The sequence below is a fragment of the Nyctereutes procyonoides genome, unplaced genomic scaffold (assembly GCF_905146905.1).
Source record: "Nyctereutes procyonoides isolate TBG_1078 unplaced genomic scaffold, NYPRO_anot_genome, whole genome shotgun sequence".
In the NCBI taxonomy this organism is placed as follows: domain Eukaryota; kingdom Metazoa; phylum Chordata; class Mammalia; order Carnivora; family Canidae; genus Nyctereutes; species Nyctereutes procyonoides.
Genome location: NW_026575125.1, coordinates 117876327 through 117947537, shown reverse-complemented (window position 1 = coordinate 117947537; position 71211 = coordinate 117876327). Strand labels below are relative to the sequence as shown.

Sequence of the window (71211 nt, the reverse complement as noted above, 5' to 3'; positions counted from 1 at the left end):
CCAGGTTTCTTGCACCAGCAGAAACTTTCATATATGACTATGATATATTTTTATCTCCCCTTTCCCTGGCTGCCACTCCCAGGTTCAACAGGGGAGTCCCCCACTAGCCCTCTCCTTCTTCATTTTAGAGGGGTTAAAGTGTTGTTAGGCCTATGCACAAAGAGGACGTTTGTTGCTCATTAGAACATGGAATGGGCTTAACCCTGAGGGAGTTTGGGCTACAAATGAGAAAGAGAGAGGGTGCCTACTTGCTTCAGTTATTTGGACTAATCTTTTACTTGGGAATCAGATGTATTCATGTGAAATAATTGAGAAAGGGAATGGGGTAGGAATTTAATCTTCAGGACCACAGTTCTGAGGGGAATGTAATGAAAATGGCTTGAGAGATAGTGAGGCTGAAGGGCCCATGTGACAGCCAAGTGGAGAAGAGGAGCTGGCAGTAGGATATCATGGGGCTGTGGCTCAGGAAGACTGTCCAGAGTGGAGGCCAAGTGTGGTGGGTTAGAGGCAATTTCCAGTGACCTCCGTGGAGGCCACAGAGGACGTGGCAGCATGGTAATGTGTGGTATGTATGGTATGGCTGTATGGTAATGGCTGAGTGCATGTAGAATGATAAGAAAGGTCAGGGAGGAGCCCTGACCAGCTCCACCAAAAGTTCCCTATGAGGAAGGAGCCTGGGAAGAAAAGGTCAGAGATCAGGCATCAGGAGTCACATTTGCCAAGACACATCCTATTGCAAGGAACAGAAACTCCTAACCTCCACTTCCATTAGCTCCATTAGCCAGTACATGCGGAACCAGGTTGGGCGTGTTTGTGGGAGCTGCACTAGTCATACCAATAGTGATACTAATATTTATTGAACAGTTACTATGTGCTAGACACAATGCTAAGTGCCTCTGTTACTAGATGTCCTGGGAAAATCCCCTTGAGGGCCTCAGCTTCCCTTTTTCTGCCACTTTATAAGGAGACTTTTTTCCTTTGGTCAAAATTAAATTATTGGAATTGTGTGGGCTTTAAATAGAAGAGAGGCTGATGCAACTTGCTGCTTATGTCAGAGTTTAAACATTTGTGCAGAAAGCATGTGATTGGCTTTTAGCAGGATATTTCTAGAGAGATCAGAGAATGACTTGCATTTGGGAAGCCCAATCTTAACCATCTGGCTGCTTGCAAGGAGAGAGAACTACACAAGATCCAGATGAGGGCACTGAAGCTCAGAGTACTGAGGTCATTTGCCCATGGCCACTCTGCTCAGGAGTGGGTGAGCCTTGAGAGCAATCCAAGGTACCCAGGGCCCTTCAGAAAAATATCTCTGCTGGGTCCCACTAACTTTCCCTAGGAGACTCAGCTGCCTGGCTCTGAAAGCCCTACAAGGGACAGTACACACACACGGATGCATACCTCTGTGTTTGTGTGTGTGGGTGACAAGAGACTTCATATTTTACAGATTCTACTCCCTCTGTCAGACTGAAGGTCAAAGTTTATCCTGAGAGCAACCTTTCTGAAGGTGCAGGGCAGGAACGGCAGGGACAACCTTTGAAATATACACAGGTCCAGGCTCTATCGTCAGAGCTCCAAAGTCTTTGAGATGAGGTCTGACTATTCACATTTTTAACAAATGTCCTGAGACTCAGATGTACTCCAAAGATTGAGGACTGTGGCTCCTGAGTAAGGCATCGGGGTGGGGTAGGGAGTTTCAGGAGAGTAATGCAGGGGTGGGGCTGGAGCAGCTGTAGGGCCTGGAACCTTCATCAATCCGGTTTGTCAGCCTTGGGTCTTGGGGCATGAAGGTGTCAAGGATACCAAGGATATGAAGGTAATTGAAGGATGTTACTTGAAATGCAGTTCATTAGAAAGTTTGACTATTGGTGTGTTATTGTTCTCAAATTGAATTTCATTAATCATTTACATCATTTCATTATAATTTACATTAATATGAGTTGACCCTGCAAGAATTGGTTTGCAATTGCAGGATAATCTAGAAGTTTCAAACAAACTACAAATTCATAGGGAAAAAATGTAATACAGAAAGGTCCAAGTAGTCCTATAACCTTTTAAAAATTGAATAAGCAATTAAAAGTCTTCTATCCCATAATGGTTGATGTTACATGCCAACCTGACTAGGCTACCTTCCCCAGTTACTCAATCAAACACTCTTCTAGGTGTTGCTGTGAAGGCATTTTATTGATGTGATTAAAGCCATAATCAATTGACTTTAGGGAGATTACATTGGATAATCTGGGTGGGCCTGATTCAATCCATTAAAGGTCTTAAGAGCAGAGCTGGAACTCTCTGGCAGGAGCTGAAGCTGCCATTTCCAGGAGGCCTGCCCTTCTTCACAGCCTGTCCTACGGATTTCAGGCTTCCTACTCAGACCCTGCCATGATGTAAACCAATTCCTGCTAATAAATCTCTTATATAGCTAGTACTGATTCTGTTTCTTTGGTTGAACCCTGACTGATACACTTCCCCTCAAATTTTTTATGTAGTATTTTCCATATGAAAATATTCAAAATATTTTCAACTTTCCATTATGATTTTTGACCTACAGTTATTTAGAAGTATATTGCTTAATTTCCAAATATGCCAAGATTTTCCAGCTATGTTTTTATTATCAATGTGTACCTAATTTGTATTGCTATCAGAGGGCACATTCTATATGGTTTCAATCCTGTTCCCTGTAAGTATCTTTTGTTTTTCATTCATTTCCTTAAACATAGTAAATGTAATTCTTTTATAGCATGTGTCTGATAAGGAACGGTGTCACAGGTGAGCCAGGGAAAGTGACTGACAGCTGAACTGTGGAGCTAGCATCTCCCTGTGGAGCTAGGACATGTTACTAGGGGATCGGTATTCCCCACCCATCAGTTATTTACATGCTATCTTCACTAATTTTTGCCATACCAAAGTACCACATAATTATGGACTTAAAATGTGTTATTTCAATTCACTAAGTCTTTAAAACTCATATATATTTACATAAAAGGCAAACTTTACATTGCTATTGCAAGTAGAAAATTAGTCATTTGTCATAAATAGAAGGTAAACCATAAAAAGAAGCATTACAATAAAAAGAGAAAAAATATGACACATTATCTAAAATACTGTGGTTTTGTGAATGCTTTAAGGCTAAGGCCTGCCCTCTTGCTGTGAAAATGGAAGATTTACCAAGTATTAGAGGACTTAATGAAATTCTAGCACCACAGGAGAAGGATGGACTTTCCAATAAACTATAATACGATATTAAAAGCACTTTTGTCATTTTGCAATCATCATTGCAAAATTCATCAATGGATGCTGAATATAAGAGGAGAAGGCAGGTTTTGTTTAAATTATTTGCATGAGGGTAAATGTAACCATACAGGGGAGAACTTGGCTATCACTTTGGATGATCAAAATGAACATCATCTAGATAATACTCTTACAAGGGCACAGCATCACTTCATTGGATACTTGTTTTTGTTTTTGGTTTTTTTTGTTTGCTTGTTTTTGTTTTAATATTTTTTATTGGTGTTCAATTTGCCAACATACAGAATAACACCCAGTGCTCATCCCGCCAAGTGCCCCCCTCAGTGCCCATCACCCAGTCATCCCACCCCCCCACCTCCCCTTCCACTACCCCTTGTTCATTTCCCAGAGTTAGGTGTCTCTCATGTTTTGTCACCCTCACTGATATTTTCACTCATATTCTCTCCTTTCCCTTTATTCTCATTGGGTACTTGTGTGGAAAAAAATGTCCAGGGATCTTGTTGCATATCATACAAAAAAATTAGTTCCAGGCAGATGGCAGATTGAAATATGACAGGTAAAACAACAAATATTTTATGTATGTATGTATGTATGTATGTATGCTCCATGCCCAGCAGGCAGCCCAGTGTGGGGCTTGAACTTATCATGCTGAGATCAAGACCTGAGCTGATATCAAGTGTCAGAGGCTCAACCTCAACCAACTGAGCCACCCAGGCACCCCAAACAACGAATCCTTTAAAAGTAAAACAGGAGATGGGTGGGGAGATGGAGTAATTGGGTGATGGGCATTAAGGAGGGTACTTGAAGTGATGAGCATTAGATGTTGTATGCAACTCTTGAATCACTGAATTCTACCTCTGAAACTAAAAAAAACAAAGATGTTAGTATAAAGATGGTTTCAAGAAAGAAAAAGAAAGAAAGAAAGAAAGAAAGAAAGAAAGAAAGAAAGAAAGAAAGAAAGAAAGAGGGACGCCTGGGTGGCTCAGTGGTTGAGTGTCTGCCTTTGGCCCAGGGCGTGATCCTGGAGGCCCGAGATCGAGTCCGACATCAGATTCCCTGTATGGAGCCTGCTTCTCCCTCTGCCTGTGTTTCTGCCTCTCTCTCTATGTGTCTCTCATGAATAAATAAATAAAATTCTTAAAAAATAAATTTTTAAAAATTTTAAAAAAAGAAAGACAGAAGAAAAGACAGGAGAATATCTTTGTGAACTTGGAGTGGTCAAAGATTTCTTGACCATGACACAAAAAGTGATAAATATAAAATAAAAACGTGATAAACTGAATTACATGCAAATGAAGAACTTCTGTTCTTCAAAACACATTGTTCAAATGCAAGGCCACCCCAAATATGAGAGGAAATCTTCAAAATACAGAGATCCAACAGAACATTCATCTGGAATACATCAAACAATCAGACAAATAAACAACTATTATAAATCAACACTAAGGGTAGGCAAGCCAGTAGGAAAGCAGATAAAGGATCTGAACAGGTGCTCTGTCTCAATAGTTCTCGGGAAAATGCACATTAAAGGTATAAGACCTGGGCAGCCTGGGTGGCTCAGCGGTTTAGCGCTGCCTTCAGCTCAGGGCATGATCCTGGAGACCCGGAATCGAGTCCCACATCGGGCTCCCTGTGTGGAGCCTGCTTCTCCCTCTGCCTGTCTCTCATGAATAAATAAATAAAATCTTTAAAAAAAAAAGACCTAACGTTGAAAAGACAAAGAATATCAAGCATTGGTGAAGCCATGGGGGCAACTAGAGCACTTATACATTGCCAGGGAGACGGTAAGTTGGTACAACCACTCTGGAAGATTGTTGGTACTTATCTATTAAAGCTAAATATATGTGTTCTCAGAACTGGCAATCTCAGTTACAGGTATTATTAGGAGTTGAACCGTGTCCGTCCAAAATTCATAGTGAAGTTTTTTCCTCTGCCCTGTACCTCACAATGTGAGTGTACTTGGAGCTAGGGTCTTTATAGACATAATCAAGTAAAAATGCAGTCATTAGAGTGGGCCCGAGGCCAATATGACTTTTTCTAAGACATTAGCATACAGACTCGCAGGGGAGAAGATCATGTGAGGCCACAGAGAGAAGAGAACTGTCTACAAGCCAAGGGGAGAGGCTGCAGAAGAAACCAAACCTGCCGATATCTTGATCTTGGACTTCTAGTTTCCAGAACTGTGAGAAACTAAATTTCTGTTGTTTAAGCCACCCGGTCGATGGTACTTTGTCATTGTAGCCCAAGCAAACTAAAATGGATACACTCAACACGATTGCATATATATATTCGACAAAAGGCATACACAGGAAACAGGCACAGCAGCATTATTTGTAATAGCCAAAAGCAACCCCAATGCCCACTGTAGTAGAAAGAACAAGCTGTGGTATCATGGAGAATGGACTACAACCGCAAACATATGAATGTGGAGGGAGAGAAGCCAGATGTGTAAGGGCACATATAGTGTGGTTCCATTTACATAAAAATGGGCAAATCTAATCCCTGCTGCAACTGTGTATGAGAGTGGTTACCCATGGAGAGGTAGTAGTAGGGGGTGCCCAGAGAGGGGGCTTCTGGGGAGTTAGTCATATTACGTTTCTTGATCTGGGTGCTTTTACACAGGCGCATTCTCTTTTTGATTGGTGTTCAAAAAGATATCTTTTGTATGACATGCATATTCTTTTTAGTGTCTATTTTGCTTCACTAAAAAGTTTAAGAATATAACAGCACCAGACTTAGAGGGTTTCCTTCCCCCATAATCTGTAGCATTGGAAAAGAATGAAGCAGGAATAGTCTTTATTTGTTGTAAGTACCATTGATGAGGCTCCAGCCTACCTGCTGGGGACACACAGAGTGAGGGCAATTGGCAGCCTTTGCCTGATGCTCAGTGGGAGATGACAAGAGCAGATTACCTGTTCATGCAGCCCCTGCTGTCCCCTGGAGGACAAAGGGGATCCCCAAAAGAGTCAGGGAGACCTGGGACGAGGCTGTTGACATCATCCAGGTTAATCAGTGGCACGGTTGAAGGCAGGATTCCAACTTGGTCCCCTGATTCTGGACACCACAGCATACCCACTATCTATCCATGGGGGACCCGCCCCAGCCCTGCCTACCCCCACCATGCCTTGCAGACCTTGGTCTGAAACTCTCCCCAACTGTGACTTGGAACAGGCTCCTGTCTCCAGGCCTTGCAAATAGCTACTTGCCCAACATAAAGGGTAAGGGGATTGTTCCTTAGTTCTACAAGGAAAGGGGTACACAAGCCCTGAGGATCAAAGAGCGAGCCCCACAGGGCTATTTTGTGGAGTATTTGAAGATACATCTGAGTTTTTGTAGGCTTTTGTTTAGAACTTCCATTAAGAGCATTTCAGTTATGTGGGACAGGGGTGTGTAGTTCAGATACAGACACATACACACATAATCACAGAAGCCATCTGTGTCACACGTACTTGATGGGCCAAGAGTGCCTATAGCTGCTCATTTCCTGAAGGCCATGGAGCTGAGGAGGGTAGAGAAGGCCCTCCCTGATCCGTGTTCCATGGGACAGTTGCAGAAGGCATAACATGTTACCACAAGACGAGGCTCAGAGCCCAGCAGTCACCAGACTGCCTGTGGCTAGATCTGGGCACAGAATGGAAATGATGTCACTAGAGCTTCACATTATTTCATCCAATTAACTGAGACTTAATTAGTATGTGCAAAGTGCTTTGAAGCTGAGGAGAGCTGTTTATTTGGGATTGGGGTGAAAGCGGCAAGCTCACAGCAGCAGTACAAGGAGCACGGACCTTCGAATGGAAAGACTGGCAAGGCTTCTGCTTCTGTCTTGCTGGCCGGAGCTAGGGGACCCCTCCTACACAGTGTCCCTGGGCTGCCACAGTCAAGTGCCACGCGCTGGTGGCGGTGGCGGGGCTAAGACAACAGACATTTATCCTCTCACAGCTCTGGAGGCCGGAAGTCTGAAATCAAGGTGCAGGCGGGGCAGTGCTCCCTCCAAGGGCAGAGCCTTCCTAAGGCTTCCAGCTTCCGGCTTCCGCTTCCATCTTCCGGTGCTGCCCCAGGCACTCACTCCTTGGCTCTCAGTCCCATCACTGCAGTCTCCACCTCTGTGGTCCCCAGAGCTGTCTTCCCTGTGGCTGCGTCTCTATTTCCTCTTCTCATAAGGGCTCCATCATATTGCTTTAGCACCCACCTAAGTTACCTCATATTCATGCACGTGATAAAATCCCATTTGAGAAGAGTAGCACACCTAGAACCTTTGGTTCTCTCAGCCACTCCTAGGTTCTTGTGCTGAGGAAAGGGCTCGAAGGAGGGAAATTCGCAGGCATGAGGGCACTCACTGGCCACTAGAGATCCGATGGGCACTGTTATGGGTGGCATGATGTCTCCCCAAAAGATATGCTGACAGAGTGGGGACAGGTGGGCTCCAGGGAGCCAGTGCCTGTGCTGGCACTGCAGGGGTCACAAGAAGGTCCCAGCAGGCACTGCCTTGGTGAACCCCTCAGTATGGAGGAAGGCAGGTACAAGAACCAGGAATCTTATGCTAGTGTCATTGGTGGAAGCAGCCCTGGGCAGGCACCAGTGAGAGCCTGGGAGAGAGCATACCATGAGCTTCACCTGGCCTGGCTGCCAGCCCAGTAGAGGCTTGTAGGAGTCAGCCAAGCAAAGAGGCCAGGAGGCATTCCAGGGAGAGGCTCTTACATGCTGCCATTAGCAATGGGCTTCCCGGTCCAGTGGGAGTTCCATTCAAGCTCCTGAGCAGACTGCCTTTGGAGCCCCTGGTCCTTTGACATGTGGGCCACAGATGTCAAAGGTTATCTTGGACCCCTTCACATGGAAAGCAGCTTCTTAGTCTTTAGTAGTCTGGCCAGAACTGACTTTGGAGAAGGGGGCAATCAGATAATCAGCCGTGAGCAGGTTGAGGACCTGAGGACCCTTGGTTCTGCAGTAGCATGGTATGCCCACTGCTGTACAGCCTAGTGACTTGGGGCCTTACATGTAGCCTCTGCCTCCCTTGCAGGGCCTCATCTCTGCAGGCTTGGCCTCAGCACCACCTAGGCCTATGCAGGAAGTCCCTTTGGCTGGCTGTGGCTAGAGGCCTCTGAATGGCCTTAGCTTAGCTTCTGAGCTTCACTTCCCTAAACACTAATCCCAGCCCCAAAGATGGCACACAGCCTACTTCCTCTCCTGCCAGGACATGAGACCCACCCAGTTCCAGGATCAGAGGCCCCAGTCCCAGACCTGCAGGCAGTGCTGGGTCCTAACACTTGCTCACCTGGGCCACTGGATTCTCGGGCCTTTCTAAACCCGCCCTGTAGATCCACCCACATTTCTCAGCACCTTCTGAGCCAGCTCCATCCTATTAGTGACCTCTGTACAGGTTTCACAATCATCGGTGGGTGCCAAACTAGCCCAGTGAATTATGTGAATGGTATCTGGCAGACAGGGCTACAAGGATCTAGCAGTTTGCTGGAAGCCCCGGGCCTGTGTCTCCCTGCCAGTTTGGTGAGGGGATACCCCTCCCTAGATTCACAGCTGTTGAGCCTGTTGGGACTTGCCTGTCCTTTGGCTCCCTCCCAGCTGGAGGCCTGCCTTGTACCCAGGCCTCAGGACCTTCCATGTAGGCCTCAGACAGGGCTGTATCTGGACAATGTCTTAGTCGACTCCTGAACTTGCACTTGGATTTGGATAGAACCTCATACTTGTCTGCTTTTGCTAGGCCAACCTTGGAGGACCAGGAAACTCCTACCCTGCTGAAAAGCCCAGAGGGGTGCTTTTCTAGATCTCATGTACCTTGTTAGCCACTGTGGTAGACTGAAGAATTGCTCCCCAAGATGCCCACCTCTTGAGCTGTGTTGATGGAAGTGGAGGTTGGAATGATGTACTCTGAAGACGGAGGTGGGGCCACAAGCCTCCCTCTGCCCCCTGTCCCTGCGCTCTTCCCACCATCCAAACACACACGCCACCACGTCTCTCTTCAGATGGCAATCGAGTCCAAGCTCTGTGACCCACATTGGACTCGCCCTGTTTGATTGATCCATTTATTTTTTGAGAGTAGCCAACCTCATGGGTGTGAGATAATCTCTTATTGTGGTTTTGATGTCAATTTCCCCGAGGATGAGTGACGCTGAGCATCCTTTCCTGTCCCTGTTGGCCTAGCAGTCACTCTTTAGCAGAGGTTGGCAAACTTTTTCTGCAAGGCGGAGGGTAGGAACTATTTTAGACTCTGTGGGTTACATGATCTGTCATACGTGGTCAACTCTGCAATGGTAGCATGGATGCAGCCATAGATGCTATGTAAACCAATGGACGTGGCTGTGTGCCAGTCACATTTTACTGACCAAAGCACAGGCAAACAGGATTTGATCCCAAGTTCACACATTGTGGACCTTTGCTCTTAAGGCAAAGACCACTTGGGTTATTACTTTCTCTGTGGGACTCTCGGAAGGGGAAGCGCTCTGTCTCGGACACTTCTGCATCCCTCTGGACTTAGCAGGTGCTCAGTTCATATTTTCTGAATTAATGGTCCTCACAGAGAACAAAGCCAGTGGTGTGTGTGTGTGTGTCTCCTAGTACCTACCAGAGAAGGTGTCTCACAAGACTTGCAGTACAGAGCAAAGGCTGGGAAGCTTTCACATTCTTCCCTCCTTTTTTCTCCTACCCAGGTCACTTAGGGAAGTTTTCTGGGCTGAAGGGGCTAATAATGCAAACACATCTCCTGGGGCTGAGTGGGTGAAAGAAAGACCGGGCTAAGGGAAGGCTCTAATGGGGTCCACTATCATTTGGAGTCTTCCATAATTGATGCTGAGGAGAAGAGGTGTATGCTGTTGATGGAAAGTTCTAGCGTCTCTCCACATGCCTCTGTTTGTCTCACTTCCTAGATCTTATTTGTGCCCTTTCACCCCTTGAGGTTGCAAAGCCTCAGATCAGGGCACCTTTGCCGTGTTAGCCGCCTGAATCTAGATGGGTAATGTGGGGTGTACTGGCCTAGGGGATCGGGAGCTTGTGGTTTAGCCCGGGCTCCGCTAATTGCCTGAGTGCCCTTGGCGCCATGGCGGCTTTTCTCTGGGGCTCCCCCAGCTGGTCAATGTGGGTGTTAGTAGCTTTGTCCTCTTCATGCCCTTTCATTCTGGTCACACTTATTGGGCAGAGAAACAAATCAAAAGCCTTTGGCCCTCAGGAATGTAGTAGCTTGTTGGAAAACTGGACAGCTAAGCCAATGACTGATGGCAATGCAGGCTGGGCTCTGTAGGAAGCCAGAAGAGAGAGATGGAGGGAGGCGGGGGGGGGGGGAAGCTGTGAGGAGTAAATGATGTTGGGGATGAGGTTTGAAAGAAAAGGAGCTGCCGGCCCAGCAGGACCAGATACCCTGAGGTGAGCTGTGCAGATGCGAATGCAGCTAAGGAGCCATGAGGAACTTAGCTGATGCTAATGAAGCCTGGGATCCCCACTCTGGCCCTTCCCCTCAGCTTGTTTCTGTTGGACCCTTCCTCCAAAGCAGGCTTCCCTACAGCTGCTGGCACCCACCCCACCCGCTTGCATTTTGTATTGGGCCGCAGTCATCTGTGAGAAGCTAATCACAGCTCTGTGCCCTCTCCCAAAAAAAGACACACACACTCATGGATGCCCCCAAGGCAGTGTCCAATTCATGAGGTTCACAGACCTGCCAATTTCATGCCTGAAAGCCAGCCCTGGAACGTCTGCTCCAGCCAGTCTCATTGTTGCTGCTGTTACTCTAGGATTTCAGGCCAGGCAGGCGGTTACCCACATTTCTTGAGCACCCACTCTGCAGGGACATTGGTTGGCTCTACCCTCAGGGAGCTCCTGGCCTGCTGGGGGTGGATGCACTGAGGGAACACACTAAACAAAGCAGAGATTGAGAACTATAGGCTGGGAGCCCAGAGCAAGTAGATGATTTCCAATTGGGAAGATCAGACTAGGCTTTTGTGAGGAAAGGGATCTGGCCATTCTGGATGTGGGGACATAACAGGGAGAGGACACGGAGGGCAGCCAGGGCAACCTGAGTAAGGGGATGTCTGACAGGGCACGAGCAGTTTGGCTGGTGCACAGGAAGTGAAGCCTAGTGGAACAAGCTGGAAAGGTGGACTGAGAACAGGTCATGATAAAGTGGCTGCAGAAGATGTTTAAGAGAAAGTTGGGGCTCGCTGAAGTGTTTTTGACAGAGGAGGGACCGATCTAGGTCTCTTATAGGAAGGACAACCTGGAGATACATACAAGCTGGATCAGGGGAGGCAGACAGATCAGCTTGGCTGCTTCGGTACACCTGGCCCAGGTGCAGTTAGGGCCAGGGGGCGAACTGGGTCAGTATCAACGCGGAAGGAAGAGGGACTGAAGTGAGAGACTCAACGAACATGCAGAACTGGACATGGACTTGCAGCTGTCCTCAGCTGGCAGAGAACTGCCTTCCCTCCAGCCTGATGCTACAGATGGATGTGCCATGGGGAGGTGCAGGCTTAAGTCAGTTCTCCAGGATGTCATTTAGGGAAGCGTGTTGCAAGGTTATCAGCCATCAGAAAAGGGAGGGGTTGCCATGGCCTGGGGACTTAGGCTGGTGAGCAGGACAAGTTCAGCCTTGCCATGGCTGAGGCAAGGTTCCAGCTGGACTTGGTGACCTGGCGGGAGTCTGCTTCGGTGGTTTGGAACCACGGGTGGGACCTGTAAACAGACTGGCAGGGCCACTGGGTCTCCACTCGGTAGGTCTGAGGTGGGGCCCCATCATTTCTAACGAGCTCCCAGGGGGTTGCGGAGGCTATGCCCTACGCTTTCTGGGCAGTCCGACTTTCTCCAAACAGATGGGGGTGACAGAGGTCTGAGTCAGGCATGCAGGGCAGAGCAAGGAGCAGCCATAAAAGCCATCTGTGGTGGGGAGGGTGGTTCCACTGCAATATCAGCTCCAGGCTGTGCCTGTTTTATTCACCACCGAAGCCTAGGCGGTGCCCAAGAAACGTGTAGAAAGAACAGGTGAACAAGACAAGTGAGCAGGCAAGAGGTTCCCTGAGGAAGTAGAAGATACGAATGGGTTGGACAGTGTGGAGTTCCATGAGGGACAGCTTTTGCCAAGCAAGCTGGAAGGACAAAGCCGAGGGTCCTCTGGTCTGCCAGGCACTCTTCTAGGCCAGAGACTCTCCTCCTAGCAGCTCTGAAGGTAGAGTCTACGGGTCCTACGCCCTGGCCTCCTCTTCCCTCCCACTCCTCGCAGGAAATCAAGCAGCGAGCTCTGAATCCTTCCCATGCGCTTCCACTAAGGCTTCATTTGTACTTCCATGGCTGCATCAGTGCCCAGACTTTTGTCACTTCCTACCTGATCTCCGAGGCTCCACACAGGGTGGCGACAAGGAGTTTCTCGATTTTTGCCCGCCACCACGTGAAGTGTCACTGGTTTCCCACGCCTACTGGATACAGTGTAGCCCTCTTGGCTTGGCATCCTCAGCCCTGCTAATCTCTTCAGCCAACCCAACGTCCCACTGCTCCACGCCGCCCACCCCAAGCCAGGCTGGTCACTTCTGTAGTTCATGGAATCAGAGAAGGACAACACACGGCTGACTCTGAAACTCACCTTTCAGCCTGAAGTGCCACCTACAGGCCTGTCTTGCCTGGAAGCTGCGTCTCCCCTCCTTGAACTTACACCACGTTGCCTCAAACCTGTGCACCATCTTCTGTCTGGTATTACAGGGGCTTGTGAACATATCTTGAGCTCCTCAAAGTGCCTCAGGGGTAAAGAACTTGTCTTACTTCTCCTGGTGCTTCCCTGCCCCTCAGCTCAGCCCACCGTCCCCCCAGGTGGGCGTGATGCTCCTATCACACAAAGCTCATGACCTGTACAACACCTTCACTTTATTCCAGTGTCCCCGGCTACCTCTCCACCTTCTGGACAAAGGCAGAGAAGAAAACAGAAGTCTTTAACATTACATTTCGATTAGTCTGGGAAGAAACTGGCTTCTGTAAGCAGAACATCACCAGAAAGCTGGGAACACTGAATCCTATGTGCTTTGCCTTTTGGAAATAAGCCCAAAGGGTTCTGAGTGTGAGCTGCAGAGAAATAGCCCTTCCTGCATCGTCTCATGGAGTTTCTGCCAAACCACGAGCAGATAACGAGTACTCTTCTCTCTGACCTTTTCAGTGCTTTACTGGCAACCAGCCCCACGTCCCATGTTAGAAGAGGAGGCGGGCCCCTTGGGCACACTACCACCTTGCAAGTAAAAAGGACCATGGGGCCCCACTGATAGAGAGGTGTCTACGAAAGAATGTTTTATGAAAAAACAATGCAGGCAGGCACATCAGCTGTACCTGAGCACTTGGAAAACTTATAAGGAGGTGGCCAACCAGCAGTCCCTTCCCTCTGGAGATTGGTGGGGGGAGGGGCAGCAATGATTTAAGCCTTTAAAAAGTTTTTGCTTTAAATTCTGTATCTATTTGAAGTTTCACCATGTATTTCAGACTTCTGCTTTTTCTTTCTTCTTAAAGATTGCAAGATTGCAGTCAAATCATGCATCTTTTTCTTCTTTTTTTAAAAAGATTTTATTTATTTATTCATGAGAGACCCGGGGGGGGGGGCGGAGAGACACAGGCAGAGAGAGAAGCAGGCTCCACGCAGGGAGCCTGATGTGGGACTCGATCCTGGGACTCCAGGATCAGGCCCTGGGCTGAAGGCAGTCGCTAAACCACTGAGACACCCAGGTGTCCCCTCTGCTTTTTCTTTTAGGGTATATGTAATATGTGGCTCCTTGAACAGGCTGTGGCTTGCTTCTCTCTAGTACTGGTTTGCATGGAAGTTAAGTCTACTTTCCCACCATCAGTCAGCAAGTGGATTTTTTTCCCTATAGCTTCCTCAATTATGTAGAAGGACATTGGAATGATAAGTGACCCAGGAGAGAGGACGGGTGGGGGTGGGGGGAAGGAGAGACGGAGAACACAAACCAGTAGAATATGAAGCTGCCTGCTTTAAGAAATTCCAATCAAATCTAACAAATGAGAGACATGTCTGCTGTTTCCTCCACCCTTGTGGTCATGGAAGAGCTGGGTGTGCTCTCTTCTAACTGGCAGGAGGAGACCCAAGCTCAGAAGAAACTCACTTGAAGGAGGTTAGTTTGTTGGTCCACAGGGGAGAGTTAGCAGCCAGGGAATGCACCGAGAGGGCCCAGTCTCCGGGTGGCATCACTCAACCTTCCGCAGGTAGTGAAAACTCTGCACGGTCCTTTCTATGGCGTCATCCATGGTGACCAGCGGCCGGTAGCCCATGACCTTTCTGGCTCTCTCACAGCTGTAATAGTGGAACGTGCCGGCCAGTGCGACCCTCATTGGTGTGAAAGTGGGCTGCAGCTGGATGACAGGACTGAGAAGCATCACCAGGAGGGACACTAGGAGGGCCAGGTAGTAGGCCACCCAGTAGGGGATGTGGTACTTGGGGGCCTCATAGTTAAGGCCTGTCAGGATGCGGGACAGGAATGTCCAGAAAGGGATGGGTTCATCATTGGTGATGTGAAATGCCTGGAGAGAGAACAAGAAGTTAGAAAATGCTCCCCAGCTAGAGAGGTGGGCAAGCGATGCTTGGAACTTGGTGCTCAGGCACAGGGTGATGGTTCAGCCCGGGGCCAATATTTTGGGAAGCTAGCGGCCTCTTCCACCCAGTGTCTCCAATCTGCAAAGGTCAGCCAGTGGCACAGATGCTTTTTTGATCTGGAGCTATGGGCAACCTTAAGGTGCAGACAGGAAAGGTGAGTTTTATCCATGGGCCAGCCAGGATTTTTAAGTGAAGCTTAGACTGCACTCAGGAAGATACATTGGTTAATTTGACTTGATCATGTTAGTCATGGTAAAGCTCCTTATCTTCAGATGCAACGAACAGGTCACATGCCATTTCTCAAGTGTGTTGTGTTTTGGTCTAAACCAAAAGCCATACACCCACCCTACCCCCACCACCCTAAGCATCACAGGACTGGGAAAACAGCAGAGGTTCAGGAGAAAAATGAGACCCAAAGAGGGGGTTCCAAAGGCAGTGGTGAGAAACCAGGAAGATGGGGGCCCTATGAGCAAGAGGAGAGGTGAGAGGATCTAATGTGCTTCCTCCTCTCTGCATGACAGCTCACCTCCCCTGACATGTCCATCTTGCCTACCAGGTGCCAAATGCCGGGAGACTGAGATATATCCACCCCTCTGGAGGGGGAGGGGCACGAACATGGGTGGGCAATGGGGGAGAGATGGAGAGATTTCCAGAATGACTGGGAGAATAAATGAGTAGCACGCACCCCCACCAAATATGCATGGGACCCTGCTGAGAGCAGTCACATTCACAGTGGGTATCCAGGTCATGTTACATGAATGCTTGGTCAATCCCAGCTTACTGGCTCTGGACTTGGCCTGTCCTGATGCAGCCCTGCAATGTCACCACACTCCCGACCACAGGGGATCAACCTCAGACCAATGGGATCCTAAAGCAGATCGGCCAGGATGCAGGATCAAGAAGGCAATTTGCCAATGAATCCAATCACAGGGACATGCAATCCGAAGACGGGCAAACATGCATGGGGCAGGAGAAGCAGGTGCCTTACCTTCCCACTCACGGCTGTGTCTCGGGACAGGTGTTCTGCAGCCAGGATGTGTCCGTGCACCACATTCTCCACAAAGGTGAAGTCCACCAAATTCTCCCCGTTTCTGTGGGTATACCGGGCATGGTTCCACTGTTAAACATGTGCAGGGGCCAGGATTCCTGGGGCCCTCAGAGGCTCTGGGATATGTAAGGGCCAAGCAAGGAGCCTGAGAGCCCAGTGCCCTGCCTGCCCCATCCCGGCATGGCCAACATGGATCATGTTTGCTCTCGGCTTCTATTTGAACAGCAGCCCTTCGACTTCCCCTAGGACACTCTGGGCTAATGGCTTGCTTTGGCCTTGCACTTTCCCACCATCTCTTCCTAATCCCTCAAAGCAAGAAGTCAGGGTGGCAGGGAGGCAAGGTGGCAAGGGAGAGACATAGAGGAGAAAATAAAGAGAGAAAAGGGGAGAAAGAAAGGAAGGTAGCAAAGGTGTACTGGGGAAAAAGCCACACTCTGTCACACACTCTGTCACCAACCACAAAGGCCTTGCCATCTACACTTTCCTTGAGAAGGAATGCAAACACCTCTACCTGCCTTCCTAGATCCAAGGAGAGTTGAAGGCCTGGCCCTTGACCCTGTGCTGTCTCCCCCCCACTCCCCGAGCATGTATCCTCAACTTTCAAACAGGGACACAAATATTTTTCCAGGCTATGTGATGGTATACTACCTGAACAGTGTCCTCCCCACCCCCCAATTCATGTCTCCTTGGAACTTTTGGATGTGACCTTATTTGGAAATAGGGTCTCCGAAGATATGATCTACAAGTTAAGCTGAGGCCATACTGGGATAGGTTAGGCCCTAAATCCAATGGCTGGTATCTTCATAAGAGGGGAATTTGGATATGGACACACAGAAAGGATGCTCCCATGAGAGTGGAGACAGAGGTTAGAGTGACTTACCTACAAGCTAAGGAACATCAAAGACTGCTGGACACTACCAGAGCTGGGAGAAAGGCTTGAGCAGATTCTCCTTCACTTTCCAGAAAGAACTAACCTCTCCCTCCCCACTGCCAACACCTTGATTTCAGACTTCTCACCTCCGGAACTGGGAAAGAATTAATTTCTGTTGTCTTAAGCCCCTCAGTTTGTGGTCATTTGTTGTGGCAGCCCCAGGACACCAACACAGAGGGCAGCAGAGCAGGTGCCATTAGAAAAGACCTAACCAAACAACACCGAGCCTTGTCAGGGGGTCAGGGAGAAGGCCAACTGTAGGCCAACTTACCCAATCATGAACTTCATCTTGCCTTTCCTGGCTGCTTCAATGAGGATGGGGACCAACTGGGGGTCCCTTGGGCCGAAGATGCCATGAGGGCGAATGGCCATGGTTAAGAAGTTCCGCTTGGGGTCATTGGCGTCCAAGACTGCCTATAAGAGAGCAGAAGGGGCATGTCCACAGCACTGCTCACAGAGGACACAGAGGCTGCCCTCTGCTCTGCTATCATTTGGGACTACTTCTGGAGCCCACCCACCCAAAGCACCCAAATTTGAAAACAGGACAGCTGGGTCAAAACCAGTGTGATCAGGGTGCCTGGCTGCCTCTTAATCTCAGGATTGTGAATTCAAGCCCCACATTGGGCACGGAGCCTACTTTAAAAACAAACAACAACACTATGATCAAAGAGAAAGGCCTGGGCTTGGGTACAAAGACTAGAATGCACGAATGCAGCCAGAGGAAGATGAGCCATGGCAGCTATTCATGGAAGAGATCGGAGGGTTCCAGTTGCTGAGTTAGCCGTGAGCCTCCCACCCCTCCTGCCTTAAGCTCCATGTGCTCATTTCTACCACTCCTGATCTGTTCTGGTCAGTTTGGGGTACCACCTAGGAAGGGATTCTGATGAACCCAAATGGGCCAGGAAGAAGAGACCGAGAAGGTAAAGGGTCTGGGAGAACCAGGACAAGCCTTTAGATGTGTTCTGTGTGGCTCAGTGGACAAACGAGAACTTGAGGGCTTAGAATACTAACAGTTTGGGCCTCAAAAGTAACAAAACATCCCAAATGATTTATTATGTTAATGGGAAAAATGGGGACCGTGACAGTTCCTAGCTGGATGGGGCTGTGTGCTGACTGAGATGACTCACATCAACTGTTTCAGGAAGTATGTGTTTGATAAGTAGACTTATTGTATCACCTCATCTAGGATTTCCATTCTATGGTGGCAAAATTCTTGTACACGTTTTGGCCCCAGTTAGTTTAAGCTACTTGACTGACTTTATTACCAGTTGAGAGATCTGAAAGCCAACAGCGAGTTGCGTGCCAACAGTGGCTGACAGGGGGCTCCAGGGGGGTTACTGTTGCAGGCCTTTAGAGGCTTTGCTTACTCCCACTTGAGTGCCCAAAGGTAAACGAAAGTGAGGCCCCATGGCTGTCACCTGCAGCTGCCGAGCACAAGGGGTGGGAATCCCAGTGCCTTAGGTAAGAGTACACAGGGACCCGCAAAAGCCTTAGTGCTTCTTGGGTGAAGTCAGGTGGGAGCTCTGTGAGGCTCTCTGTGCTCCAAAGAGCAGGGTGCCAGAACCTGGAGACAGGACTCCTCCAGCTTACAAAAGGCCCGGCTTCCACGCCTGGACTGGGGAGGCCCTTGTGTCTTCCTGTACACGATTCCTGGGACTTTCTGACCTGGAGTAATAGCACACAGATGGGAGACAGCTGGCTCTCCGGCAGCTCAGGAACTCATGCCAATCCAGCACTGAGCTCCGGTTCGATATGTATTGGCTGTGAAATGCAACCTCAGTGGGCTTGACTGTGCAGTGAACACCTGGGAGAAGTAGACTCATAGCTTCCCCCGCTAAGGTAAGCTGCTGGTGGTCAACGAGCATCCATGGTCTGCAAGTGGGTATGCCCTTATGGTAATATTCTCCCTGGACGTTAGTCCTGGAGCTAGCTGCCATCAGGGTCCCTGGAACCCTGGAGTCCAAAGGCTTAGTGCCCGTTACTCAACCCAGCCTACTGTTAAAACCAGGTGCTCCCTGGCAAAGTTGGTCTGCCAAGTGGAAACCAGTACCTTGCCAAGTAGTTTTCCTTAAAATAAAGCAAGATCTTGTCATGTTTAATTTAAATAAGGGAAGGGGGCAAGAGTGCCACAAGGAAGGCGTGTTCAAATGAAAATACTTGTGTGTTAAGTCCAAGTTCTGCCGGAGTACTTGGGATCTTCATAAATCAGCTCTGATTTCTGTGGCAACTGAGTAATGTTGCATGGCACAGAGGTTGAGTGCCGGCCCTGGAGCTAGACTGTGTGGGTTCAGCCACCTGCTAGTTGCACAGCCTCAGGAAGAAACTGAATCTCTGTGCATCTCTAACCTGGTGGTGATAATAGTACCCACCTTTGTGGGGTCACTGTGAAGTTTAAATGAGGCAGTTCCTAGGCAGTACTCAGAGACGAGTCTGATCACATTAAGCTACAGTTATTCTTTTTAAAATTGAATTTCAGCCACAATTTTACTTCCCAAGTTAGGTCGGCAAGCCTGAGAACACTAACTTTGTAAATGATTTTCTTAAAAATCTAAACTCTCCAGATGTTCATGGAACTTGCTCGTCACTCAACCAGTTCTCAGGTACATACTCTCTCCTGTAAGATTTTTGTCTCCGTGTAATAGTCAATGGGTTTCATGGCATAAGGCAGGTCTTCAGTTCCATTCTTGATGTTGACGCCCTCAAAGATGACACTGGCACTGCTGGTTAAAATGAGTTTCTGGCAGAGGAGAAAGGAAGGTTAAAAAAAATACAAGTAAGAAATGATCTTTATTAAAACAATCCGATGTTCGTTCATGAAAGAAGATCAAATGGTGCCTGTTTGCAACACTCATACGCAAGGCACCGTATAAATGATTTATTGTGAGGCTTTGCTTTTCAGCCCTTCTTAAAATAATTCACAGATCACCATCTTTTGTAGCTACACGGATTCTGAGATGCATTCTATTTCATTCTAAAACAGTGGATTTCACTTTTTTTTTCCTCTCCTATCACTACCGAGAGGTGGAACAGACTTCCTTTATTTGTATTATCTCAGTATGGGAATGATTCCCCAAGGGAGGATAGTGCACAAACTATGAGGGAGATACCTGTCTGAAAAAGATGCCTCGTGATTCTGATACCAACCCTGGCAGGTCAGCACATGTCTACAAGCGCATGTGGCACATGCCGACTTGAAACATGCTGTTTGAAAGGAAATGCTTTCTTATGAGGGTCCTAGCTTCTAGCCCTCTGGTTAAAGGGAGCCCATCCAACATTGAACACCATTAGCTCGAATCGTATCTTTACCGCTTTTATTCATCATTTTACTAGAAGTCCTAGCAAGTGTGGTGGGTTAAGACACACAAGGAATAACTTGAAAAGAAGAAATAAAACTATCGCCATTCACAGATGCTAGAAATGCTGACATGGAAAACATTATGAACATATGGAATATACTACAGTTAGAGTTCAGCAGAACTGGTGAGGACAAAATCAACATGCAAAAATCAACTGTGCCTGCATTAGCAATTTAAAATGTAATATGAAAGATACTATTTCAATAACCAAAAATTAAGTACATAGGGATAAACTAAAAAAAAAAACAAAAGGATGTGCAAAACCTTTCTAAAGTAAAGGCACTAAAGAGAGAGAGATTATGTGTTTATGGATACAAAGACTTAACAGTGGTAAGGTATTGATGCTTTCACAAATTACCTTTAAATCTGATGCAACTACAATAACAAATCCAACAAGAACTCGAAAATCTGATTCTAAAATTTATGTGAATGAGCAAAGGGCTACGAATAGCCAAGTAAATTCTGAACAACATGATTGGAGGGTGATTTGTCCTAGCAGGTACTGAAATTCATCCTAAGGCTTCCTCAGTGAAGGAGGAGCTTGGTGGCATGGGGACAAGTGGGAGCCAAGTGGGGGAAGGACAGAGCTGGAGACAGACCCATAGGAGGCAGCAGCACCTGAGATGTGCTGGCTGGCTGGGGCCCTGGCTGGGGGGTGGGGGTGTCGCATAATAAATGCTGCTGAACAACAGAAATTTAACTGCTACCTGGCAGATTAAAGATTTAAATGCACAAAAGATCAGTTTAAACCTTTGGGGAAAAACCCCACATTAAACAATCTTTTGATTTCAGTGTTATGAAAGGTTTCCTAAATATAATAGGAAAAGCCATTTTCTTTTCTTTTTTTATTTGAGAGAGAGAGAAAGAGAGAGAGAGGGAGGGAGGGAGGGAGGGAAAGAACACTAGCTAGGGGGAGGGGCAGAGGCAGAGGGAGAATCCCAAGCAGACTCCCTGCTGAGTGTGGAGCCTGACGTGGGGCTCGATCCCATGACCCCGAGATCATGACCTGAGCTGAAATCAAGACTCAGTTGCTCAACCAACTGAGCCACCCAGGCGCCCCATGAAGAGCCACCTTCTCCACTGTAACCCACTAAGCTATTGCACCACCTCAGTGAATATACTGGAGATATATATATATATATATATATATATATATATATCTCCATATAGATGGATAAATCTCAAAAACATAATGCTGGAGGAGAAAAAAGCAAGTTGCAGGAAGATATACTCAATATACCATTTCTATAAAGTTTTTCACATGCAAACCGATAACTTATATTGGCTGCACATGGAGCAAATGGCAGTGATAAACCCGAATTCAGAACACTGATTCCCTATGGACAGCAAAGGCCTTGAGAATGGATACCCACGAACTTCAAGTCTACTGGTAATGTTACCTAAACGGTGTGAAGATTATATTGGTGCTATGTAATTCTTGAATCTTTTCTGGATAACTAGCCTATTCCATTTAACAAACAGCAGCAATGCAATTGACAGAGCTCTAGTTACACAAGCACGTTATAGACTAAGGAGTCTGGGATTTGACATCAGAGAATTCGATTTGAATCCCACCTCTTTCTTTCATTTATTAGCAAAGAGATATTACTTAGCCTCCCAAATCTGCTTCTATCACCTGTCAAGTGATATTTGTAGCTCCTGATTACCTAAGGAGGAGCAAATCAGATGACAACCACGAGGCAAAGTGTCTTGTCATTTGCAAAGCATAAGGAGTCGCTATTACATAATCCCTCCTTTCCAGGGCACTGAGCCCCGAAGCTGGTGAGGAATGAATGCTGATGATGCTGGGTGCTCCATAAGGGTGATCCCGAGAACCCAGCTTTATAACAGAGCAGCAAGCTATGATAGGGTGGAGATTTATATCTCAAGTCTGAGTTATAACAGGTCTCTATTAGTGAAAAGTTAATAGTTTATTCTTTGAAAAGAGAAGCAAGGGCTGGAAAAACAGTACAGCAGTTCCTTAAAAGGTTAAACACAGAATTACTGTATGACCCAGGAATTCCATTTCCGGGTATTTACCTCAAAGAACTGAAAGCACAGGCTGGAGCTGATATTTATATACCTAGGTTCCTAGCAGCATGATTCACAATACTCAAAAGTGGAAACCGCCCGAGAGTCCACTGATGCATGAATGGCTAGATATAATGTGGTGTGTCCACACAATGGAATGTTATTCAGTGGTTAAAAAGAAGGAAATTCAGACACATGCTACAACATGGATGAACCTAGAAGACATCATGCTGAGTGAAAGAAGCTAGATATAAAAGCAGATACCATGAGTCCAGTTCTTTAACATCTCTAGATTCATGGAAACAGAATGGAGAATGGTGGGTGCCAAGGGCTTGGAGAGGAGGGGTGGGGAGCTGTTGCTTAATGGGGATAGAGTTTCAGTTTGGGAAGGTGAAAGTTCAGGAGATGGTAGGGATGTTTGCACAGCAATCGGAATGTACTTGATGCCACTGAACTGTTAATTAAAAAATGGTTAAAATGGTCAATTTTATGACATTTACTTAACCACAATAAAAAAATGAAAGTAATATTGACATTTTATGGCTCTTTAACCAAAGACTAATAATAAGCCTTAGGGTCCTAGATGGTCTATTGAGATGCAGCTCAAACTGGCCTAGCAGCTCCTAGGATTCAGTTTCTAGAATCTTCACAACACTTTAGGATGCAAGCCTGGCTTGGCCCAGGAAGAGAACAAGAAGAACCCTGGCTCCCACACACTTAGAAAGGGCCATGACATGTTCCTGACAGCATTCACTCCAGCTTTCCCCTTACCTGAACCCCAGCCTCTTTGCAAGTTTCAATGACATTCTTGGTGCCAATGTAATTCACTCTATAAAAGAGTTCCTTGTTGTTACTGGATGGTGGGGGTGATGCACAGTGGAAAACTGTGCTTACACCTTTCAGAGCTGGGTAGAGATCCTGGAAAAGCAAACAAAGACAAAAAAAATCACTCCCGCTTTAGATAAGTAAACAGCCTCCTCACATTCCCACTCTTCAATCTGTGGCATGTAGGTGTCCTGCCCTTTTATAATTCTATAATTAACATGAAAATACATCTCACTGTAAAAGATTCAAACAATACAGAAGTACCTAGGATGGAAACCATGTTGTCCCTTGAATCGCCCCTCCCCGTTGACTGGCTCCCAATAAAAACTGGGTCTAGCACATAAGAAGCCTGTGGGATCCAGACAAAGACAGTATCTGTACCTCTGTGTACCATGAGGGTGGCGGTGCATGGCAATTCAGGGCACCTGGGAGTAAAACTCCTGGGGAAAATGAGCTCAGAGATACAAATTATGAATCATATGAAAAAGTCCCACACCATGAAAGACAGTACAAATAGCCAACACACGAGTATTCCTTTCTGTAAAAATAGATACAGAACAGCAAGCTGAAAGGGAATGAAAACAAGTACATTTAATTTGCTGCTAAAAGGAACCAGAGCTCCTGGGAGCAATGGCTGATTGCAGATATGGGGCAGGAAGTAGACAAGAAGAGCCAGGAACATCTTGTCAAACCAGAAAGTAAAGAAGCTAGGCTAGACTCCTGGGGTCCTGTTAAAAGGACTCAAGAGTCAACTTGAAGAGGCTCTCACTGGCCAAAGAAGGGACAATTTGATCATCAGTAAGAGTAAGAATTCCTGCTGTTAACTAATAAGTAAAGGGAAATGGTCAAGCATTTAATCTGCCTAAGGTACAAAGAACTGAATTCAGGGATCCCTGGGTGGCGCAGCGGTTTGGCGCCTGCCTTTGGCCCGGGGCGCGATCCTGGAGACCCGGGATCGAATCCCACGTCGGGCTTCCGGTGCCTGGAGCCTGCTTCTCCCTCTGCCTGTGTCTCTGCCTCTCTCTCTCTCTCTCTGTGACTATCATAAATAAATAAAAAAAAGTTTAAAAAAAAAAAGAACTGAATTCAGAAACAGAGAGAATGACAGCGTGTCTCCATTTTACAAAACGCTCATTAGGTAATAAGATCTAGGAACGATCATCAATAGACTAATAATACCAAAAGAAAGACAATCATGAATTATGTGCTTAGATTCACTGATAATATTTTGCCATTAATTTTCTTTGTGTGCATACAGACACATGATTTTTTTCCTGAAACCATTCAAGAATAAGTTGCAATGTGCCTCTTAGTTGCCTCTAAACTCTTCTAACAACAAAAGACTTCCTCCCAAATACCGCTAAAGAATGATCACATGCAAGAAATGTAACAGGATAGGACACTTATTATATAATTAGTCTATATACAAATTTCCCCCATGGCCCAATAATGTCCTTTAAAGGCATTTTTATATTGGGATCCAGGATCCAATCATAGATCCTATTGTACTTAGTCCTCCTATCTCTTTCGTCTCTTTGAATCTGGAACATTCAATTATGATTCTTGCCTGGAACACTTATTAACATATTGGTTGCAAAATGTTAAATCCTAATTCCAGCATTCTTTTTACTTCTATTCGTTGCCATTTCTCGGTAATGTTCCCCTTCTTCTATACTAATTTTTCTTTTTAGCATTTCCGTGGACACATGGATTCTTTTAAGATTTTTAAAAATTTATTTATTCATGAGAGACACAGAGAGAGGCAGAGACACAGGCAGAGGGAGAAGCAGGCTCCATGCAGGGAGCCTGATGTGGGATTTGATCCCAGGACCTCAGGATCACGACCTGAGCCAAAGGCAGATACTCAACTACTGAGCCACCCAGGCATCCTGGACACATGGATTCTTACTTTATTCAATGCATTATAATCCACTACTATTGTCTTTTGCAAGGCTTAAAATACCCCAAATTTGGCCAGTGGGGGTTCTTGACGTTCCTATATCCTTTTGACATATTCCCATTGGAATATGAACACTTTCTTTTTTTTTCTGAACACTTTCTTTTCTTTTTTTTTTTCAAGTGGGCTCCACGTTCAGAGTGGAGCCCAGTGTGAAGCCTGAAATCATGACCCTGAGATTGAGACCTGAGCTAAGATCAAGAGTTGGATGCCTAATGGCTGAGCCACCCAGGTGCCTCTGAGCACTTTCTTAATTTTGTCCTAAGACAATGTCTCAGGCTCACTTGTGCTACCCCTGCTCAGAGTCCTGAATGGGAGCCCTGGTTTCTGAGCATTAGATGTGCTGATTGCTATCAGTACCCCCAGAGAAAACAGCTGAACTGGAATCAGATCCAGCTTTTAGTCCACTAGAAGTATAGTCCAGGCACAAACTTGATTGTAAATTTAGTAGTACCCACATCAAAAAAGTCAAATGAAACAGATGAAAATAACTGTAATGTATGCTGTTGAACATAGTATTATCCAAAATATTATCACTTTGACATATAATCAATAGAAAAATTATTACTGAGCTATCTATAGTCCCTTTTTCTATACTATGCTTTCCTGAACAGGTGCAGTCCTAGGTCTTCCTGCTTATAGGAAACACTAGAGGACAGAGGGACATGTCACACAAGTCCGTGGGGGTACAATCTGCTAAATTCACTCCATGGGAAATGCTATGGGACAATAAATACAGTTTTAAATAAACATTATTCAACAAAAAAATGTGAAGGGGAACTTTTATACAAGAGACCTAGTTTAACTAATTTCAATGTCTTAATCTTTTGGGTTCCTTATTTGAAAAGAAATCTACACAAAAATACTTACAAGACATTCATGGATATTTGAACACAGGCTGGAAATAAAGGAATTGTCAGTATGTTTTAGGTGTGGTCACGGAGCTGTGTCTTTAAAAAGGCTCCTTTTGGCGGGGGGGCCTGGGTGGCTCAGTCAGTAAAGCGTCTGCCTTCAGCTCAGTTGTAATCCCAGGGTCCTGGGATAGAGACCCACATCGGGCTCCCTGCTCAACAGGGAACCTGCTTCTTTCTCTCATGCTTCCCCTGCTTGTGCTCTCTCTGTCAAATAAATAAATAAATAAATCCTTTTTTTTTTTTAAGGCTCCCTTTGGGACACCTGGGTGGCTCAGTGGTTCAGTGTCTGCCTTTGGCTCAGGGCGTGATCCTGGGGTCCTGGGATTGAGTCTCGCATTGGGCTCCTCGTGGGGAGCCTACTTCTCCCTCTGCCTATGTCTCTGCCTCTCTCTCTCCGTGTCTCATGAACAAATAAATAAAATCGTTTAAAAAAATAAAAAAAGGCTCCTTTAAATCTTAAAAATAAAGGTGAGGGCACCTGGGTGCTACTGTCGGTTAAGCATTCAACTCTGGATTTTGGCTCAGGTCTGACCTCAGGGTCATGAGATGAAGCCCCACGTTAGGCTCTATGCTCAGCATGGACTCTGCTTGAGATTCTCTCCCTCTAGCTCTGCTTCTCCCCCACCTCATGCGCTAAAATAAAAAAAATATATCTTTAAAAAAGGCTTATCTTTTGGAGACAAACACTGAAATATTTGCAGAAAAAATGATAATGGTGTTTAGGATTAGCTTCAAAATAATCTGAGGGTGGGTGGGAATATGGGTGAAACGAGTGTCTGTAAGTGGATATGAAACAGAGGAAATCTATAAAATGTTATGAAGACAGAAAGTGAAAGAACACATGAAGGAGAAACTAACAGACATATACATTATAATGACAGACTCTACCATATGTCTGGTAAGGCTTCCAGAAAGAAGGAAAAGAGAGAATGGAGGCAGAGTCAATACTTGAAGAATTTTCCAGAAGTGAAAGGCATGAGTCCTCAGGTTCCAAAGGCCCACTAGTTGTTGAGTAGATTTTAAACACAAAACAAAAACACAGACCTCCTAGACAAATTCTCTACAGAACACAAGGATAAGAAAGAAAATCCTAAAAGGCATGAGAGGAAAACCCAGCTGACCCCCAAACGAATGATGGTCAGATGGAGCGTCAGGAGGAACAATTATGAACCTAAAGTTCCATCCCCAGCAAATAAGCATTTATGAGAGAGGGTGAGAGAAAGACAGTCTTAGGCATATGAGGACTCGGAAAGTTTTGTGCCCAGATATTCAGTGGGGGATGCTAAAGGAAATGCTTCCGGAAGAAGAGGAAGGAAGCTGGAAGAAAGAAATGGGAAACAAGAAGTACTGGTGAACGAATTCACGAATATGGCACAAAACCTAAGTAGTGACTTTCAAACCCACTTCTTTTTTTAAAAAAGATTTTATTTATTTATTCATGAGAGACACAGAGAGAGAGGCAGAGACGCAGGCAGAGGGAGAAGCAGGCTCCATGCAAAGAGCCCGACGTGGGACTCGATCCTGGATCTCCAGGATCATGTCCTGGGCTGAAGGCAAGCGCTAAACCACTGAGCCACCCAGGCTGCCCTAAAACCCACTTCTCCATGTCCTTCACCCTCCTCATGTCCTCCTTGGCTTGGACTTCATGATCCATCATTGCAATCTGGACCTTGCCCACGCCTGTCTTTATCAGGTTGCTCTGGCAAACTCTCCTTCTCCCTGCTGGTACCTAAGAATGACACAGTAGGGTGGTGGGTCTCACTTTAAGTTTGTGTTAAACAAAAATTGGGTGCGCCCAGGTGGCTCAGTCAGTTAAGTCTGCCTTAGGCTCAGCTCATGACCTTGGGGTCCTGGGATCGAGCCCCGCATTGGGCTTCCTGCTCAGCGAGGAGTCTGTTTCTCCCTCTGCCCCTCCCCAGCTCATGCTGTCTCTCTTACTTGCTCACTCTCTTCCTTAAATAAATAAAACCTTAAAAAAAATAAACAAAAATTTGGGACGTCTGGGTGGCTTAGTGGTTGAGCGTCTACATTTGGCTCAGGTTGTGATCCCAGGGTCCGGGAGGGAATCCTGCATTGGGCTCCCTGCGAGGAGCGTGCTTCTCCCTCTGCCTATGTCTCTGCCTCTCTCTGTGTGTGTCTCTCATGAATAAATACATAAAATCTTTTTAAAAATATTTCACCTGATTTCTTAAAAAAAATCTGTAAATAAATACTAGCAGCAGTATCACGGGAGTTAGTAGGGATTTGGAGGAGCAGTTTGGAGGGAAGTTGAAATTTGCTAAGGAGCCTCATCTTTGAGGGGTCTCAGTGGTGATCAAAAGGAATATTCCTGCCTTCAGGGAGCTTACTTTCTCTGGGGGCGGCGGGCAGATAAACGAGTAGATACAGAGTACAGTTAGTACCAAGTGCTATATATAGAAACCTACATTGAACAAAGGAGACCTGGAGGGGCGCTTAACATAAGTTGGTTAGTGACTCAAACACATTTAGGGAGCAATCTCTGTGGTTCCAAAGAGCATTCCTGGCAGAAAGAGCAGTGAATACAAAGGTCTGGAGGCAGAAAGTCAGTTCACGAGTCTGAGGAGTAGTAAAGAGGCCAGCATGCCTGGAGCAGAGCAATGAGAGAATATAGGTGAGGGTGAGGCCAGATCCTGTAGGGCCTCAAAGGTGATGATAAGGGCCTGTATGTTTGCTCTAAACAGAACTGGAGCACTGGAGGCTTATGGACAGAGGGGTGTCATGATTTGACTCATGCATTAAAAGGGGGTGGCCTGGACCAGCATAGCATAGTAACAAATGAAGGAGCAAGAAGCTGCTGAACTGGGGATCTATTCGGAGAGTGCAGTCAACAAAATCTGCTGATGAATGAGATGGAGGGTACAAGAGAAGGGAATCAAGGGTAAATCTAATGTTTTTGGCCAAAGCTATTGGAAGAACAGAGTGGGCCATTTATTGAGACAGACAGGACTTTAGTAGGTTTGCTGTAGTGGGGGAGGGGACTTACAGCAGGGAACCAGAAGCTGAATTTTGAATATGGCAATTCCAAAATGTCTATTATGTATCCCAACAGAGATGTCCTGCAGGCAGCTGGACAGATACGAATCCAGGAGAGCTACAGACTGTAGATCTCAAGCTGGGAGCTTGTCGGCCTCTAGATTGTATTTTGTCTGTGAGCCAGGGGAGCGGGGCAGGAGGGGGTTGGAGCGGGTTCGCTTGGACACTGAGTGTGCTCAGAGAAGAAAAGAGATCTAAGCAGTAAGCTCTGGAGCCTGCCATATTTAGAAATTATAGAGATACAGAGACAGAATGGCAGGAGGAGAAATGGGCAAGTCAGTGTCCTACGCTTGACCACTGGATCTGGTCACCTCCAGGTCCCTGGTGGCTGTGTTGGGGCTGTTGTTGACAACCTTGCTGGAGTATTTGGGAGAGACAATGGAATGAAGTGATCAGAGGTGGCAAGTGCAAATGGCTCTTTGAGCCCTCCTATGACAGCAAAGAGAAGGGGACAATAGGTGGGGTGGGACCTCACATCAGGGCATTTTGCTTTCTTAAGATGGGTGATCCTGCAACATGTCTATGTGCCGTTGGCTATGACTGGGTAGAGAAGGTGCAATTGCTGATATGGGAGAAAAAGGCCAGAATCCCCAGCGGAATCACTGAGTAGGAAGACAGGGGCTCTAGGTGGCACTGGGAGCATTTGCATGGATGAGGCACCTGCAGAGCACAGATGTGGTCACAGGCAGGTCTGCAGATATGGTGCCAGGAGGTACCACGGAGCCGGCTTGGAGGCCGTGGTCATGCCGAAAGAGGCAAAAACCCCTTGTATTTTCTTTTCCTGCCCCGTTCAGCTGCCCAGAAGCTCCCAGGGAGGAGGGAGGATCCGATTTAAGCAGGGCTGGGGGTTATACCTAGGACACACAGCCTGATGGAGAAGTTGAGGTGTGCACTTGGTGAGGCTCCAGGGTTGTTATTCCATGGAACACTGGTCTGGGTGCTGCTGTAAAGCTATCTTAGAGCTGTTGTTGGCGTCTATAATCAGCTGACTTTAAGTCCAGGAGATTATCCTCTATACTCTGGGTGGGCTTCCTCTAATCACTTGAAAGCCCTTTAAGATTAAACTGCAAGGTTGCTGTAAGGAAAACTCCTGCCTTGGAACTGCAGCATCAGCTCCTGACCGAAACTCCAGCCTGCTGGCCTATCCTGTAAACTTCAGTCTTGCCAGCCCTGCAATCACACAAGCCCACTTCTTCAATCAGATCTCATCCTCTCCCTCTCTCTGCCTCTCTCTCCCTCTTCCTCTCCATCTATACACACACACACACACACACACACACACACACACACACACACAACCTTACTGGTTGTTTCTCTGGAGAACCCTGCCTGATGGAAACAAGAAGAAAGGGGCAAGGGGGATAAGTATCACACAAGGGAGCAAGTCAGTCATGGACCCAAAGGCAGTGAGGACACAAATGGGGTGAGAGACAGTGGCAAAAAGCCACTGGGTGTGGTTTAAGAACTGGTACAGTGCAGGCAGTAGTGGGCCAGCACTAGAAAGACAGGAGGTGGTGCTCAGAGTGGTGCGCCTGCAAGTGAGAACATGGAGAGGACACATTTACCAGTGAGAACAGGCTCTGGGGCAGGGGATGCCAACAGGCTAGGAGGCCAAGAGGAGTGAGAGGAGGCCAAGAAGAGGTGAGCTGAGGGTACTGGCAGGGTCACGTGGGTGAATACTGAACTCATCAATAATTATGATGAGGCTGACCTTGGCCAGGAACCTAAATCACTAAAAAATGAGATGAAGCCCCCCGGGAAAGGGAGCAGGTGGCTGGGGGTGATGGTCACAAGGGCAGGCACTGGGGTATGCCCAGCCTGCTGGCATCACCTGCACGGCCAGAGGGATCTTAGGGCAGCAAGGCAGTGGCAAGGACAAACAGGGAACATGTCTACCCTGTCTCCAGGCTCAGAGGTGTGGGTGGTGTGGGAGAGAAAAGCCCGTGGGGGAATCTGTGTCCTTAAAAGTCAAAGTAACAAAACCACGGCAAAAGATGCCAAAGCAGATGGGCTGAGGGAAGCTATCTGTAATAAAGCCCTGCAGATAGAAAGGAACTACAAATCTGTAAGAAAAACAAGGTAAGGCACAGACAAATGGACAAAGGCCGCCGACAGCCACTTCACAGAGGACCGAGAGAGAGCACTGAGCCTGGCGTCCCGCATAGGGAGGGCACGTGACTGAGCCTCAGCAAGGTCCCACTGCACCCTCTTTGGAATGCAACACTGAACAGTCTAACTGCATTGAGTACTAGCCAGGACATACAACAGCGGTGGTCCTACCCACTCCACTGCTGGCGTGAATGGCCAACTGACCTAGCGGCTTCGCTGAGCAAATTCGGCAATGTCTAACAAAACCCAAAATGGTAATACCCCGTGACACAGGTAAAGCTTACAAACATGATGCTCAGGGAAAGAACCCAGTGATAAAACCACAGATACTGCATGGTTCCACTTCTATGAAACATCCAGATAGACCCGTCCGTAGACACAGGAAATGACTGGTTGCCAAGGGCTGGGAGGGGAGAAGATGAAAAGAGGAACAACTGCTAAAGGAGCTAGGATTTTCTTCTGGGATGACAAAAACATTCTGGAATGAGATAGAGGTGATGGTCATGCAACTTTGTGAATATATTAACAACCACTAAATTGTGTATTTTTAAAATGTTACATTTACAGACTGTGAAGCAAATCTCAATTAAAAACAAAACAAAACAAAACAAACAAACAAACAAAAACCTGGGCAGCCCGGGTGGCTCAGCGGTTTAGCGCCGCCTTCAGCCCAGGGTGTGATCCGGAGACCCGGGATCGAGTCCCATGTCAGGCTCCCTTCATGGGGCCTGCTTCTCCCTCTGTCTGTCTCTGTCTCTCTCTCTCTCTCTCTCTCTCTCTCTCTCATTCTCTCTCTCTCCATCTCTCATTAATAAATAAATAAAATCTTTAAACCCTGAAACCCAGCAGTTGCACTTTTGGGCATACAGGTGACCCTTGAACAACCTGGCTTTGAACTGCAACCTGGCTTTTTTTTATATGGGGTTTTTAGATAAATACAGCACAGTACCATGAATGTATTTTCTCTTCCTTATGGTTTTCTTTTTCAAGTTTTTGCTTAAATTCCATTCTTTATGGCTTTCTTAATAACATTTTCTTTTCTATAGCTGACTTTATTATAAGGATCTAGTATATAATACATACAACATACAAAATGTGTGTTAATTGACTTTATGTTTTCAGAAAGGCTTGTGGTCAACAGTAGGCTATGAGTAGTCAAGCTTTCAGGGAATCAAAAGTCATGCACAGACTTTTCAACTCCAGGGGGTTCTGTGCCGAACCCATGTCGTTCCAAGGTCAACTGAATATTCTGGTAGTAAGCACATTATAGCCTGTGGACAACTTTGTAAATAAAGTTCTGTTGGCACACAGCCATGCCCACCCATATCTGTACTGATCATGGCCACTTTTGCAATACCAGGGCAGAGTGGAGTTGTACTGACCCAATGTGGTATAAATTATTTCCTGTAACTTTAAAATTCTTCAAAAAAAATTTTTTTTGAGGGGCACCTGGGTGGCTCAGTAGTTGGATGTCTGCCTTTGGCTCGGGTCCTGATCCCAGGACCCTGGGATTGAGTCCCACGTCAGGCTCCCTGCTTCTCCCTCTGTCTGTGTCTCTCACAAATAAATAAAAAATATATTAAAAAAATTTTTTTGAAACAATGTGGCTGACCTCTGAGCTGCAGAAGCCTGGTAGTTTCCTTTTGGGGGCCTGCGGAAAATTGGCAAGGCTGAGTATTCCCTTACCTGTTGGCTGCAGAGGTCACCCAGGAAGAACTGCACCCGAGGATTATCAAACCCTTGCCGCATATCAAATACATTGACAGTGTAGCCTCTCGCCAGCAACTGCTCCACCATGTGCTGCCCCAGGAATCCAGAGCCTCCGATCACTGTGCACTTACTGGCCTGCAGAGAGAAAGAGGTGGTAGGTGGTACGTGAGAATTGGAAGCTAAAAAGAGCCTGGACTCACATCTTCGTGAGCCACCATGATGGCACGTCCATCTGTTTGTTTGCAATTCTTCTTCCATCCAGTTGGATGGTTTATATAATTCTGGTGTTCTATTGCCAGTGGCACCCTCCTCTCCTGGGATCAGTTGAGGAAAGAGAGATAGCAAATGATACTTAAATAGACTGTGGCTGGACTGGGTGATCTGATATGTGCATGCTGAATGTTTAACGAAAGGAGCTGGAGGCATCTTTGAAAAAATGAAACCACCAATGATCAAAACTGGTCAATGCAAAAAACCCAAAAGTGATACTTTCTTGCTCCTAATAACTAATCCCTGGGCATTTTTAAGGCAAAACAAACAGAAACCCAACAAAACCCAACACAACATGCCACCCCCTCAATTGACAATATACATTTAAAGTATCAGAAAGAAGAAAGCAAAGTCTCTATACTTTCAGGAGAAAGTCGGCCTCTTTTCTTCCCCAACCATTAGAGGGCTGGCCTGTGTGCCTTTAGGCTTGTCACCTACCCCCTTCCTGCCTTAGCATATCCAAGACTGTTGCTGACTGATGGGCTCTCCTGGAGGGGTTGCGGGGAGGATCAGTAAACTATTAATCACCCAGGCCCAGGGATTTGCTTTCCCTTCTCTGAGCAAGTTGAGGCATCAGGGAAGAGCTATGGTGTTTGCATTTCAGCTTTTGCAACATGTGCACTTTCTTGGCTAAATTCTAAATCTGGCAACTGGGGATAATGGAAGGACAGAGCACCAGATGCAGGCACTTCAATATTCTGACACCAGGGAGGAAATGCAAAACCGTGTCTGTTGTATACTGAATAAGCTGGCTACAAGTATCTCCAAAGGAGACCTGTGATATCCCTCCTCCCTGGGGTCTAAAACTATATCTGGGCTTCCTGAAGATAACAAAGCCCCATTTTCCCTAAGCTTATGTACAGTCAACCAAAGTTGGGAATGTGGAAACTAAAGATGTTAGAGAAATTCTGTTCCTGATTAGAAAAGAAACCAGCAATCCTCCTATTTATTCCTTAAATATCTATACAATTGAGATATGCAGGAGATCAGGAGGTGCCAGGGCCCCTTCTACAGGTTCACCCCTTCCAACCCAGTGTCCCAACTAGACTGGCATTTTTACTGGAGTCTGCCAGGCCACTGGAGATGGCTCTGGAGCTTTGGCATCATTTGCTCAGGCATGCATAATCTACTGACATAATGAGGCTCACCATTCTACTCCCCCCACCAAATAATCTCTTCAACCCATTTCTGTCTAGGTTTTGTTTTGATTACTCCCAAATACATGTAATCAAACCATGCTAAATGATTTGCACCTTGACTGAAATTTCCCAGGACACAGGCAAATTAAATCTGCAAATTCCATTTGATCTTTGTTTGGTCTAGCCCTTCTCCTTTCCCCCAAGTCAGCTGTACAGGCAAATAGGTTTTTATTATTATTATTATTCATGAGAGACACAGACGTAGGCAGAGGGAGAAGCAGACTCCATTCAGGGAGCCCGGTGCGGGACTTGATCCTAGGACCTCGGGATCACGCCCTGAGCCAAAGGCAGATACTCAACCACTAAGCCACCCAGCCATCCGCAAATGCAGTTTTTAAAAAGAGCTCTAAGCCTTTCTGCTCCCCAGATTGATTTTTCATGGTTTGGTAAAAGTTTGCCTGAATCCAGAGGTTCAGACTAGACATGTTTAGATAGTATCCCAAAGGATTTCAGATTCTCTTTTTTATGTTATCTGGGATCTCTAGTTACAGTTGTTTCAAAGTTTGGTAGTCTAATTTTTAAAAAAAATCATATAATCTTTCTATTATGTGCAATTTCATTTCATGATTTTAAATGTGGGAAATCCTTTTAAGATTTATTTATTTGAGAGACAAGGAGTGCCTGTGTGCAAGCATAGGGCCAGAGGATAGGGGGGAGGGAGAAAGAGAATCTCCAAGCAGAGTCCTCACTGAAAGCAGAGCCCGAGTCGGGGCTTGATCCCAGGACCCTGAGATCTTGACCTGAGCCGAAATCAAGAGTTGGATGCTTAATTAACAAGCCACCCAGGCACCCAAAAGCCGGCAATTCTTAAATCTTCTCTTTGACAGAGTGGTGTGGATTTTATTATACTGAAATGTGGTACCAATATTGCTTGGAACAAGCAGGCCAATGGCTATTACACAGAGTTTTTTATTTTTTTATTTTTTATTTTTTAAATTTTTATTTATTTATGACAGTCACAGAGAGAGAGAGAGAGAGAGAGAGAGAGAGAGAGAGAGGCAGAGACACAGGCAGAGGGAGAAGCAGGCTCCATGCACCGGGAGCCCGACGTGGGGCTTGATCCTGGGTCTCCAGGATCACGCCCTGGGCCAAAGGCAGGCGCCAAACCGCTGCGCCACCCAGGGATCCCCTACACAGAGTTTTTTAATGATGAGAACTTAACTGGCATTTACCCCAGAGAAGTCAGGTATGTGATGGGACAGTGTCTTTTATCACACCTGTAACACTATATGGTTAGAGATCATGTGAAATAACTACTTGCTTTTTGTGGCCCTGAAAGATGATGCAGAGGAAGTGGGCACAGCGGACAAGAAGGAATATGTACTAACAAGTAAAAATAAAACTCCAAACTGAAAACAGGTGGTGAGACTCAAGAATGGGTTACTGAGGGGAGTTATAAAATCAGCATCTTGGAGAGTTTTAAGAATAGAAAAGAAAGCCATCCAAATGATTCTAATTGCAATATGATCTTGAGCTAAGAGAAGGGTCTAGCTGGGCTAGACCTGGGCTTCTTTTAACCTGATCTGTTTTTCTTTGTCGCTAGCAGCGGGCCTCTTTTCAGAGAAGTCTTACACAGAACATATGAGGTAAGATGAAAGTGTTGTTTATATTTTAGTAGTTTAAATTTATAACTAAATTTATAGTTTAGTTATAAACTATAAGCACCTGCTTTCAGCACAGGGTATGATCCTGGGGTCCTGGGATCGAGTCCTGCATCGGACTCCCCACGGGGAGCCTGGTTCTCCCTCTGCTTATGTCTCTGCCATTCTCTCTCTGTGTCTCATAAATAAACAAAATATTTAAGAAAAATTTATAACTTCTCCTGAAGTCAGTTGATGAGAAAGAACTCTACTGATACAATCATTGAAATCTACATTTTCTGGGGGGCAACTAGACTGTCACATAAATGTTCAACTACAGACGCACAGAGGAGGTTTTACTCTGAATAACGCACCAAGACCAGGGTGATCTGGTGGCCCAGGGAACCTCCTGGGCATCTTTAATTTATTAACATTCCCTATAAATACACTTGACCTTGGTGTGATTTCATTTCTGCACTGTTAGCATTCATTAAATGTGACTCAAAGAATCAAGCCCAACATCCACAGATGTCCACAAAGAACCTCCAGGGGGCCCGATGATTTCTGAAAAGTCCTTTCTGACACTTGCAACACTAGATCTTAGGAGTCCTGGCTACTGCCCTTATGATTACTGGGGAAGCCTTCTGCTAAGCCTAGCTTAGTGTCCTGGAGGCCACATGAAGGCAAAACGAGGCACCTAGCTGACAGCCAGCAGTTACTGCCAGGCATGTGAGTGAGGCTGTGTGGAACACACACCTCAGGAAGTCCCCATGACTGCAGGTGTGTGGGGCAGGGGAGATCATCCGAGGACCCCCAAGCTGGGCCCAGCCCGAATCACAGAATCATGACCAAAGAAATGGGTGTTGTTGTAAACCATTATGCTCTGATATTGCCACACAACAACAAGTAACTGATAGCTTAAATAAATATATGTATCTTATATAAAAAGTCAACGTCAACTGATGTAAGAAATGTGCCAAATACAATTTTTGACCACAGCTAGTATCAATGGTTTGCTGGTGTAGATGCACTTGACTTTCCCATTATCTGGTTTTGGTTGACCTTCTTTGTGTCCGTACTCACATTTGGAAGGCCTTCTGTCAAATGTGTCCGTGTGACCTGGTCTCTCATTGGCTCACCAAAGGCTTGTTCCATTTCAGCTCCAAATATGGTTATGTTTGCAATGAAGGTTTCTCTTCAGAAAGACATATTTAGAGAGAGACATTTATGTTATATAAACTGAAATATCTTTTAGGTTTTCATGTTTTTGTGTGGTTGCCATTCCCGTTGAGTTATGACAAAAAGCTGAACCATAGCTGTAGCTGTTAAATGAAGCCCTCCACTTAACGCTCCTGTGACACGCTTCTCTCTGATGCAAGGGTGTAACTGGGCCCAGAACTCACTTCACACTTGGATTAGAGGCAGAGTGGGAAGCGAATCAAATGACCTCATTCATCGTTTACCACAGAAGGAAAACCTGTGGCACTGTAGCTTTTTCCATGGCACTTGCATGCTCTAATCGTGTTCTTTCTGTTGTGTTGATCATCATCACATCGTGGAGGTACAATGGGAAAATGGACACACCTATGGAGTCCTGGATTCTGGTGCCAGTCCCACTGCAAACTAGGTAAATCTGTTCAGGTCCTGTCTCTCCTGCAGCTGAGTGTCCCCATGACTAAAATGGACTAAGTGCTAATCCCCACAATACTAGGGCAGGGGGTGCTGGGAGTGGAAGGGTGTAATAGGAGACAGAGCTCTTCTTGGTGAAATTAAAGCCACCGTAACTACATGTGCAAGAATTTGGTGTCTGGGGCCATCAGAAACCCTCAGCAGGTGGTCTGGGTAGTGTGGTGACCGTGCACTTCACAACTGGGAGACAGTGAAGCCTATCAGCTGACACAGACCCACAACGCTGAACAGAAGAGCAGTTTGTAAGAGAAGCTTTTGTAATGGCCCTTAGGATATGCTCCTCTCTTCACTCACCCATAATACTGACTCACAAACAAAAAGCAGCGTTCAAGTGTGGGTTAGACATACTTGGTCTTAAAACTGTTTTCTTCATAGTGGTCTATGTACTTAAGTCATGGATCTCCTAATATCTGGAGATGGTGAAATCTGGGACAAAGAAAACAGTGTAACTGCTTGCAAAAAGCTACATTCAGAGAATGATCATAATGGAAGTTATCAGGAAAATGTATTCCAAAACTTCACTTTTCATGGACCTTTTCAGATGCATATTATGAATAAGCAAAGTTGACTTGTACTTCTAGGCCTATCCCATCCCTCCCTCCATCTCATAATCCTCTTTATGTTGGCAAGGGGCCCCGTCACTTGCTCACTCTAAACAGATATGACTGGTAAGCTTTAACCCATTTGGCTCAATGTGTATCAGATGGGGAAGGAGGATTTGGGCACTTTTGGGCACTTGCAAACAACTCTCAGAGCTCTGCCTGTCTTGCTTACCACTGTATTTTGGCGTGAAGCACAGGGCCTGGTCCAAAGCAGACACTCATATCCACTGGACTCAGGAGTACATGAACATGCAGATCACCTTCTGCTCTCTATCACACACCCAATTAAGATGTGGGAGCTTCACTGGGGGAGAATGGGTTGATTATATTTTGGCAGTGCTACCCTCACAAACACCCACTGCTGGCTTCTAACTCTATTTCCCAGATACTTGAAGAAGCATGAGAAAATGAGAGGATAGATGGCATTGGGAGTGATGTAGCCATGAGCCAATGAACACCTGGAGCCATCAGGAGCTGGGAGAGGCAAGGAAGGCCCTCTTAGAGCCTGCAGAGGGAGCATGGCCCTGCAGACACCCTCATTTCAGACTTCTGGCCTCCAGAACTGGGAGAGAGGAAATTTCCACTGTTTTAAGCCACTAAGTTCGTGGTCGTTTGTTACAGCAGCCACAGGAAATCAAAATGAATATTCTTTGCACTTCTAAAATCCTAACGGCATAGTTGCCAATCCCACAGCCCCTGTACTACTAGAAAAGCAAGAAGCCTTTAAGCTTATTCCCCTACTTGATCTCTAGGGGAAGATCCAAGAGGTGAAAGAAAAAACGCATTTTGCTGCCATTATCCATACCGTTCAAACAGTGCTCACCGAATCCTCAGCAAACCAGCCTCCTGTGGAAACAAAAACAAAATCAAATCTACTTTGTCTCAAATTATATACAAATTATTTTATTTTATTTTTTTATATACAAATTATTTTAAAGTCTGTATATATACTATGAGCCAGTTCAGAATGTTGGTGATACTTTAGTTGTCTTTAGGGACCAGGGTACCCAAGACTAGCTCAGGCAATGATGTGTCGGATTCCCCTGGTAACCCCCTGAGCCTAAATCTGCCACATGATATTCCCTCAGATAAAAATGAACACCAAGAATAGCTCTGATTATAGACATTTCTTCAAAAAAATATATACTTTACAGATGGCCAATGAGCAGGCAAAAAGATGCTCAATATCACTAATGATTAGGGAAATGCAAATCGAACCCAAGTGAGGTTCTACCTCATACCCTTTAGAACGGCTATTATCAAAAACAAAACAAAACAAAAAAAAAAACCAGAAAACAGAAAATGACAGGTGCTGACGAGGCTGTGGAGAAACTGGAACCCTTGAGCACCACTGTTGGGACTGTGAGATGGTGCAACAGCTGGGGGAGACAGCATGTGGTTCCTCAAAGAATGAAACATAGAATTACCATAGGATCAAGGAATTCCATGTCTGGGTATATAGTCCAAGAAATTGAGAGCAGGAATTTGAACAGAAATTTGTACACACTTGTTCATTGGCACCACTATTTACAATAGCCAAAAGGCAGAAGTAACCCAAGTGTCCATCAATGGACGAATAAACAAAATGCAATATTATTCTGCCTTGAAAAGGAAGGAAATTCTGGCAACTGTGGAATGGGAGAAAACATCTGCAAACCATATATCTAGTAAGGGTTTAAAAAATGGGCTAAGGACTTGAATAGACATCTCTCTAAAGAAGATATATAAATGATCAACAGGTAAAGGAAAAAATACTCAGTGTCACTAATCATTAGGGAAAGGCAAATCAAAGCCATAATGATATCACCTCATTCCTGTCAAGATGGCTGTTATCAAAAAGTCAAAAGGTAAGTGTGGGTGAGGATGTGGAGAAATTAGAAGACTTGCCCACTGTTGGGAGGAATGCAAAATGGTACAGCTCCCATGGAATATGGTATAAAAGATCCTCAAAGAGGGCCTGGGCGGCTCAGGGGTTGAGCATCTGCCTTCAGCTGAGGTCCTGGTCCTGGGACCTCGGGGTCCTGGGATTGAGTCCTGCATCAGGCTCCCTGCTCAGTGGGGAGTGTGCTGTCTCCCTCTATGTCTCTGCCTCTCTCTGTGTGTCTCTCATGAATAAATTAAAAATAGAACTACCATATGATATAGTAATTCTACTCCTGGGTATATATATCCAAAGAATTGAAACCAGGATCTTGAAGAGATAGACATTAGCCTTCCTATGCTCATTACAGCACTATTCACAACAGCCAAGATGGAAACAACCTAAATATTTATTGACAGGTAAATGGATAAAGAAAATGTGGTGTAACCATACAATGGAATACTATTTAGGCTTAAAAAGGAAGGAAATTCTAGAATATGCAACAGCATGGATGAACTTTGAAGACATTACGCTAAGTGAAAGAAGCCAGTCATAGAAAGAATTAGTATATGTTTTACTTATATGAGGTATCAAAAATAGTCAAATTCAAAGATTCAAAGAGGAGAATGGTGATTGCCAGGGGTTGGGGAAGGGGGGCAGTGTGGAGTTACTGATGGATGGGCATAAAGTTTTAGTTTAGCAAGGTAAGTAAGCTCCAGAGATCTGTTGTACAACTCTGTACCTATAGTCAACAATAATATATTGCACATTCAAACATTTGTTAAGAGGGTAGATCTCAAGTGCAGTGCTCTTATCACAATAAAAAATGAAAAAAGGCAGGAAACTGACACACTACGACATAGATGAACCTTGAAGACAGTATGCTAGATGAAATCAGCTACTCACAAAAGGACAAATAACATATGGTTCTACTTATATAAGGTATTTATAGTAGCCATAATCATACACCTAGAAAGTAGAATGGTGGGTGCCAGGGGCTGGGAGGAGGGGGGATTTGGGGAGTTAGTGTTTGGTAGGTATAGTTTCAGTTCTACAAGATAAAGAGTTCTGGAGATGGATGGTGGTGATGATTGCACAACAATGTGAAATGTATTTGATGCCACCCACTGTCCTCTTGAAAATGGGTTCAGGGACGCCTGGGTAGCTCAGCGGTTTGGCGCCTGCCTTCGGCCCAAGGTATGATCCTGGAGACCCGGGATTGAGTCCCACATCAGGCTCCCTGCATGGAGCCTGCTTCTCTCTCTCTCTGCCTCTCTCTCTCTCTCTCATGAATAAATAAATAAAATCTTAAAAAAAAGAAAAAAGAAAATGGGTTCAGAATAGCTCTGAATGGGAAGACTCCAAAGAGCAACACTCAGGGGGCTGAGATTGTTAAGGTTCACGTACCAGAATCCTCAAGTCTTTGTCCTTTACAAAGTTACGTCTTTGAATCTATTAAAAACCAGTATGTATGCCTTCCGTACACACAGGGACAAAGCCTTAAACTAAGAAAAAAAAATCTAGGAAGAGACCAAATGAGCCCAATCTCCTCCTTCCTGCTGGGGCAAGTCCCCAAAAACTGAGTCCTGGAGGCAGAAGGAAGGGACAGTCTGACTGCTTCAAACCGGATAGAAAGACAAGTGTCTTTCTATGGGAGATCAGCTTCTTTGTAAAGATGAAATGCAGTGCAATTCAGAAGGGTTGTGTTAGGGTACACAGGGGTAGTTGGGGCCCTGACAGTTGTCTTCCATGGAGTCCGTGCTAGAAACTAAGATGTGGCTAACCACAAGCTCATCACTCTAGTCTGTGGATGGACAACGCCTGCGTGCACAAGAAAATGGCAAACAGGAATCAAGGCAAAAGGTATCTGGTTGTTTCTGTTAGGCATTCGCCTCTATGCTTGTCTATTTTTAGGATACAGAAAGGCTCTGGCTTTGAGTTCATGGTGGCCCCTGAGAAAACCATCAGCAGGCCTGCAAGTTTTAGCTTGTGCTGTTCCCTCTACCTGGAATATCTTCCTTCTCCTTGTTGAGTTCCTCAAACAAGCCCCAAGGGCAAAAGGGAAGCTGCAACTTGTAAAGGAGCCCTTGGGTGTTACTCACTCACCGAATGCGGCCAAGCCAAAAATGCACAGGACACAGTGCCACCCTCGCGGGAGCCCACCACAACCCATGGAGACAGACTTAGTGGAGAACTGCAGCAGCACTTCTGAGCCCTGATGAAGGTAAACCCAGAGCAGGGAGGCTGGCCTGAGGTGATCCCTGAGCCAAGTTCTCGAGGCCAGGGAGGAGTGGGTCAAACACAGCGGTTGGGTATCCTAAAAGACATTCCACGGCCAGGGATGGGAAGGACATGGGGATGACACAGAGGCAGCACGTTCTGGCAACTGTGACAACTTGTGTCACAACGAGTGTGGAGTGAGATGGGGAGCAGAGAGAAGAATGTGAAGGGACTGTGTGTCAGGTTAAGGGGTTACACTAAGAAGAGATGGGGGAGCCCCAGGAAGTTGTAAGCAGAGTGAGTGTTAAGAGCAGAAGCATCACTCTGGCTGCGGCGTGGAGGAAGGATGTTACCCAAGTCTGAGTCTTTGGGCATGCCGGGCAGGGGAAAGAACACATTGGAGAAGAGAAATCATACTGCTTGGAAAGCTGCTAAAGGTCAGGTCCCTTCACATCTAAGCATAGGAGACCATCAAGCTCCCCAAAGCACCCAGTGAGGTCTCACTCAACAAAGGAGAAACTCGGGATCCCTGGGTGGCACAGCGGTTTGGCGCCTGCCTTTGGCCCAGGGCGCGATCCTGGAGACCCTGGATCGAATCCCACATCGGGCTCCCGGTGCATGGAGCCTGCTTCTCCCTCTGCCTATGTCTCTGCCTCTCTCTCTCTCTCTCTCTCTCTCTCTCTGTGACTATCATAAAAAAAAAAAAACAAAGGAGAAACTCAGGCTCAGAGAGGTCAACTGACTTGCTGACAGTCCTGCAGATGTTACACAGCCAAGGCTGGACTTGTGGTTGTTCCTTCCACTCTGCCAGGCTGCCACGCCACACACTGACTGGGAAACAGGCTGTGGAGAGACTCGATGAGTAGAGACCAGCAGACACAAAACTGCGCAGGAGGCTCAGGTGCCAGGCTGAGTCTGGACTTTATTGAGGGGTCACAGGAAGCCTCTGAAGGTTTAAGGGCAGGGGAGGGTGACCTGACCAGAGCTGTTTACCAGCAAGATCAACCTGGTGAAGTGGGTAGACTAGACAGGTGAGAGGCAGGCACAGGGAGATAGTTCAGCAGTCATTCCATGAAGCCTTACTGAGCACCTACTACATGCCCCTCACCGTTCCAGGTACTGGAGGCCCAGCACTGAACAAAACGAAGATGCCTGCCCTCATAGAGGTTACCTGCTAGTGGATGAGTAACAAGAAAATAAGTAAGTACCACGGGAAAACAGCAGAGCAAGCTACAGGACTCCAGCATGCTGGGGGCTATGGTGCTGAATCAGGTGCTTAGGGTGGTTCAGAGAAGGTGACAGCAGAGCGAAGACCTAGGGGAGGGAGAGGAGAGGAGAGGAGCAAGCAGGCAGAGGGGGCGGCTGGAGCAAACATTCCTAGGTTGGAGTGTGCTGGAGGGCTTGAGGCCCAGCAAGGAGCCTTGTCTCCCAGCTGGCGGAGCCTGGGGAAAGGAGGGGCCTCGTCCTGCCAGGCCTTGCAGACCACAGGGAGAACTCTGGCCCGTAGGTAGTTGGGGGGCTGCCGACAAAGGCCTGAGCTGGAAGAGGAGCAGCAGAGGTGGCCAAGAGAAAAGGAATGGTACCTGAGTGGGAGAATTGTGGGAACTTGGAGGGTGGGTAATGGGAGGGACAGGAAAGAGCCAAATATGACTGAGCAGTTGTGGACCTGGTTCATGCTGTAAGAGGAAGGGTTAGGGTTAGATAAAGGGCAGAAGGTCAGCGAACACTTTCACTTAATGGACGCTAATATAGTTCAGGCCTTTCTCAGCCAAGCATACATGAAACCACCAGCTGGTTCTTCGAAAAAAAATTGACAAAACTGATAAACCTCTGGCAAGACTCATCAAAAAAAAAAAAAAAGAGAGAGAGAGAGATACAGAGACCCCAAATAAGCAAAACAACTAACGAAAGAGAAATAACAACCAACGCCAGAGAAATACCAACAACTGTAACAGAATATTATGACAGCCTATATGCCAACAAACTGGACAAGTCAGAAGAAATGGATAAATTCCTAGAAGCATATAACCTACCAAAACTAAAGCAGGGAGAATTAGAAAATTGGAACAGACCAATCACCAGCAATGAAATTGGATCAGTAATAAAAAAAACTCCCAACAAACTAAAGTCCAGGACCCAATGGCTTCACTGGCAAATGCTACCTATTCTTCTCAAGTTATTCCAAAAACTACAAGAGGAAGGAAAACCCCAAATTCATCCTATGAAGTCAGTATCACCCTGATACCAAAACCAGATGACACCAGAGAAAGAGAACCACAGGCCAACATCTCTTACAAATATAGATGCAAAAAATCCTCAACAAAACCTTAGCAAACGGAATCGAACAATACATTAAAAAAAAATACACCACGATCAAGTGGGATTTATTCCTGGGAGGCAAGAGTGGTTCCATATTTGCAGGTCAATGAATGTGATATATCACATCAGTAAGAGAAAGGATAGGGGCACCTGGGTGCTCAGTGGTGGAGCATCTGCCTTTGGCTCAGGTTGTGATCCCGGGGTCCTGGGATCGAGTCCCGCATCAGCCTCCCTGCAGGGAGCCTGCTTCTCCCTCTGCCTGTGTCTCTGCCTTTCTCTCTGCCTTTCATGAATAAATCAATAAAATCTTAAAAAAAGAGAAAGGATAAAAACCGTATGATTATCTCAATAGATGTAGAAAAAGCATTTGACAAAGTACAACACCCGTTCATGATAAAAACCCTCAACAAAGTATGTCTTGAGAGAACATATCTCAATGTAATAAGGGCCTTGTATGGAAAGCCCACAGCTAAGATCACACTAAATAGGGAAAAACAGAGAGCTTTTCCCCTAAGGTCAGGAGCAAGAAGACAAGGATGTCCAGTCTCACCACTTTATTCAAGATACTACTAGAAATCCTAGTCACAGCAATTAGATAACATATATAAATAATAGACATCCAAACTGGTAAAGAAGTAAAATTCTCACTATTTGCAGATGACAGGATACTATATATAGAAAACCCTAAAGAGTCCACAAAAAAACCTGATAAATGAAATTAGTAAAGTCGCAGGATACAATATTAATGTACAAAACTATCTGCTGCATTCCTACACACTAATAATGAAGCAGCAGAAAGTGAAATTAATAAAACAATCCTATCTACAACTGCACCAAAACAACACAATATCTAGGAATATACTTAGCCAAAAAGGTGAAAGAGCTGTATTCTAAAAACTATAAAACAGTGATGAAAGAAATTCAAGATGATGCAAAGACTGGAAAGACATTCCATTCTTGTGGGTAGGAGGAGCAAATATTGTTAAAATGTCCATACTACCCAAAAGCAATCTACACATTTAATGCAATCCCTATCAAAATACCAAAGGCATTTTTCACAGAGCTAGAACAACCCTAAAATTTTTATGGAACCATGAAAGACCTCGAATAGCCACAGTAATCTTGAAAAAGAAAAACAAAATTGAAGGTATCACAATCTCAGATTTCAAATTATATTACAAAGCAGTAGTAATTAAAACAGTATGGTACTTACAAAAAATAGACACAGAGATCCATAAAACAGAATAGAAAACCCAGAAATAAACCCACAACTATGTGGATCTTCGAGAAAGCAGGAAAAAATATTCAATGGGAAAAAGTCTCTTCAACAAATGTTATTGGGAAAGCTGGACAGCCTCATGCAAAAGATTGAAACTGGACCACACTTCTTACACTATGTAGAAAAATAAACTCAAAATTTGGATTAAAGACCTAAATGTCCGACCTGAAACCCCAAAAATCCTTGAAGAGAGCACCAACAGTAATATTTCTGACTTCAGCTATAGCAACATTTTTCTACATGTCTCCTGAAGCAAGGGAAACAAAAGCAAAAATAAACTATCGAGACTACATCAAAACACCAAGTTTCTAGAAACAATCAACAAACAGCAAAGGAAACAATCAATAAAACTAAAAGGAAATCTACAGAATGGGAGAAGATATTTGCAAATGACGTATCTGATAAAGGGTTAGTATCCACAAATATATAAAGAACTAATACAACGTAAGCACCCCAAAACAAATAAACTAATTAAAAAGTTGGCTGAAGACATAAACATATATTTCTTCAAAGGAGACATTCAGATGGCCAACAGATACATGAAAAGATGCTCAACATCACTCATCACTGGGGGAATGCAAATAAAAACTACAATGAGACATCCCCTCAGCTGCCAGAATGGCGAAAATCAACAACACAAAAAACAGCAGGTGCTGGCAAGGATGCGGAGAAAGGGGAACCGTCTCCCGGTGTTGCTGCGAATGCAACCTGTGCAGCCACTGCGTAAAACAGTATGGAGGTTCGACAAAAAATTGAAAATACAACTCCTCTCATGATCCAGTAATTGCACTACTGGGTATTTACTCAAAGAACACAAATACAAATTCAAAGGGATCCATGCACACCGATGTTTGTAGCAGCATTGTTCATGATAGCTGAGATCCGCAAGCAGCCCAAGTGTCCATCAACAGATGAGTGGATAAAGGAGATGTGGGGTGTGTGTGTATGTGTGTGCGTGTGTGGGGAATACCATCCAGCCATAAGAAATGAAACCTTGCCATTTGCATTGACATGGATGGGGCTAGAGAATATTATGGCAAGTGAAATGTCAGAGAAAGACAAATACCGTATGATTTCATTCATATGTAGAATTTAAGAAACAAAATAAATGAACATGGGGGGGGGGTGAAGAGAGGCCGACCAAGAAACAGACTCTTAACTACAGAGAACACACTGATGGTGACCAGAGGGGAGGTGGCGGGGGGGGGGGGGGGATACGTTACATCGGTGATGGGGAATAAAGACTGCACTTATCATGATTAAAGAAAACAAAAGAAATTTAACAGAGTTTTATAAAAGAACAGTCTCCAGGCACCCCTCACACTTTCAAAACTCTTGTGTGACTTTGCCCAGTGTCTCCGCCCGAGTGGGTGTCAAAAAGTACATTTTGATGACCTGTCCCCTCATGCTCAGTCGTATCTGTTTCACTCCCTCAAAACTCCCCCTCAAAGGGAGAGCCTCGGCTGGATTCGGTTTCTAAGTCGCAGCTGTCCACACCTCCTCGACACTCCCATTCCCTTCTCTGGCTCTGCTGTCCCTTGAGCAGTCTCTGCTCTGACCCTCAAGGTCACGGTCTTCTCTGGCCCCTCTTTCCAAATTCAGTCTTAAGCCAGACTAGAAAGCCCCCAACCGGAAGGCCCCACCCAGCCCCCTACCCTCCCACCCAGTAGCGGATAGAAGGCAGCCTCCGAGGGTGAGGTCGTGACCCTTACCCGTCCGTAGGCGACCCCCCGGCCAGCCTCAGCGCGCCCTCAGCTTGCACCCAAAGGCCCCGGGCCGCTGGCGGTCACCCTTTTCTCCCCACCCGCATGAGCCGAGGATCGGCCGAGCTGCCTCCGCCAAGGGGATTGGCTCAGCTCGGCGCCGGCTCAGCCAATCGGCGCTCATAATGTGATTCTGTCCAATGAGGCCAGGCCTCGGCTGTGAAAGCACAGCCCCCTTGCCCTGGGCCTGGCCTTTGTCCCCTTAGCCCCACCCACCACGGCTCCCCGCCAATGGGGAGCAGCGGCGGCGAGCGGGCTGCCAATGGGGAGCGGAGCCGCGCGCGCGGGGCGGTGGGAACGGCGCCGAGTCAGTGTGTACGTCGGTTGCCGTAACAACGGGCCGCGGAGTCCATCGGCAATGGTGAGTGGGGGCCGCCCTTTGGTGCCCCGCGGCCAGGGGCTGAGCCCTTCTCTGGCTTCGTGTGGCCCTGCCGTCGCTCCCGCGCCGCTCTCGGCTTTGGAGTGCGCCTACTTCCTCTCGGCTCGTTCCCGGAAGGGTAGGGTAGAGACGTCGGCCGCCACCTGGGCCTGCGGCCCTGCGCCGCCTCCCCTTCGTTCAGTCTGCGCCCACCCATCCCTCGGGCGCGCGTGGCCTTCCCCTGCCAGCCCCCGCGTGACTGCCCCTGGTCAAAGAATACTCGGGTTACCCGCAGGCCCTGACCTCTCAGACCCTGACCTCCTGGTCGCTTCGTGCTACCAAAGTTTACCCACAGACCTGGGAGGAGGTTTTTTATGTTTGATTGTTAACGTGCATTCTGAATAAATACAGGGATCTTTCGGGAGACGTTTTGATCTAATTAAAGTAGGCACAGACCTGCCGAGTGGATGGAATTTTATTATACACCTTAGCAAAGTAGTAATATTGGGCCAAATGTAGAAGTAATCGCAAAGTTGGAGTACAGAGAGGAGGAATACTGCGAGCCAATGTTGTAAGGGCTTTTCTCGAATTAGGATCGCCAAATTCAAGGACAGCCGATCATCTGTACAGTTATCCACAGTCAGCTCCCTGGCTGGATCTCTTTGGGGATGATTTTCAATAAGAGATGTGCAAAGGAACACGGGATCTCCTTGCTTCTACAAAGAACAGGAAAAAAGAAGGAGGGATAGCGGTGCACGGAAAGATTCATTGTTTCCAGTAAAGCCCTGTTATCTCTCCTATTAAGCAAAGCTGTGGAATTGCTTGGTGTAAATATTTTATGTAAATATTTGTAACTATTTTATGTAAAATATGGATTGCATCACTTAATATCGTACTTCTGTGTTTGTAAAACACCTAAAGGCCTCTAACTTTAAGAAGGCAAGCATGGCATCATCTGCCCAACGAAAAAGGATGAGTCCTAAGCCGGAGCTGACTGAAGAGCAGAAACAGGAAATCCGGGAAGCTTTTGATCTCTTTGATGCTGATGGAACTGGGACCATAGACGTAAAGGAACTTAAGGCAAGCCCTTTACATTCCCACTGTACTGCCTTGCTTTCCTCTACTTCTTTCTCTTCTTTCCTTGTTACTGCTCTACCCCTTTTGCCCTCTTCTCCCTGCAAAAAGTTTTCCTGTTTTTCTATTCTCCTGTCTTTATTTACCTGAAGTGTTATAAAATAAAATTGAGCACATATATCAATCTGCATAACGCTATAGTGTTTCCCAGTCATTTTAACATGATTGTGTCAGATGCTGGCCTCATGCTCTCGCTGTCATTTTTGTTCCTGCCAGGTTTTGATGTGCATATTGACATGATCCTGTTTTCATTGTAGGTGGCAATGAGGGCACTGGGCTTTGAACCCAAAAAAGAAGAGATCAAAAAAATGATAAGTGAAATCGATAAGGAAGGGACAGGAAAAATGAACTTTAGTGACTTCTTGACTGTGATGACTCAGAAAATGGTAAGTTACTAGGATAATCAGCCTATTTTCCACCCATATTGGTGAACAAATTTGAATCTAGATATAAAAATGTCTTCACTGAAGAAAGGTTAATACCAACTGGAGAGTTCTGCTGAAAAAGGGCAGTTCTTATGACTGACAGGATGCTTAGGTTCTGTCTGGCTCTCTTCAAGGCCACAGAATCACAGGAAAAGTCAGTTTACCCTTCGAGTAAGAGATCTGCTGCTGTCACTCTTTTGTGATTATTTTTTTCCAAGTGATGTGTTAACGTGCTAACCACAAGCAGTAAAACCTGTAAACACCAGCAATATTGCACTGCCTGCCAAGATGAAATGCCTATACTTTAAAGGTCAAAATTCTTTTCTCTCTCGTTTCTGATTCTGGGCGGCTCTAGCCTGAGGGCAGGTGACTTCTGACAGCTGTGTTTTCTACTACACTGGGAATTTGGCCTTTCAGCACTTTCATTTTTTTTCTTTTTTTCTGATTTTATTTTTTATTTTTTTATTTTTATTTTTTGGAGTTCGATTTGCCAACATATAGTATAACACCCAGTGCTCATCCCGCCAAGTGCCCCCCCCAGTGCCCATCACCCAGTCACCCCAACCCCCCGCCTACGTCCCCTTCCACTACCCCTGTTCATTTCCCAGAATTAGGTGTCTCTCATGTTTTGTCACCCTCACTGATATTTTCACTCATTTTCTCTCCTTTCCCTTTATTCCCTTTTGTTGACTTTTATATTCCCCAAGTGAATGAGACCATATAACGTTTGTCCTTCTCTGATTGACTTATTTCACTCAGCATAATACCCTCCAGTTCCATCCATGTTGAAGCAAATGGTGGGTATTTGTCGTTTCTAATGGCTGAGGAATATTCCATTGTATACATAGACCACAGCTTCTCTACCATCGTCTGTCGATGGACACCGAGGCTCCTTCCACAGTGTGGCTATTGTGGGCATTGCTGCTGTAAACATCGGGGTGCAGGTGTCCCGGCATTTCACTGCATCCTTTCAGCACTTTCAAGGTTGAAGTCACCCATTCCCTAGTGCCTCACTTGTCCCCATTTTATTTTTTTTAATATTTTATTTATTTATTCATGAGATACACACACACACACAGACACAGAGAGAGAGAGAGAGAGAGAGAGAGAGGCAGAGACACAGACAGAGGGAGAAGCAGGCTCCATGCAGGGAGCCTGATGCGGGACTCGATCCTGGGTCTCCAGGATCAGGCCCTGGGCTGAAGGCAGCGCTAAACCACTGAGCCACCGGGGCTGCCCATGTGTCCCCATTTTAAAGGATCCAGAGGATCAAGAAAGACTATAATATGTCACTTGAACAATCCACCCCACTCCCCTGAGTGTCCTCCCACCCAGGATGTATGTTTATGTTCCCCTTGGGCCATTACTTTTTTGATGGCTTTTTGGCTCCTCTTTTGTGTGGCTTGTCTGTGCTCAACTGGCCTGTGGAAAAGTAACTCCTTGTGTGTCTCAGGTCACAGGTCTATGCCTACTCTGATGATTCTTTAGCTTAGAAAACATCTAATCATACCTCTATATTTTTTGTCTGTATTAATTTAAGAGATCAGGAAGCCTAATGTTCTGTAACTACCTAGTAAAGCCATCCCACATTGAAGGTGGGTTCCCAAATTGCTCTGCTTAGAGTTCTTTTTTTTTAAATATTTTATTTGAATTCAATTTGCCAACATATAGTATAACACCCAGTGCTCATCCCATCACATACCCTCCTCAGTGCCTGTCACCCAGTTTCCTCATCTCCCTACCCTCCACCCCTTCTGCAACCCTTTCTTTGTTTCCCAGAGTTAGGAGTCTCTCATGGTGTGTCTTCCTAATATTTCCCCACTCAGTTTCAGAGGGGTTCTTTCTATCTTCAGCTTCCTTTCAGGAATTCCTGGAGTTTGAGTTCTTGGAGATTTCCTCTCTTCCTCTTTCAGAGTACCTGGGATCCCAGTAACTCTCTGTGATCTCATAACAAGTTAAATGCCCTCTCTTTCCTCCCTGTGTCTCCCTACCCCCTCCAAGAGGATCCCTCTTCCACCAGCTTAAGCAGTATATTTCCCCTAGCTTTAACTCTACCCTCTACTCCTTTTTCTCTTTGGTTTGTACAGAAAGAATGTTTTAAGTCACTCTTTTATATTTCCTTTTTAGCCTCCGTGTTGATAATAATGTCACTGAGTTTGTCCTCTTCTACCCTGGATGATGTTTGATCTCCTGTCATAAAGGCCATCATCAAGACCACGTAGAGGGGTTAGGTGCTACTGTGGCTGCTGCATGAGTAACTGCTCCTGTGTTTTCTCTTTACTTGTTAAGTCTGAGAAAGATACCAAAGAAGAAATTCTGAAAGCTTTCAAGCTCTTCGATGATGATGAAACTGGGAAGATATCATTCAAAAATCTAAAACGTGTGGCCAAAGAGTTGGGTGAGAACCTCACTGACGAGGAGCTGCAGGTTTGTGAAGCATCATATTGGAACTCAATTCCTGATCAGAGCCCCTGTATGACTTTTCTGAGTTATATTTTCTCCAATGTGAGCCCCACTTTGAAGGAAACGTAGCGTTCTCTTGTCCCTCTGTTGACCACTTTATTTCCCCTTTGATAGCATGACAAACCTACGGGCCCTGCTCCCAGAAAAATGGACACTTGTACAATTTTTAAAAATATTTATTTATTTATTCATGAGAGACACAGAGAGAGAGAGAAAGAGAGAGAGAGAGGCAGGCAGAGACACAGGCAGAGGAAGAAGCAGGCTCCTTGCAAGGAGGATCCTGGGATCAGGCCCTGAGCCTAAGGCAGACGCTCAACTGCTGAGCCCCCAGGGGTCCCAACACTTGTACAATTTTACTTACTATTTTAAGTTTTAGGAATCCCAGTGGTCAGGGTGATCTTCAGGTTCCCTTCTCAATGATATGTGTGTGTGTGTGAGACAAAGCATTGCTTGATTTTCAAATCACTTTTTGGGAACCAGGCTGTTACAAAAAGTGCACATTTGCATTGGGTGGACCACAACTATCTATTCATGTGATGTTAGAAAGACTATTGTCCAGTCATATTTGAGTTTAGTTTATGAATGAATCTAAGCTGAATCCTTATTGTCCTGCAGGAAATGATCGATGAAGCTGATCGTGATGGAGATGGAGAAGTCAATGAGCAGGAGTTCCTGCGCATCATGAAAAAGACCAGCCTTTACTGAGCTCAGTCTCTTGCTTTCCTGTTGTGTGAAACCTGGGTTCTGAGAATGTAAACTATTTTCTCCTACTGACCTCCCTGTTTAACTTTAGTAACAATCTTGAATATCTTTTAGGTATTTGACAGTCTTCTTTGACATTTCAGTTCTCTGTAAGGTGACCTGCTGATTGCTTTAATTCCCTGAAGCAAAACGAGAGCACACTAGGGTGGCAGAGGGGTCTTAAAGCTTTCACCCACCTGCATTTCTTTCTTGTATCACCTCACTATTGTCATACATTTCCACGTGTATACCACCACAGAACGACTTCTTAGACAAGCACATGTTGTACCCATGCCACCAGAAGCAGGGGGTGTTCCTTGATGTTTCTAGTTCTTTTTTTTTTTTTTTTGATGTTTCTAGTTCTGACACCTGAGTGCAGTTTTCTCTTTTATATAACCCAGTGAATTTACTCACTTGTATTTGGATGTGTGTTTGTGCTATTTGTCTTAAAAAATAAAGCCTTTCTTATTTTAAGCTTTTGTTCTCTATGGATGAGTTCTTTAGCCTTGGCTGTAAGTTAATCTAAACCAGTATGTTGAAGGCAGCCCCGGAGATCCCAAACTTTTTCCCAGCCCATGGACAGAAGATGAAATTATCCCTTACTATTGATTTGAATTGTTTCTTGCCTTGGGAGTTTGTCAGGGTTAAAAATAGCAGTTTCCATTTCACCTCTACCTAAATGCTGCCATAACAATAGTTTGGGCACAGCATAAGGCTGAGAGGCCTGTTGGTAATTTGTGCTTAAACAAATCAGGGAAAGTCAAGTTGCTGTGACAGTAGGTTGAATGTAGCCGACCTCTGGCCAGTGTCTCAAAATTAAAGTCTGCCTGAGGCTGATGGTGGAGAACAAAGAGGGCCAAGGGGAGATGGAGAGAATTGGTTTCAAACTTTTGGGGAGCATCCTAATCCCAGGATAGGGTTGCCTGATTTAGCTAGTAAAGAGAACACCTAAGCCAATTTGAATTTCAGGTCAATTTTTTTAGCACAAGTATATCCCACTTGGACTTTCTGTTTATGCATTGTTGATCTGAAATTTAACTTTACTTGAGTTTCCCGTATTTCCAGTGGTAATCCCAAATGGGGAACAGGTAAAAAGGCATGACCCTCATCCCTGGATCCTGACATCCTGGAGAACTTGGGCACCCTCCAACATTCGCCTGCAGGGGGATCATTCCCTGAGAAACCCTGGCATGTGGTGAGAGGAGCCTAGAGCAGCCTCAGACCTGAGTCCTCTCACCAGCTCCGCCTCTTCCTGGCTGCTAACTGGGGACAAGCTCCTCATCCATGTGCCTTGGATTCCTTGTCTGTATAGTGGGGAGAAGAATTGTGCTTAAGTCAGAGTCGCAAAGGGCCCAGGGTAGACTCACACAAAGGGCCAAGAAGGCATTTCAGAAGTGTTTGTTGTCAACCTCATTTCCTTGGTCTGGTTGTCACATAGCTTCGTTGTTAGATGTGGGTCTTTGAAGCTTTTGTGTTTACTGTCCCCCAAAGCTGAGTTGACAGCATTTACCGGGAGGGTTTGACCTTTGTCATACTGCTGTTTTCTAATAAGAGGCGTATGATCTGATAAAAGACACACAATATTGGAAAGGAGTGAGAAGACTGAGCCTGACTTCCCATTTTACTATTAACTGCCACCCTGGAAACATTCTTATCTCCTCCTCCTTAATGTTCTCATAAATGAAATAGAATCAGGAATGGGGGGGGGGAGGGAGAGCGAGAAGTAACGTGTCGTCAAGCATAAAAAAGAAGCATCAGGTGCTCATCATATAGGTGCCCGCCAGCCATTTGAAAACGGGTTTGCCGTTGCTCAGTGGAGGGGATGGGGACAGAGGGAGGGATCGGTGGGTGTGGGACTGGCACAGAAGGTCACATGGGGGTCAAGAATAGGGGGACAGAGAGGCAGCTGGGACCACTTTGTGTGGGGGCAGAAAAGAGAGCTGCAAGGGAGTGGGGGAGTGTGGATGCAGAGAGGGTCAGTTTATGTAGGGCTGGACCAGGTAGTTGAAGGGAAAGGAAGGGATGGGTAAGAAATAGTAGGAGAGGTCAGTGCAGGTGCAGATGATGCAGAGAGTTGTAGAGCGGGTGGAGGGTGATGGGGAGGGAGGGGGCAGAGTCAGCTCAGGTAGGGATGGACTAAGAGGGGTAAGGGAGATGGCAGGGGGTGGGGACAGAGAAGGAGAAAAAGTTTCTGTGACATCGGACGAGGGAAATGGAAGAGGAGTAGTGAGGTAAGACTTGAAGCGGGTAGAGTGCATAGGGAAGGTGAGGCAGAGTAGGTCAGGTCCCGGGAAGGATCTACAGAGCTAGAGAGGAATGCAGGAGGCTTCGAAGGCAGAAAAAAGGAAGCAGAGTCTACTAGAAAGTAGCGTAGAGTGCAGTGAGGAAGGTAGGAGAAGTCAGTCCAAGTGGGGACATTTTAGAAAGACCCTGGAGAGGGACGCCTGGGTGGCTCAATAGGTTAAGTGGCTTCCTTTGGCTCAGGTCATGATCCCAGCGTCCTGGGATGGAGACCCACATTGGGCTCCCTGCTCAGCGGAGGGAGTGTCTGCTTCCCTCTCCTTCCTGCTCATGCTCTGTATTGCTATCTCAGTCGCTGTTTCTTTGTCTCTCTCTCTCTCAAATAAATAAATAAGATCTCTAAAACCAAACCAACCAAACAAACAAACAAAACCCAGAAAGATCCTGGAGAGTGAGAAGGGGCTGAGAAGTAGAGGGCCCAAAGTCAATCCATGAGGAGAGGAAAAAGTGATTCAGGTGAGCGGGGGGGAGGGCACAGAAAGAGAGCAAGGGTTGGTTTCTATGTAGATGGTCCAGCACTGTAGGGGCTTGGTGGTGGGGTGCTTGGGGGTGATGGGGAGGTGGAGGGAGCAGAGGTCAGTTTTCATGGGGCTGGAGGGGTGTGGGGTGGGATTTGACACCCAGAGCACAAAGATTGGTTCATGACAATTGGGAGGAAAGGGGGGGGGAAGAGATTCCTTCACGTGGAGTTGAGGGGAATGCGAGAGAGGTTAGTTCATGTGAGGGTGGAGTAGAGAAGTTTAGGGTGTGGTAGGATGGAGAGCAAGAGAGAGAAAGAGAGAGACGAGGTATTCCGTGTTGAGCTGGGTATTGGGAAGGAGAGGGAGATGAAGCTGGTTGATGTAAGATGGACCAGAGAGAGGCATGCGGAGGTAGTAGGGATGTGGGTAAAGAGGAAGCAAAAGTGCCTTCCTATGGAGCTGGGGCAGAGAGTTGGAGGGGTGGAGGGGTGGAGGGGTGGCGGGGTGGGGATGAGAGGGAGCTGAGGTCACTTCCTACAAGGATGCAGCAGAGAGATCCAGGGAGATGGTGGGAGTGGGGACTTTAGGGGAGGGTTGGAGAAGGAGAAGTCAGTTCCTGTTGGGCCTAGAGGACCTTCTTAGTAACTCAGGGACATAGGGAATTTCCTTGAAAGACCTCTCCAGTGGAGTAGTCTTTTCTTTGCTCCAAAGTGTTCCAACTGCCAGCAACAACTGCTTTAATCCATAGCCGTATCAGGCTCGATAGGAGTAAAATCTATCTCAGAAAGTTGTTTAAAGAGAGGAGGGAAGTCCTTGGCTTTCAGACCTGGACTTGATGCTGGAACCAGGAGGTTGATAGGGCATGACAGGGCAGACATGTACACTGGCTGCCCTGGGGTACCTCTTGGGGTCTATTTGCCTTCTATCAGATTTTACATGCTGATTTTTGTCACACTTTCAAATACTGTGAGTTTTGCCAACACACTGCAAGGGAGTGATACACTCAAAGCAGCCCTTTGCCAACAACCACAAGTCAGCCGCACTTCCACAGTCATCCTGAGACACACTGAAATGTCGCTTTGACTAGAACTGCTTGCACCCTCACGAAGCCAAGTTCCCCCACAGTCCAGGTACCACCTTTTTTGGAGCCCTCCATGGCCTTGTAGCAAGTGGCTCCCTCCTCCATGCCGTGTCTCAGCACCTGCTCAGCTCCACATCCTATATTCTAGAGGTCGCTGGCATATTGCGCATCTTCAGCTGTGGCAAAAGCAATCAGTCTGCATTGATCACAGCTGTAAAGCAGTGACACCATTCTAGCGGGCCATGCTGTGACATAGTGGACACATTTAGTGACCCAAATCTTCATCAGTGGCTCCTAGAACTCTCATAGAGGCTCCAGGTTCATTTCTAAAACGTGACAACCACAACTTGCTTTCTCTAGCTTTTCCCTGCTGACCCCCAGTCTTCTAAGTAACCACTGCCTTTCTCCTGCTTTCTGATTGCTACCACTTAGAGGCTTATAATTTCCATTTCCTTTTTCCTCCTTGCCCCAAATGTCTAGTAATGTCACCAAGATGACTCTACAGTAGTCACTCTGATCCACCCCTTCCTTTTTTTATTTCTGAAGCTAGCATGTCAACCCAAATTTGGGTTGCTATAATGTCCTTCCTTCCCTGCCACGTGGCCCCTGGGATCTCTACGATGCTGTGTCTGCCCCATCTAGACTTCCTGGCAACTGTTCACTCCCTGGAACCCCTGGGATCCAGCAACCTTGCCACTTGCCTGGATTTCCTGCCATCTCGCTTTCCTATCCTCCGGCCTTTTTGAGCTTGAAAAATCAATCCTCTTGAAAGAATATGCCAACAAAAGAGGATTTATTTTCTTTCAGAAAGTTGCTCTTTTTCTTCCTTGCACTGACTAAAAAGCTTTTTACTTATCTGTCCTCAGCAGTTTTTGAAAGCCTCAATCCATTTTCAGCTTTAGCCTCCCTGAGACTTTTCTTTGGGATCCACATCATTGCTTTTTTTTGAAAATGCATTATTAGATGCGTTCTCTCCTTCTATCTTTTACATTTATTTATGTATTTATTCATTCATTCAGCAAATACTTAACAAGCATCCAGGCCTTGACTCAGGCCCTGAAGTGAAAGAGACACACACATGCTAGCTTCATTGGATTTACACTAGTGCTAGTGAAGGATTGAGAGGGGGCTATTTTAGACAGGGTGGCAAGGGAAGATCTCTCTGTTGAGATAACATTCTAGCAAAGACCTGAAGCCAAGCAGAGATCTGGGGAAAGAGTAGCCAGGCAGAGAAAACAGCAAGTGCAAAGTCCCCGAGGCAGGTGCGACCTTAGTGTGAGTGGGGAAAGCAAGCCAAGTGCAAAATGCCAAGTTGCAGAAGGAGGCAGGGGTTGGGTAAGTTAAAGTCTTGTAAACACCCCAAATGAGGGTTATGTTGTATAGGTTGGTGGTCAGCACTGGGATCTGAGCAGGAAAGTAACATGCCTTACACTGGAGTCTCACACTGGCAGCTGTGTTAAGAATTGCCTACTGCAGTATATATCTTTTCACAGTATGAGCTCATTTAGAGGTCTCCCTGGATAGTTACATGGCTGACTTAGAAAAATTTTTTTGAATTTGGATTGAGATTGAGAAATTTCTGGGGCAACTTTTGCTCTGAAATGCGAAGTGAGAGAGGCAGATTTCTCCTTCTTAGAATCCCCGTCTTTCACCAGCCACATTCCTTCCCTTCTAGGGTCTCTAGCAATGGGATCACAAATTATGCTCTGTGCTATTTTGCCTTCTGCCTTTTTCCTCCTCAGGTCCTCAAAATGTCATTATTATTTTTTCCCAAGTTTTGGTTATTTTCTCAGCCACAGCCAGTTCTTTCTTGCTGGTCACGTGTAATAGATCATTCTAGGGACAGTGGCTTTATTAACTCCCAGACCTAGGGTTTCCGAAACCCCTTATGGTTTGGAAAGGACTTGATCCTTGCATTATCAGTGTTGGGCATGGATAATTATTATCCCATTTTACATATAAAGCAACCGAGGCTCAGGAAGTTTAAGCATGATAGCCAAGATTTAAGCTCAGAGTTTCTGACTCTAAACCTCATGTTCTTTCTACTCTATCACTCTTTTAAGTAAGACAATTTGCTTCTTATTTCAGTGACTTTAAATACTCTTAAGTGGAAACAGGTTGGTTTATCCATTCTCTTTCTCTCTGGTTTGGTTTACATTATTTCTATCTTAATTTCTCATTTAGAGTTTTGATTGCCTACAACACCCACTAGGACCATTACTTAAATGCATCACAGCTTCCTGCTATGGGTTTAGGCCCCCAAAGAGGTTCACATGACCAGTGCAATGATCAAGTTTATGTATCAACCTGACTGGGTTACAGGTGCAGGTGTCAAACATCATTTTAGGTGTTTCTCTGATGATGTTTTTGGATGAGATTAACATTTAAATCTATAGACTGAAGGAAACAGATTGCCCTTCCTAATGTGGGTGGGCCTCATCCAATCAGTAGAAGGTATTAATTAAACAAAAAGATTGACCCTTCCCCCAGTAACAGAGAAAGAATCCCTCCTTTGAACTGGAACATTGGCTTTTTCCTGCCTTCTGACTCAAACTGAAACATGAGCTCTTCTTGGATGTTGAGCCTGCCAGCGGTCAGACTAGAACTAACTACACCATTGGCACTGCTGGTTGTTAGACCTTCACAATCAGACTGAAACTTACAGCATTGGCTCTCTTGGGCCTCCAACTTGATGATTTGCCCTGCATCTCCATAATCGTGTGAGCCAACTCCTTATAATCCATCCATCCATCCATCTCTCTCTGTCTCTGTCTCGATGATAGATAGATGATAGATAGATAATTATATGATTATATGTATATGTACAACCTATTGATTCGGTTTCTCTGGAGAACCCCAACTAATACAGCCAGCAGAGGGCAATCTCCTATCAAACACTGCCTGTTTCCCGTTTGGAACTCTTACACAATTGTTCTCTTCAAAAGGGAAAAAAAATCTTCTTTTCCCCTCCAGACAGAAGAAGGTAACTTCAGACAGAGAAAGAAGCATAAAGAGCTGTTGGTGTATGTGATAGGAAAAAGTCATCCCCAGAGCAGGCCTGAGGCCTCCTGAGAAATGCATTCTGCATGAACTAGACACCAAGGTTCTGCTGGAAATCAAAGACCACATTATAATCAGTGGGATAAGCTAGAGGGCAAGATTTCACAGGTGGAACTTCTCTGACAGAAAGAACAATGGAATGAGCGGGAAGGAGGATGGAAACTGACATTACTGACATAGTTTATGTGTACACATTATGTATAATCTTACATTCATTCCTATGTAAGAATGTAAATGCAGAAAGCAAAATCTGGAGGTATGCATACCAAACTTTTAACAGTGGTTTTCTTGGAGAGAGGAAAGTGCTTGGAGGGGGCTAGAGTGAAATGGAGCTCTTCCTTTTATTCTGTTCTGGGTTTGAATTTCTTCAAGATTGTATTGATGTATGACTTATATTTTTTAAATGTTATTAAATAACACTTCACACATATTATGATGACTATCCTATAAAAAAAAGCCAGAAAATAATAAGTGTTGATGAGGATGTGGAGACATGGGAACCCTGGTACATGGCCCGTGGGAATGTAACATGGTACAGCCATTTTGGGAAACAGTTTGGTGGTTTCTCAGGTTAAACATTGAACTATCATATGACACAAGAGTTTCACTCTTAAATATATTACCAAAAGAATTAAAAGTAGAAGGGGCTTGAAAAGATATCTGCACATCGATGTTCATAATAACACAATTCATAGTTGTCAAAAGATGCAAATTCAAGTGTCCATACACAGATGAATTGATAAACACAATGTGGTATATATACACAATGGAATATTATTTAGTTATGAAGAAGAAGTAAATTTTTATATATGCTAGGGTGCCTGGGTGGTTCAGTCATTAAACATCTTCCTTCGGCTCAGGTCATGATCTCAGTGTCCTAGGATTGAGCCCCACATCAGGCTGCCAGCACAGCAGCGGGGAGTCTGATTCTCCCTCTCCCTCTCCCTCTGTGATCTTTCTCATTCTCTCTCTCTCTAAAATAAATAAATAAATAAATAAATAAATAAATAAATAAATAAATAAAACCTTAGGTTTTTTTCTTATATGCTATAGCATGGATGGATCCTAAAAACGTGGAAAAGGCCAGACACAGAAGAACAAATATTATATAGTTCCAGGTATATGATATACCTAGACTAGGCAAATTTATAGAGACAGAAAGTAGAGATTACCAGGGGTTGGAGGAAGGGGGAAAGAGGATCTATTATTTGATGACTATAAACTTTGCTGGGGATAATGAAAAATTTGAGTATAGATAGTGGTAATGGTTATACAGCCATGTGAATATATTTAATGTCACTGAGTTGTACACTTATGAATTGTTAAAATAATAAGTATTATTTTACCTATATTTTGATCAAAATATAAAACCTGAACAATTCTTTTCTTCTTTTTAAAAAAATTTATTTTATTTAATTTCCGTTAATTGACATAATGTATTATTAGCTTCAGAGGTAGAGTTCAGTGATTCATCAGTCTGATATAATATCCAGTGCTCATTCTATCACGTGCCCTCCTAATGCCCATCACCCAGTTACCCCATCCCTACCCCACTCTCCTCCAGCGATGCTCAGTTTGCTTCCTACGGTTAAGAGCCTCTTTTAAAACCTAAACAGTTCTGGGACACCTGGGTGACTCAGTGGTTGAGCGTCTGCCTTCGGCTCAGGGCACGATCCCAGGGTTTCGGGATCAAGTCCCAGTTGAACTCCTTGCATGGAGCCTGCTTCTCCCTCTGCCTATGTCTCTGCCCCCCCCCCCCTCTCTCTCTCTCTCTGTCTCTTATGAATAAATAAATAAAATCTTTTAAAAAAATTCTTTAAAAAATAAAACCTGAACAATTCTTAAAAGAAAGGGCTGTTGCACTATTTAGATCCAGTTGCACCCTTTCACAAAAAGGAAAAGAGTGGTTTCTAGGGACTATAGAGAGGTGGCCTCGGTTTTATGGATGATGTATTTGGGTGAAGCAGTGAGTGCTAAGGAAGTTTCTGAAAGTTGGAATATAATAAGGAGATGTGAGAATTAACTGTCATCCACTGTCATCCACTTCATGCTAAACTCCCTGAGAGTGAGTACTGAAATCATCTTTGCTCATCATTGCAACCTGAGAACCTAGTACGGTGTTTGGTGCACCATGGGCACTCAATAAATATGTGTTGAATAAATGAATGAATTTCTGTGATTAAAATTTACTATAAAATACAATTTCTGGGACGCCTGGGTGGCTCAGTGGTTTAGCGCCTGCCTTCGGCCCAGGGCGTGATCCTGGGGTCCCAGGATCCAGTCCCGCGTGGGCTCCCTGCATGGAGCCTGCTTCTCCCTCTGCCTGTGTCTCTGCCTCTCTCTCTCTCTCTGTCTCTCTCTCTGTCTTTCATGAATAAATAAATAAAATCTTAAAAAACAATTTCTTTCCTATCATTTTAGGCACCATGGTCAATTATTTGATGCACAATGAGAAGTACAAGCCTGGAATTCACATGCTTGGTTGTCATTAGCATAGAAATAGTGTTTTAGTTGGAGCATGCTAACTGCTGTATCAAACCATCTCTGTATCTCAGTGAGCTGAGTCAACAAAGGATTATATTTCACTCATGTTATAGTTCAAAATCAGTGGAGGTAGGTTGGAGAGGGGGTTGGGCTCTACTCCACACCAGCTATTAGAGACCCAGCTTCTTCTATCCAGTAGCTCCACAGGTCCTAGGCACTCCAAGACCTCCACTAGCTTCTTTGCATCTGAATGGCAGATGAGTGAAGACAGAAATCTTCGAGGACCATAAGTGAAGTTTGAGTGCCAGATCCTTAAAAGGGCATACATCTTTTTTTCCTATACTCATTGGTCAGAACTCAGTCACATGACTACACTGAACACAAGGAATTCTGGGAAATGTGGTCTAGCTCCAAGTAAAGGAGGAAAAGGAAATGGTGTTTGATGAACACGTAGCATCCCCTATGTCATAAATAAAATAGATGTGGGGAGCACTCCTGGGGCAACTGTGTATTGCGCATGGTAAGGGAAATTTGCCAAGGACCAGAGTCCCAGGAGCTTCAGTGCTTAAGAAATAGGAAGAGGAGGAGAGGCAAAGCAAAGAGACTGAAAATAAGGAAAGTGACTGCAAGAATGTTACTAAGCAAGGGGAAAGTGTGTCGAGAGAGATCTTAGAAAGAGCAATGTATGTGGAAATCAGACTGTGGTAGCTTAGGGGTGGAATGTGAATGAGAAAGTAGACTACTGTAAAAGGGTAAGAAGAAAAGGGTAGCAGCTAGTGGTCATGCAGAACTGACTGATCATGTAGAAGTGGCACAAGGAGGGGCACCTGGGTGGCTCAGCGGTTGAGCGTCTGTCTTTGGCTCAGGGCAATGATACTGGAGTCCCGCATCCGGCTCTCTGCAGGGAGCCTGCTTCTCCCTCTGCCTGTGTCTCTGCCCCCCGCTGTGTGTGTGTGTGTGTGTCTCCTGAATCTTTTTCTAAAGATTTTATTTATTTATTAATGAGAGACACACAGAGAGAGGCAGAGACACAGGCAGAGGGAGAAGCAGGCTCCCTGCAGGGAGCCCCATGCGGGACTGGATCCTGGGACTCCAGGATCACGCCCTGGGCCGAAGGCAGGCGCTCAACCGCTGAGCCAGCCATCCAGGTGTCCCTTATTTTTTAATGGGAGAGACTTCAGAATGTTTGAATGTTTAAAGGGAAGGAACCACAGTAAATAAAGACAGTGTGGTATAGGGCAAGGAACAAATAAATGACTATTGGAACAGAAGAAATGGTCCCAAATCAGACTTCAGTGTATACGGTGATTCGGTTTATGTCAGGAAAGGTGTGAAATGACAGACTGTCTCTGATACACCTGTGTATGTGGTCATCTATGTGTATACTTTTATTTTTTCAAGAAAGGACTTAAGGCAGCCTGAAAAGGTACATTCTGGTGACAAAATAAAACAAATGTTTAAAGAGGAAGAAAATGACATGTTGGGACAATGACATGAAACATGCATTTAGGTTTTATAACTGAACATCTCTTTCTTTAATACTTACTGCTTTAAATATCAGTCCCAAGCTGATTTGAGATGCCTTGATCAATTTGTGCTGTGAACCATTAGATAATTCCATTTATGTAACTTGTCTGCAATGCCACTTTTCAGGCAGAGACTCAAATTTATTCTGGATGTTGCTAAGAGAATCACGCAGTCCCTGCTCTTTGCCCTGTGTATTGTGCAACAGCCTTTGACCACAAGCAATAAAACCTGACACGAACGTTAGACAGGCACTGACTGTTCTGGCCTCAGAAACAGCTTCTAAGTAAGACAAGAAGCTCGTTTTCATTTCTCTATGATCGTATCTTGTTCCTGATCCCAGTGGCACCCTATAAGCCATCCTATTTACTCTGAACTTTTTCCTAAGCTGTTTGATATCACTAAGGCTTCACGCATCCTTTTGTCTACAATGTCCTCTTATTTCTCCTCTCCCCACAGCACACTCACTCTTAGCCTACAAAATCCAGCTTACCTGTCACATACTTTAGGGAAATTTTTTTTGTGACTGGCCTGGATCTGTACTCCTCCCTGTGCTTCCCCAGCCCCTGTCTTTTCCATCATAGCTCTGGTGCTGCTAGATTAGCAAGATCACCCACTCCACTGACCTCGTGCTTCACCTCTGCATCCTTGGGGCCCAATGCTCGGCCTGGCCAGAGCTGGCATACTATGTGTGGGGAGACATTGTAGCACAGAGGTAGAGATTTCTGTTTAAAACTACAACTGACCTTGGGGATGCTTACAGAGAGTGCACCCTTGCCAAATTTCTCATCAAGCCTTACACTTACGATCTGTCCAGTGTATTGGATATAAATTGTACCTTGATCAAACACTGTTAACCTAGAAAAAATTTAAAAAAGAAAACAGAAGAAAAATGTCCTTAATTACCTGCAATTGCTTTTTCTTCCCAGGAGAATGACACGGTTTTTTTCTGAGTAGATAGCTCTTTGCTTAGGGAGATACTTGGCTGCCTTGGGGATGAGAGGAGAAAGTTAAAGAGAGAGCTTAATTGCTCCCCACATGAAGGCAACAGAATCTGGGATTTCCTGGTACAGCCACTTTAACACTAAAGAAAGGTGTTGCCCTAGTGCTGAAGGACTTAGGGACCTCATGCAGCTGCCACTTTACTTTGTGACACCTATCAAAGGCCTTGCACATCCGCTCTTTTGTTTGATCATCAGGACCAATGTCCAAAGGCTTCAGAGTCTTTCTGTGAAAGGAACCAGCTGGGGTGATCACCTCAGCCTGGGGCATGGGTACCAACCACCGAGAAGCTTTGAGACACCAGAACCCTGGGCAGAAATACGTTGGTCATGGGCACCGGGGCAGGAGAACTGTGCCAGAAGCCCCTGAGCCCACAGGACAGCAGAGGGACATACATGCCCTGGAAACTGCTCCAGATGTTCAGAATTGGGTGAGCTGGGATACAGTTCATCCAGGCTGGGTGAGTTAGAAACACAGGCTTGAGGGGCAGACTAAGCTGAATCAGAGTCCTAGCATGGCTGCCTGGTAGCTTGTTACCCTGAGCAGGATACTTAACCTCTGCGTTTTGGGTCCCTTCTCTGTGAGAAAGTCATAGTCCTTACCTCACAGGCCTGGAAGTGCTGAAGGATACTGTATTAGTCTGCTTGAGCTGCCATAACCAAGTACCATCGACTGGGGGCTTAAACAACAGAAATGTATTGTCTCCCAGTTTTGGAGGCTGGAAATCTGAGATTCAAGTGTCAGCAGAGTCGGTACCTTCTGAGCGCTTTCTCCTGGGCTTGTAGAGGACCCTTTTCTCTGTGTCCTCACATGCTCTTCTTTCTGTGTGTATCTGTGTCTTAATCTTCTCTCCTTATAAGAATACCAATCAGATTTGATGAGGGCTCACCCACAGAACCTCATTTAACTTTAATTACTCCTTTAAAGACCCTGTATCTAAATATAGTTACATTCTGACTTGTTTATATGTTGTTGAGACTTCAATATATAAATTTTGTGGGGATACAATTCAGCTGAGACAGTAACAGTGGCATGCAGGAAGTCTCACTAAATATGTGTATAATTTTGCATGGGGATTTTCCTGTTGCCATACAATTAGTGCCTAGGGGACAAAGAGACAGGAAAAGTCCACTTTCTAAAGAATCCAGGCCAGTAGGAAGCAGACAAACTCCTCCGGGCTTTCTAAGACATCAGCAGAATCAGTAAGTACTGCTACCACCGCCCTGCTACAGACCATAGTACTGCCACCACCTCCACTTTTATTCCAGTTGTATTTTCTTAACACTGGTAGTCTCCTCTACTAGACTGGAGCTCCCCAAGGCTCTGCTCTCTCCAGTTCTCTGTTCAACCCCCAGAACAACGGAGGGGACCATGACTCTGGCTATTTCTATCTTCCTGTGAAGAGGATCTCAGGAATGCCTTCCCATACTGAAGACCTTTTGGGCTTAAGCCTCTCCAGCTGCTGGTCTCTAAAGGCAGTTAAGAGCAAATACAGTGGTCCCTAAGGTGTGCTTTCTGACACATGAATTTGGGCTCATTATATCTGCTCCCTATCGATCAATTTTCTCTTTTGTAAAATGAGGGTTATAATTACGACTGATACATAATTTCTGGAGCCCAGTACAAAATAAAACTCCAGGGCTTCTTGTTCAAAAATTGAATTTCAAGGTGACAACAAAACATTATATCAACCATTTAGAGCCCTTCTAAGCATGAGACCCTCTGGGATTGCCTAGGTTACACACCCATGAGGGAGGCTGGTGTTAGTTCTAACCTTGGGCTTGCTCCTAAAACCAGACAGGTGTTGCTGCATGATAATCTTAGGGAAAATGTTTTACAAACAGCCAAGTGTTAGACATGAAGACCATAAAGCTTCCTAAAGCTCAGGGTCCTGACATCTGTTGGGCTCATTTGGACTTTTCCTAATTAGTTTGCTTACTGCACAACATTCCTTGCTTATCCCCCTCTCAAGATCTCTCACCCAGTGTGCAACCCTCTTTCACTTGGCTATGGGCCAGGATGACCTACAATGATTAGAATTAAGGGAGACCACCCATTTCTTAATTAGGATTAAGATCCACAGCTGTTCTCACACCTCTGCTCTCAGTCTAGAGAAGTCTTGCTCATGGGGCAGCCTAGGAAATCCCAGCGTTCCCTAGCAACAAGGCAGCACCAGAGCTGTTGCTAGGGAAACCCTGGGATTTCCATAGCTACCGGGAGCACAGTGAGCATCTCCGCTGCCACAGCTGAATATATCTGGTGTCAGCAGAAGAGGGGGAAGGGGAGGTGATGTTATGCTGCCAAGGGAGGCAGGGCTGGTTCCTCTGAATTTCATGATCTGCACAAAGAGGGGCGAACGGGTCACAAAGGGCAGGGCATCCTCAAGGCTGACAAGTGGATGCTCTCTCCTAATACAAATAGAGCTCTGAGAAATGGCTGGTCAACTCTTGTGTAGAGTTGTGTAGCCTGCTGGGCTCCCACAATGCCTGGTGCCCCTGGCACAGAAATCGCCTACTATGTTGTATCTACACATTTGTGTGCCCTCTTAATCCCAGCATCTGAGATCTTTCCAAGGCTGTGTCATGGGCTGCTGTGTCCCTAGTGGCCAACATAGGCCAGGGCTTCCTCACCTTCTCCTCACTCATCTGGGGAAGTCTGTGGGGCTTTTTCCAGAGTGTTTTTGAATGCATGAAACAAAAGGTAGGATAACAAAGAAAAGCAATTTTACTGAAATAGTCATTAAAAGATTTTTAAAATCACAGTCATGATATTATAAAATATATATGCATCTTCACTGATGCATTAAATAAGATTGGGTAGCAGGTCTAAGAATCACTGTAATTTCAAAGTAGTGACAAGTGTAAAGGATATTTGAAGGGACCTGCTGCCACAGAAACATGATATGAAACTATCAGGGATTTCTCTTGGTGACAAAGTCAGAGGTACTGCTAATCTTCCTGTGGTTGGTTGCCTGTACTCGTTATCCATAATGCTAAATTTCAGTGAGAGGTCAGTGAAAATAAAGAATATTCTTCCTTCTTCTAAGTTCTATTTGGTTGTGAGCTCTGTGTTTGGAAATTGCACATCATATGAATGAATGGGAAATGAATGAATAAATGATGAAAGAGTAGAAGCTGAATAACTTGCTCAGGTTCCTTGAGCAAGTTAGTATCTCATCAAGAGGAAGGACGTTGTTCAGTCACCACATTCCTTGTCACTTCTTTCTTTAAGAGCTGAGGAATTTCAACAGGTGGTCTTGTAACAAGTGGGTGCCTACATGCAAAAGAATTAAATTGGACCCTCATCTTATACCATATTGAAAAATTAACTCGGGCAGCCCGGGGGGCTCAGAGGTGTAGCGCCACCTTCAGCCCAGGGCGTGATCCTGAAGACCCGGGATGAGTACCACATCAGGCTCCCTGCATAGAGCCTGCTTCTCCCTCTGCCTGTGTCTCTGCCTCTGTGTGTGTGTGTGTGTGTGTGTGTCTCATGAATAAATAAATAAAATCTTTTTCTAAAAAAAGAAAAATTAACTCAAAATGTATGAAAGACCTAAAGAGATATGCTTAAAGCATAACACTTTTTGAAGAAAACACAGGGGAGAAACTTCATGATATTGTATGTGAGAGTGATTCTTAAATATGACACCAAAAGCACAGGCAACAAAAGTACAAATAGATAAATTGGACTACATCAAAATTAGAAACTTCTGGGCATCAAAGGACACAACCAACAGAGTGAATGGGACAGAACATATTTGCAAATCATATATCTGATTAGGGGTTAATATTTCAAATAAAGAAAGAACTTTTACAACCAAACAACAATAAAACAAACAACCTGGTTTAAAAAAAATGTGCAAAGGACTTGAGTAGACATTTCTCCAAAGCAGATATAGAAGTGGCCAATAAACATGAAAAGGTGCTCAAATTTACTAATGAGTAGGGAAATGCATATCAAAACCACAGTGAGATACAACCCCACACCCATTAGGATGTCTTCTATAAAAAAAAATAAACAGAAAATAACAAGTGTTGGTGATAATGTGGAGAACTATCATATAGATCCAGCAATTACACTTCAAGTATATACCCCCAAAGAATTGAAAGTAGGGCCTTGAAGAGATATTTGTCTACCCATGTTCTTAGCATTATTCACAATAGCCATGAGGTGAAAACAAACCAAATGTCCACTGATGGATGAATGGATAAACAAATGTGATATATACATGCAATGGAATATTATTCAGTCTCAAAAAAGAAGGGAATTCTGACCCATGCTACAGCATGAGTTAACCTTGAGGACATTATGATACGTGCAATAAATCAGTCATAGAAAGACAATTACTGTTATGATTCCTCTTACATGAGGTCCTTACAGGAGTCAAATTTATTGAGACACAAAGTAGAATGGTGGTTTCCAGGGGCTAGAGGGGGAGAAGGAAATGGGGAATTAGTGTTTAACGGGAATTGAATTTTAGTTTTGCAAAGTGAAAAGAGATCTGAAGATGAATAGTCATGATGGCTGCACAACAATGTGAATGCACTTAATGCCACTCAACTGTACACTTAAAAATCTGTAAAATGGCAAATTTTATGTTATGTGTATTTTACCATAATTAAAAAGATATGAGGGAAAGGAGGAGGAAGCCTCTTGGCTTTAAAATGCTTTGTCAGGGAAAAAGCTGCCCATGAATCCTGGTGGGGGACTAGCAGGGAATCCACAACCTTCCTACATGGTCCCGCAACCTGAGGATGAGTGAGCTAGTATTTGGGATAAATGGGATAAATGAATCGCACAACACAACTGCTTTGTGGCATATTGGAGAAGGACGCCTGCTACAAGGACTCTTCGGTGGTGGGGGTGGTGTCAGGTGGCGCTGAGGGATATACTAACAGCGCTCAGGCCTTGCAGCCTTCTAATTTTTCGGCTTCTCATGTCCTGCAAGTAGGGCTGACACTCGTGCAGCCATAGTGGCTTCTTAGCCAAATAGCTGGGGAAGCGAAGCCAGAGGAGGTGCTGCTCTACAATCCCATTATTAGTCATTAGAGGAGTGGGGGCCTGGTAAGCCTGAGTCCTGCACAGGGTGGCCCTCATAGGCCATAGAAGCTCAAGGGCACAAAGGTAGTGTCCGTTGAGGCTCCCAGCATGGCAGATCAGAGCTCCATTTGAGGGACGTGAGGACACTGGTCCTGAGATTGCAGCCAAGTGGAGAGAGTGGCAGGAAGCAAGGCTAGATAGGAGGCTAGCATCCTTGTTGTGCAGGACCCTGTGGGCCATGGAAAGGAATTTGGTCTTTATTCTGAGGGAAGTAGGGAGCCACTGGAGGGTTTAAGCAGGAAAGCAATATCATCTAACTTACTTTTTAGTTAAGATCTTTCTGATAACTGTGCTGACCAGCACACAGTGAGGCAGGCTTCAGGTACTGGGCTCTCAGACAGTCCTCTCCACTAGTGGCAGCTCAAAGAGCCAAGGTCCCAGCCCAGTAGCCTTTCTTTGGAACTGCTGAAGCACAGTGGTGAGAGGCTGGGGCCTGCTGTCCCCTTCCTCTGTTGGCTTGTGCTCCTGGATTTAGAAGTTGAGACTTTGGGTCCAGGTACCAGTTGCAAACTAGTAAAGTTAGTGAGGGCAAGGGGCTAAACTGACTTCACTATCTTGTAAAGGCTCCCACTTCTAGGACTTTTGTCTCACGTGTCTTCTCAAGCTCCACTGCCAGAAACTCTGCTTTCTACCTCCAGAACTGCAAGCTCAAATAATGGTGCAAATTGCGCATTCTGTGGACACCCTCTGCCATGTTTGGTGATTTTGACTTCTGACCACCAAAATTGTCACATTCTGCAGAGTGTTCCAATGAGGAAAAGACTGCAAACCACCCATTATATTTAGCAACACAGAGGCAGACAGCAGAGACTGAGGTTGTGTTCCTTTATCTATTTAACTAAATGTATTGAACATCCTCTATGTTACAGGTACTGTGTTAAGGGAAAGAGTAAATAAAGAATGACAAGAACCAGGAAGGATCCGGGTTTCAAAGAAAAGAGAAAGTCCAGGCCCAAACCTGTGTCCCTTCTGCCTTCTCTTTTTCTAAAAGAGGTTCTGGTGGCCATGAACTCTACCAATAGGCCCATATGATCCAATCGACCCACCTTCCCCCAGGTAGGTTGTCCAGGTGGCAGGACCCTAGGAGACCATGGGCCCCAGCAGGCTGAGCCAGGAGCTGGGTGGAGGGATATTCTCTTACCTCCTGTTGCTGGCAGGAGTATGGGTAGGATTTGAGGCAGCTTCAGGGATCAAGCCCCATAACCTGGCCTTTCCATCACTGATACCTACCGAGCATGCAGCAATACCCAGGGATCTTGACCTGGGACTTATAGCTCTAGAAGATGATAGACCAGGGCCAGGGTGGCACGGGTTTTGATCACGGAAAACTCATTGCTCCCTGCTTCCCTTCTGTTTACACTTATTGTGATTATTGTTGTATTTGGATGTGTCTCTACTATCTTATTTTGTGCTTTCTGTTTCTATGCTTCTTTCTTCTCCTTCCCTGCCATGTAATACATCCATCAAGGTTTCTTTGTTTTGTTTTTTGGGTTTTGGGTTTTTTTATATTGAATTCTTTTCCCTTCTACTAGTTTG

At 45.4% G+C, this 71211-nt stretch overlaps 2 protein-coding genes across 4 annotated transcripts; one reads left to right on the top strand and one right to left on the bottom strand.

The window, feature by feature from the left end:
- Positions 1-13764: 13764 nt before the first annotated feature.
- On the bottom strand, positions 13765-47591 carry NSDHL (NAD(P) dependent steroid dehydrogenase-like). Of its 2 annotated transcripts, none has more exons than XM_055338689.1 (9): positions 47491-47591; positions 38905-38945; positions 36892-37003; positions 32736-32894; positions 22962-23108; positions 19412-19540; positions 17075-17217; positions 15813-15915; positions 13765-14751 (listed from the first exon to the last, which is right to left on the bottom strand). In XM_055338689.1, the coding sequence occupies exons 3-9, from the start codon at positions 36961-36963 to the stop codon at positions 14419-14421; spliced, it is 1086 nt and encodes a 361-aa protein (XP_055194664.1). In that variant the 5' UTR covers positions 36964-37003; positions 38905-38945; positions 47491-47591; the 3' UTR covers positions 13765-14418. The 2 variants fall into 2 exon arrangements, with proteins under 2 accessions (XP_055194664.1, XP_055194665.1); XM_055338690.1 differs by having other exon boundaries at positions 38923-38945; positions 47491-47586.
- A 220-nt stretch (positions 47592-47811) lies between these two features.
- Positions 47812-53136, top strand: CETN2 (centrin 2). Of its 2 annotated transcripts, none has more exons than XM_055338272.1 (5): positions 47812-47902; positions 48821-48979; positions 49291-49419; positions 51748-51885; positions 52537-53136. In XM_055338272.1, the coding sequence occupies exons 1-5, from the start codon at positions 47900-47902 to the stop codon at positions 52624-52626; spliced, it is 519 nt and encodes a 172-aa protein (XP_055194247.1). In that variant the 5' UTR covers positions 47812-47899; the 3' UTR covers positions 52627-53136. The 2 variants fall into 2 exon arrangements, with proteins under 2 accessions (XP_055194247.1, XP_055194248.1); XM_055338273.1 differs by lacking the exon at positions 47812-47902 and adding an exon at positions 47903-48038.
- The last annotated feature ends 18075 nt before the right edge of the window (positions 53137-71211 follow it).

Excerpts from the sequence above, each read along its gene's own strand:
- NSDHL (XM_055338689.1), bottom strand. The coding sequence starts at position 36,963 with ATGGAACAAGCCTTTGGTGAGCCAATGAGAGACCAGGTCACACGGACA. Across the intron at positions 19,541-22,961 it reads GCAAAGAGGCTGGGGTTCAG|AAACTCATTTTAACCAGCAG; the intron begins GTAAGGGGAAAG and ends CTCCTCTGCCAG. Across the intron at positions 17,218-19,411 it reads CAAAAATCTTACAGGAGAGA|GCAGTCTTGGACGCCAATGA; the intron begins GTATGTACCTGA and ends GCTCTCTTATAG.
- CETN2 (XM_055338272.1), top strand. Across the intron at positions 49,420-51,747 it reads CTGTGATGACTCAGAAAATG|TCTGAGAAAGATACCAAAGA; the intron begins GTAAGTTACTAG and ends TTACTTGTTAAG. Across the intron at positions 51,886-52,536 it reads TCACTGACGAGGAGCTGCAG|GAAATGATCGATGAAGCTGA; the intron begins GTTTGTGAAGCA and ends ATTGTCCTGCAG.